We start from the raw sequence: 71,697 nt of genomic DNA, 5'->3' as shown, positions 1-71,697 counted from the left end.
TCCCACGGGCTCACCCTCTTAGCATTCTGCAGAACTTCAGGTTCATCCCATGTAACCTATAATGTAAAGCTAATTAATTACTTGAATTGCTTAGCAAGATCTATGTAATTTAGCATCAGTCAATAATAGAGAGAAAAGAAGAATAATTCAGAATGTAACCAATTGTAGAAAATTACAATATTTGTGCATGTATTTCCGCATAAAAAACTAATATTAATAATAACACCCCTCTCTCCCTGTCCCTCTGTGCCTGATCTAACAGGTTGCTCAATTTTGGTATGACACAGTGAAATTGTGCTTTGCTAAACCGCAAACTTAAAAGGACAAGAAAAGAACACACAACTTATGATAACTAGCCATAGGCAGGTACAACCCTGGCTAAGTAGGGGATTCAAACCAGGCAAACTTTTCGAAAGAAAATCCCACAACTCGACTCAGATTACTCTGACGTTGTATTTCTTTTCTTACAGTAAGTTTGGCAACAACCAAAAGCTTATTTTACTTAATTGATATCAAATATTTGAACCAAAAACAAAATAACTCTACCGGCAAGTCGGTGTCATACAATACAAATTAATTAATTACACGTCCGCCTCTACAGAACTATCAACTGCTCTTTCTTGTCAACTTCTACTCCAAAAACTAAAACGCAAACATAAATTGGCCTATCCTGTTATACACCATTTAAAAGAAGCAAAAATTCTCATCAATAAATGCCAGTAATTGAACAGGACCATAATTCAACAGAAATATCAGCCAAACATAGCCATGTTAGAATGTTGCCATGGTTGCATCTTCGGGGATAAACTAAAACAAAACAAAAACTGTCTGCTTAGCGTAAAGGCCATCCGATCAGGTCAAAACCAAATCAAATATTGAATGGTTCTTCAAAATTATGTACATATCTGCTTCCTGATGCATTTCAACAAATATAAACTACCACAATATGTTCCCGGCTCCCTAATTCAAAGAGGGGCCTGGCCCTTGCTCGTCCCTAGTAGCCGATCGAGTTTCTTCGCCCCTCTCCCGCTTTTTGATTAGGGCGAGTCACTCAGGTCCCTCTTTTACGAAAATTCCAGGGTTTATGCGTTTTTCGGAAACGAATTGGCTCCAGTAAAACATATGAGTTTCTTAATTTTGCATCAATTAGAAGATAATAACAGCTGAAATAAACTAAACTCAAGTAAGACTAAAACCTCAAGAACCAATACCTTAAGCATGCGCCAGGGTGAGCTCTGCCAAGGCCCATTTTCCGGTACCGATGCCGTTGACAAAGTGCCCTGAAACCAAGTCATCCGGGACGAGTCCTCCGTCTCCATGGCCAACTTCACTCTCATCCCAGCTGTCCAAAACACCTTCAAGGCCTTCTCCACCACCTCAGCCTTCACCACAAAGTCCGACCAACCCGCTTTTGGATAATACACCACCTCAAACGGCCTCCCCTCCGCCGCCATCTCCGCCACTTCGGTCACCGCCTCCGCTGACATTACCTTCCCTCCAGAACAGTCCTGATCCTCTGTATTCAGCCTCGTCGAGTACGTCACTCCGCCTCCTATCTGAGAGCTCAACCTAGCGCAGTCGGAGCTGGCAGTGGACCTAACGGCGCGGCGGACGCCGATGAACATCTCGCCTCTCCCGTTCCTCATGAAAACGACAGAGTCGCCGGCGACGAGCATCTTGTGGTTGACGAACTTGCTCCAGCCGGTGGTAAGCAAGTGCCGTCTCGGAGTCCCCCTGTATATGTGCCGGAATTCCCAAACAACGCCGTGGAGGTCGGTGACGGAAAGCATCTGGACCGGCGGGTCGGCCTGGTAGTTAAGCGGAGGGAATATAGAGTCGGCACAGAACCTTGGAACAGAGAATCCACCCCCATTGTTAGCATCCGAAGGCGTCAGTATCTTCGCGAACGAAACGACTTTGTCGTCCTGTCGTTCCGAGTCCCCGCCATCGTCGGCGTCGAACTCCTCGCCGTTCGGCTGCTCGCGGTTGGGGAACTCCTGGGGAATAGGGACGAGAAGTAGCTTGGCGAAGACCTCGTCAGTGGTGGGGACGGCGAGGAAGTGGAGGGCGGAGATCCGGCAGAGAATGAGAGGCTTGGAGAGGAGGAGAGGGGATAGGAGGGCGGCGGAGGAGGAGGAGGAGGTGGAGGATTGCTCAAGGTGGCCCTGAGGGAAGTAGTAAACCCTAGAGTGGAGGGAGGGGATTTGGACGGAGTTTCCGGCGCAGGCCCTCCAGATTTTGGGGTCGATCGAACGGCGGTGAGAGTGCGAGTGAGGCTGACGGGGCGGAGGCATATTGGATATTTTGAGCTACGGATGAGAGAGAGAGAGAGAGAGGGAGGGAGGGAGGGAGGGAGTGTGTCTGATTTGGTGGTGGTTGCCTCAGAGTGTGTGACAGGAGGGGAGAGAGAGAGAGAGAGAGAGACAGAGCGAGGACAGAGTGGGGGGGAAGCTTGGGGTCGGAGAACGGGCACGCCACCAAAACCCAAGGGCAGGGGAATAATGATGGCGATATTAAAAATTTGAACTTATAGAGCAGGTTATTATTTTTAACTAAAATGTTAAAAGACAATAATTTAATTTAAAAGATAAAATAATAATTTAACATTAGCTTATTTTTAGCTAACTCCTTGTAACTCAATTTTTAATCTTACTTTGTTCCTTATAATTCAAAAGTTATCATTTTACTTTATAAAACTCAAAGTTTGTTTCACTTTGCCTTTTGGAACTCAATTTTGATTTTATTTTGCCCATGAAACTTGAAAGTCGTCTCTATAAACTCAAAATTTGCTCGACATTGACTTAGATCTGTTAATTTCTTATGTGAGTATTTTGTTTTTTTGTCTTTTTTTTTTTACATTTCTTCAATTCTTTTTTAACTTAATATTTTCTTATTGTTAAATAGTAATGAATAATGGAGATTTATAATTCAATTTGTTGCACATGTGATATAATCTGATTGGATGTTAGGTTTCATGTATGTTTTAGGAGGACATCTATAAATTTCAGTGAGAAAAGCAAGTCCACAAATTAAAATGAAGCGAATTTTGAGTTTTAATAAGTAAAGTAATGATTTTTAGTTTACAATAAACAAAGCAAGAATAAAATAAAGTTTCAAGAAGTATACCTAAAATAAGCCTTTAATTTTCAAGTCGATAATTGAAGAATCTCCTCGTTTTAGGGTGGTTAATTTTATTATTTTTCCCTTTTACATTTTTAATAAAAAAATTACAATTAATTAGAAGAAAAAAAATGCCAATTGCAGGTCCTGACGATATTACAGTGTTGCCCAGCCCACCAAAAGTTAACCGCCCCCTGTTTGTTACATAATTTTTTACCACGTAGTCTCTCACTCTCCTCAGTGTTTGTTACATATTTTTTACCATTGGCCAATGAGATAATTTTGTGAATTTACTTTACTGTCCCAACAGTGGTAAAGTTTGTTCTTAATTAGGTTACAGGGATTAATACCCGACTCCGAGTTATACGTTAATAAAGGAATATGCCTTAAATTTGTCCATCTGTTTTCGCTATTAATGAACGGCTTCTATTTTCTTTCTTTTTTTTCTTTTTTTTTTTGTTAATTGTATTTCGGGAAAGTTTGGGATAAATGAAAAATAAAAGAAAGGATAATTGTATTTCCATATGTTGGATTACTTATTCTTTTTTTTTTTTTTTTGCCAAAAGTTGGATTAATATTAAATACGAATCGAAATGTTTACATCAGATGTCAAAGTGTTAAACAACCACTCTGGTTCAAAATCATCTTAAAAATGACCACCCCCCGTACTCTGGTTCAAAATATTCCAAGTAGGTGCTTTGCACAACTCAAGTTTAATGGGATAATTTCCCATACACTATTTTTGTGTGTTGAAAGTTATTAGTTTGTTCCCACTCAGTTCTACGATGTGGTAGTATTCCTCTTCACTTGTAAATGAGCGGTCTTAGATTCAAATTTCGTAGATGGCAAATTCGATACCAAATTCAGTTGCCTATTATGTGGCTTAACCGAACTCCCCCTTCCCCTTAGTGTAAAATATATTGTTGTACTAAAAACCAAAAAAATCATTAGTTTGCTACTAGTAGGGGTGGGTTCAAAAAACCGAAAACCGAAAAAAACCGAAAACCAAACCGAACCGAGACCGAAAAAAACCGAACCGAAAAAAAAACCGAACCGAAACTGTCAAACCGAACCGAACCGAATTTGATCAGTTCGGTTTCGGTTTTTGAGGTTCGGAAACCGAACCAAACCGAACCGAACCGATATATATATATATTTAATTATTTGTTTCAATATTATAAATAGTTCAGTCATACAATCATAACAAAATATAACCTGTTGTCAAGTTGGTTTCACGGAAAATTTTAAAGCTGCAGCGCATGGGTTCGAACCCTCATGCCTCCCGATTTCAGAAAAGTTTTTAAACTTTTTTTGAGAAATCGTCAAAACCCTTTCTATTTCTAACCCTAGCAACTAGCAGCCACACACCCACACCTTTTATTTTTTTCATTCCTCCCTTCTCTTCTCTCTCGTTCCCTGCCTCCAGTCTAACCCTAACCCAGTAGCAGTAACCATCTCGCGCAGCCGAGCCTCCTCTCTCTCTCGCTGGGTCTCTCTCTATCAGTCTCTCACCCCCCTGACCTGCGACCTGCGACCTGTCGTCTTCTTCCCGGCGACCTGCGACCTGTCGTCTTCTTCCTTCGTCTTCTTCCTTCCCAGCGATCTGCGACCTGTCGTCTCACATCTCGCCGATGCCATCTCACTATCAGTCTCTCACCCCCGTGACCCATGACCCGCGGGCGACCCACGACTTCCTCTCGCCATTTCTGATCTGTAGCTTTTCAATTTCATGGTTTTTGCAATTTGTTTTGGGTATGCTGGATTTGGTTGGGTAATTTCGTTTCTGAACACTATGAGACTATTAGTTGAGATTTAATTAATTTGTGAGAAATGTTGGTTATGCACTGCAATTTGTTTTGGGTATGTTGGGGGGTGTCTGTCGATGTGGAGAAATTAGGGCTGTTGGGGAATTGGGGCTGTTGGGGAAATTAGGGTTATTGGAGAAATTAGATCTTTTCGATATGTCCCTTCCCTCGACTTGTTTTGCTTGCAGCTCTACTTTACCTCCATTTTTGTTGTACTCATTTGTCTTAATATTAAAACGAAGAACTTGATGTGTACATTCCTAATATTAAATATCTTGTTGGTAGGTTGTGAATCCTGTGAATCTGGATTAGGATTGATGCTATCATCCTCTCTCTGTATAAATAATTGATGTTTGTTTAAGCATATTGCATATGATTCGCATTCGGGGAATCTTGTATGGCATTTGGCATGTATCAGCCAAGCTGCCAAGGCGTCCCACATTCCTGTTTCCTGTGCAAAACAATTACTGTCCTTCTCAGTGGTTGTTTTGCATTTTTTGGAGGGGAAAAAAAAACCGAAAAAAAACCGAAACCGAACCGGAAAAACCGAACCGAAAAAAACCGAAAAAAATTTGGGCCGAACCGAAAATTCGGTTTGGTTTCGGTTTTGGCAAAAAACCGAACCGATAAGAACCGAACCCAGCCCTATTTGCTAGTACTGACTGCTAGGATTAATTTGCTTGAAATGGTTCAAACTAATTATGGATTGAGAGGTTCAATGAGAATGAATGCAACTAAAATATAATATGTTGGGACATAAGAGAGATTTCAACATTCTAGTGACATTGTTAGTAGATATTTTGGTGCTATATTGGATATTATATGGCATCGATGGATTCCAAGTTTAGTGGCACTTCACAAGAAATTAAGAAAAATACTAGATGCATGCCTCATTTTATGGTAAACTTTATTTATTCTTCTTCTAGCTTCTTTGGTAATTATAATGTTTTGGTTGACAATTTTCGTTTACCGTATTATTTTTAGGATTATATTGGTGTCATAGATGGAGTACATGTTGATACTTTAATACCACCTCCGAGTCAAGTTTCAAACATTAGTAGGAAAGGAAGGTCGACACACAATGTTATGGCCGGCGGCCGCATGTAATTTGACATGTAATTCACATTTGCTTGTATCGGATAGGAAGACACCATACATGATACAATGGGCTTTTTATCGGTGCCACAGAGTCCAATTTAATTTTCCTACCCCCAAGTGGTAATTTCTTACTTTAAAAAAAAAGAAAAAAAAAGGACCAATTGCTGACTTTGCCACAGCAGTCCACCCTTTCGGGTACCGAGAAGACTCATAAAGGCATTTCAGCCTCCCCCTAACCACCATCGAGTAATTCACCACTCATGACGTGTCGTGTGGAATACGAGTTTGGAATCTTCATACTTGTTATTAACATTTTCCATATTCACTTTGACTAATTATTGTATTTGCAAACAAATTTTCTATTTGACAGGAAAATATTATATGGTAGACACGAGTTACCCACAAATGAGAATGTATTTGGGACCATATAAAGATGAAATATATCATCTTTCACTTTTGTAGGGGTGACCAACCAACAGGTTTATAGAGGTATTCGACTAAATGCATTCTTCTTTTAGGAGCATCAATTGGTATGCAAGAAAAACTTGACAGTTGTAAGGGATGTTTGTACCATACATCACCAATCTCGAAACTACCGAGCACCAGTCAACTACATACCTTCAAGGACTCACTTAAAGGTTCGTGTTGAGGCATCCCTGCCGAAGAACACAAGTTCCTCTCCAATCAAGAGACAAATCACAACATGACATGTGTCAACATCAGAATAAAGCTCCTAGAGTCCCACATCTACCGCGAACGGAAGCCAATGACTCTCCTCAACTATAAAAGAAGACCATTCTCCTACAATTAATTATGAATGTCATTACTCTGCTTAACTCATCTTTAGAACCCACTAATGCTGATTATGCTTGAACTAATGTATTGTGTAAAATCTTCACTATTAATGAGAACTCCTCTACCATGTGGACGTAGCCAAACTTAGGATGAACCATGTACATCTTGTGTTTGCTTCCCTATCTCTATCTCTTTACATATTATCATCACTAGATGACCGGAGCAACTAAGTGAAGGTCACAAATTCTACACTTTACGTTCTGATTTTGTGTATACAAGGGATATAACTAATTGCCCATTAAATAAGCAAGTGAATATTTTCTTTGGTTTTTGCTCTAGACAACTAGGAACAAAAAAAATGTTGACCTTGTTTTTAAGTTTCATTTCTTGTTGATTCAAGAAGCCTCTGATATATATTATAAGGTTATTTAGCCAAAGGTCAATAAAATCTTTACTAATCAGCTATATATCATTGGTCAATTTTTTTTGGACATAATCAATGAAATATTTATAATAATTATGAATATGTCAGTGAAGCATGCCAAATACGTTTACCCTTCTCTCTTAACTTTATTCATTTCCTTATCTCCTCGCATGTCTTCATCATTTTCTATTCTATTCTATCTTGGCCTTTCCTCAATTCTCTCACTTAACTCCCTCCCGTCCTTCCCCTCTTTTCTTTCTCTCTCTCTCCAATCACATTATTCACTCTTCATGCAACCTAAATCTTCATAGAGTTAATTAAGCAAATTTGCGACATCACTAGTAGCTATTTTTTCCCAATTTCATTTGCAAATCTTGGAGCCGTGGGAACTGTTGCTTCTGAGAGTTCCAGTGCCATTACTTATATGACTCAATAAACATTTATGTAAGTAGATTTAAACTGTGTAGCAGAATACAATATCCAAGCGGACATATTTTTGATATTTGAAAATTTTTATTCCTCGTTGTACATCTCCTTTTCAGGTAGTAAGGTTCAGTTGAAATATTTGTTTGATTTTAGCGTGGGGCATGGTTAGACATATTCAAATTTTTGTTCTCTCATACTGGCTCCCTTTAATCAAGCAATTGAATATATAGTTAGCGACAACAAAAGGTCTTAGATGGCTCATACCTCGCCAACGGCCTAGCCGATCAACGAGTATGACATTATGATTGACACGATTCCTTCGGAAACCATCAACGACCTCCATGAGACCATAAAGCAGATGGTGGCAACGAGGTTATGGAAGGAGTGGTCGCACGTGTACATTAGCTTCTGGTGAACCAGAAAACGGACACTACAACTCAGCGTCTGAATCCAAATATAAAAAACAAGAGTCGTGCGAGGTGTGAAGTGTAGGAGGTGTGTGCGTGATGGAAAAAACCATAACCACGAAACGAACACTGCAATGCAGTGCCTGAATCCAAATGTAAAGAACAAGAGTCGCACGAGGTGTGAAGTGTAAGAGGCGTGTGAGTGATGGAAAAACAAACCAAAAAATGGACACTACAACTCAACGTCTGAATCCATATGTAAAAAACAATACCAGGAAATGGACACCGCGTTGAAGTGTCTAAATTCAAATATAAAAAAGCAAGAGCCACGAGAGGTGTGAAGTGTAGGAAGTGTGTGAGTGATGAAAAAAACTTATCCAGGAAATGGACATTGCAACGCAACTTCTGAATCCGTATTGACTTATTCCAAAATATTAAAATATTAAAATATAAAAAAGGAGGTGTCAGTTGTAGTGGACATATTTTGTAATTTTTTGTTTTTTTTAAATGCATTTTTTATTTTAAGTGCATTTAAGTATCACATTACATGATCGATCTGTTTATAATTAAAATAAATATTATTAATCTATTGATTAACATTGTAACTTTTTATTAATTTTATATAAAACCACCCAATATTAAATACCCCTTTAATTTTCTAATAAATTCCGCTACTGTTTCTCTTAAAAAAAAATTAGCATTCATGCACACGCTCACGAAAGACTTTTTTTATAACCGACATTACACGTCTTTTAAGATGTTTTGAACGTGTTTAAAAATAGAGAAAATAATATTTAATGAACAACTAATTATTACTAACCTATTGTGAGGTACTAATTATAAATAAATAAAGAAAACTGTACCAAAAAAAAAAGGAACTTTAACGAAAAGCTCGCGATATTGTTCACCTTGATGAAAAACCATATTTTTACACTAAAAAGGTCAATCATGGTACTATTCATTTTACTCTTTATTTTGTCCGTATCGTTAAAACTTGAAATTTTCAATTCATTCTCATTAGTTTTCCTAAAAATTAATTATTAAAAAATACTGTTAAAATGATGAAAATACTTGTGCCACATTTAATGCATTATTTTAAATTGCTTTTAAAGTTTTTTTTGTTTGAAGAACATTTCTATTCACTTATTTTGATGAAACTTGTGACTCAAAAAAACACTGTTAATTGGACTGTTGGCTTTACATGCAAGTGGATAAGATGAGGAGTTGTTGTTAAAGTGGCGGCGATGGCACGGACCGGGTTTTAATGCGTAGCTGTTGTTGTGTGGAGACCAGGACACTCACCGTCATCATCATCAATTACTCCCTCAGTTTTAATTAATTATTACTTCTTTTGTCATTTAAAACGTTTTCAATTTTCTACTTTTATGAACTAACTTTATGTTGTAATAATTTAGCATGACAATCACAATCAGATAAGTTCTTTTATTTTTAAACGATATTATCTACGTTAAAGAATGAGGAATTGAGTTAAGCTTCATAATAAACTATCAATAATATGGTTTAAAATTGTGTTTGACGAGAATTAAATCTAAGACATCTCATTTATAAGTGAAGAGAAATGGACCGTAATACTAAGTGGCGGCAATCAGATATTAGGGTTTTGAATTCCAGTTTTCCTCCCTTTCGTAATGATAAAGCATAAAAATACTTCTTCAATACTAATATTTGAAACTTTTATTTACAGTAAATTAAAAATGTTTGAAATTAAGTGAGGATAGAGATTGTGTTTTATTTACTTACATTTTATTCAAATTTCAAGTTTATTCAAAATAATTATTATGCTTTATTTTCAAAATAATCATCATGCTTTATTTTTGTTTTTATTATATTTTTAAATATCATTTTCATGAAGAAGGTGTTATTTAATATTAAAATTTTAATGTTGTGACTGTTAGACTGTTAGTGTGAGGCTTTGTTATTTAAGTTTTATTCCCTAAAAAAAAGATATCAAAGTTTTTATCAATTTTTTTTATGAAGAGTTAGAGGTCACATTTGGTTGAAAGAGTAGGCGAAGAACAAGCGGAATATAAAACTACAAATAATATTTTATTAATTGAAAATTAAGAAACACTATAAATTGTCAAGTAGGCTACAAAACCCAAGAGAATACATTTTAACTTACTTTTTCAACTACGGTATAAACCATCCTATTTGTAGGAGAAAATGAAAGCAAATCCTAACTTAACAAGCAAGACAAAAAAACTTAACAAACAAGGAATTCAAATCCTCATCCCACAAGAAAAATAGTAAAAATAACAATAATATTAAAACTAATTTCCCAACATTTTTGTATATACAACAATATTCTAATGTGAGATGTAGGGCTGGGTTCGGTTGGCAAACCGTGTCAAATTCCTTGTGTCACCTACTAGCCATATATACATAATTACCGAAAATCAGTTACCGCTAGCCAACCGTCTTCTTACTGTTGCCAAAAATTGGTACAGCCAAAATTATTGGCTGGTTCGGTTGGTAAACGGCACAATCGGTGGTTTCCACTTTTTCCTCGCTATCTTCCAGTTCCAAGGGCTCAATTTGATTTCCAAATTGGGGTGCTTGTTCGGTTGCATTGTGTGGTTCATTTTGGGCTAATCCATGTTGTGCACTAGCGGTTGATTGGCTAGACTCCATCATCCTCAACATAAGCAACGCATATACATTCAAAATAATATATATGTACGTGTATATATAGTATCAGTAACCATCATGCTATCAATTTTGTTAACAATATTTTCTACATTTATTATGTCATGAATCATATACATATACATATATTTTTTAAACCCTAAAATTAAGGAGTCAAGCATGTAAAAAATACCTAAAATATGTAAATAGAAAAAAAAATATATATATATATATATATATATATATAGGTATGGCATACCGCCGGCATACAAAATCAATTACCAAAGTCATGCCATTAATTGTCAGTTTGGTAAAATGCCAACCAATTATAAAAAAAAATGTCAAAACTATATCATACCATTATGAGCCGACCGGTATGGTTCGGTAGGTAAATCGTTTTATGGCAAAATCTCCCACCCCTAGTGAGATGAGGACAATTTAAGCTAAGCCATACAATAAATTAACTATAATAATTAAAAATCAAATTCGTTATTAATATGAATTAAACTTAAAATCTTGGACAAAAAAAAAACTATATAAAAATAAAAAGACAAAATGCCATATGAAACGAAGACCTTGCCTATAATGTGGACACAATTTTTTATTTCTTGGTACTAAAGAAAAAAAAAAGCATATTAAAATAGCGACACGAAACCCGAATTTTGTCTTGGCTAATTTATTAATTACTAAGCTTGGTGTGATTATTTATTAATTTTGTGAGTTAGGAGTCGCGTGTGACGTATTATCGTGACATGAAGTGCCAATTTGTTGTATTTGTTTTGTCATCTACAGTCAATGACATAGACATAACTCGTGTAATTGTTGTAATCTTGTACTTTTGGACAAAATTTCCCCAACACAAGAAAAATAAAACATTCCAGAAAAGAAAAAAAAAAGGAAGAAAGCACATTTATTAAACTTTGTTTTGAATATTTGGTGTTAACTTAACTTTTTACTAGTCATCTAGTACTTCAGTCTAATGATATTTATGTTTATTTATAAGTGAGAGATTTAAGTTCGGCTATAACCAAAGGCGAATTTGAACCACATTATTGCTAGTCCATTATGAGGTTAAGGTTACCATCTCTTCTTTAGTATAGATAATATTATTTGTTAAGGAAAAAAAAATCTAAACTTTTTACGTAACTTTATGGAGCCACTGAATTGAAGAAGATAATGGATTAACCTTTGTCTTGTTGTTAACAAGGACTCGAGAGTTTGATAATATTAAAATTTGTGTAAAGATGATTTTGACAATAAGAACTTGTGACGAATGTCAAGAGCTCGTGGAGAGTACTTGCTCTTATAAAGTTGGATTGTAACAGAAGGGTGACATTGGATCAATGATTGCTCTTTTATCCCGTTTTAAAGTTTTTGTTAAAAATGAAACTTGCATTAATGGTAGAAGAGATTTTACATATGCTTATAAGTAGATTGAAATACTCTTTATATTTCAATTAGTCTTATGGTAGACCTCAATTTTATGGATGATAATTCTAATTGTTAAACCCGTAATAGTGGATAACCGCCCGAATGGAACGGTTTGGATATGGATGTTCGAGTATATTTTGGATATGGAAAAAAAACCATGAATATTACTCGATTATGGTTTTGAAAATGATTATAGAGGTCCCCGATTCTTACCTGTATCTGAATCCGACCCAAATAATATATAATATAATAGTATTATATAAATACATATATATATATATGTGTGTGTGTGTGAATTCACTATTCACCTATATGTGTGTGTGTGAATTCATTATTCACCAAATGCATTGCCTTGAGAATACAAAAGTTGTACCTGTTGAGTTGCATTTTCTAGGAAAGTTCAAGAATCATTGAGGATTTAATAGGGCTTATGAGAGATATCAAAGATCAGCCAACATCATCAATGTTTTAAATTCAATGCTTGGTTTTAATGCTCTACAAGGTTCTTTCATTGAATTATTTTATACATCAAATGTTCAAGACGAAATTAATATCTATTAAATTATACTGCGTCAACTGAACGAATATATTTTTTTGTATTGACGAACATGAATATAACCGTTAACAAATAGGGAATTCGTTACTCGGTAGGTATGGTTATGGATAATCCTGGATGGTTAATTTGTAGTTATGAATATAGTTAATTTTTGTGGTTACAAGGATAGATGTATCATTTTTGTCCCAAGCTGAATCGTTGTCATTCCTACTTAATTTCTTCAGTTTTGAAATTGTCACTTAAGCACTCCAATAAACATAACTAGAGTTCACCCAAAAAAAAAAAAACATAATTAGTTGTGCTAAACAGGATCATGTTTTAAATTCAATATATTTCTAAATGAAAAATTGAATGGCATACTCCAATTTATGTTCTATTTCAAAGTAGAAGATTAATTGCATAGAGACATGGCCAATCATTCTTCTTTTCAACTAACGACACAAATTTGACCAAAAAAAACACCGACATAAATTAGAAGTGACATCCACTTTTCCATTCGAATCCATTGAATCTAAATCGCTATCAAATCCAAACTAATCCTAAAGGATTAGGTTACTAGTCAGATGATATAGTTGTATCTGTTCATTGTACATCGTTACATCGTGCGGTCAAGAATTATTTTAAATTTTTTATTTAAAATTAAGCATAAATAGAATCGAACAAAAACTAACCGCACACAATATAAGAACAAACACGATTGACTGAACATAAATAGTATTTGTTCATCGCATATTGTGCGGTCAAAATTTATTTAAAATTTAAAATTTAAAATTAAACAAATAGCACCGAACAAAAACTGAATGAACAAACATAATTGATTGATTCTCTAGATCCTCACAAAGAGAATCAGAAAAGAATACTCATCCAATCATAAACACGAAACAAAGCCATAGATGAAAGCACGAATTACCATGTGTGCTTTGTAACGTCAATACAACATTTCTCTAAACACGATCTCTTCACATAACGTCGCATCATTGACAGCAGCAGTGTACGTGGTTCGAAACCGATTTAAGACAATGAATTCATAACCAAAAAGGGCAACAAGACAAGACATAATTAAGGCAAATGCATAAGAAAACCAATGTCACTGAACACAATAATAGTTGGTAAAACAGACACGACCACCAAATGACATTGCACTCGAAACCGATAAAATCAAAGACAACAACAGCGGAGCCCAGAGGGTGAACACTAACAACAGGAAAGGCCCCAACAGGCCATTATTTCAACACACTCAAAGCATAAGCAAACAAGGAAAAAACAGGACGACAAGTAAATCAACGACAGAGAAATACCCATCACTCTTCCTCCGTTTCAGACTCGGCGCTCTGGAGCCACCCGATGAACGGCTTGGCATTCTTCCAAATCGGGGAGCTCTTGTTCTTCCCAGCTATGCCCCGTTGGTACCACTTCATAATGTATTCCTCCTCCAGAATGTCAACATCGTACAACAGTTTTAGAACAAGAGCCACTTCCTTTGCAGCATCAGGGTTAGACTTCCCACTGAAAGACTCGATAGCTTGCAATAGAACTGTCTGAGATCCCTCCATCCGGGTTGCTGCAGCCAGGTAGTTTTTCTTCTTAGAAACCTCCTTAGAGAACCCCTTTCCCACACCTTCAAAGAGAGCCTCGAGTAGGGCATCCATAACTTCTTGGGGTGTGCCAGAAAGAGTGCCCAAAAAGGATTTAAGCTGAGCTGCAGACGTCCCCTTTTGCAAGGATTGTTTGATCTCATTAACAAGTCTTTCGTGGGTATAACAATCAGCACCGTTCTGATGGCTCTTTGTCTCAGGCTTCTTCACTTCACGATCAGGAGACTGCTTTGGTGACTTTTTCTCTTCAATGGTAGAAAGCATCACCATATCAGCAGTAACAGCACTCAACTGCTCCTGGATTCGCTTCTTAGCAGCCTCGACAGAAGTGTCCGTCTGCCACTGGACATCATCATCCCCATCCTCCTCAGCAGCTTGGTCGTTCTCATCTCCCTGGCTGTGAGCAGGGGAGCGATCCTCATCAGAACCATTGCTTTTCTTCTTGCTTGATGCTCTCGAACCCGAAGTTCCTTTCTTCTTTGCTGCCTCCTTCTTAAGCTTCTTTTGCTCCTCGTCAGCGGCCTCCCCTTCCTTAAGTTGTTCTTTGTCGGCCCTCCTCAAGCCTTTCTTTCCTTTAACCGCCTTCTTCTGTTCTGGAGGATTCTTAAGGATAAAAGTTGTGAGCTTGTCCCTCATATCAACATCAGACACAAACCCACATGCAGCACATTTCAGATTTAGCATCTGCGTCTTGGTTATAATAATTTCGGTTTCTGGGTTCCCGCAACCATAGCACTGCACATATTTCTTGATGAAGTTCTCAAGAAGTCCAGCAAGCTTAGCAGTGTCATGAGCACCATTCACGTGGGAAGTTCCAGTCTTCTCATCAAATTTTGATTGGGCTCCAAGCTCACAGCCAAAATACTTTGTAGTGTAGGAAGCAGGTCTAGCCAAGGCCTTTGCAATATCAACCATGTTAACCACATTAGTCTTGATGCCATTTCCTCTGCCTTCAATCTTAGTGATCATCCTTGGCATCTTATACCTGTAGAAGGCATCATCACGGTTTGAAGCACCGATGTTTTGTAGAGCCATGGTGTGAGAGATGATAGATTATATCAGAAGGGTGTTGCCTCTTGAAACCCGAAATACTCCTTTACCACACGGTTGCATAAATTGGCAACCAAGAAAATGTGCGTGATTCCCCTCTGATAAACCAAGCTGTTTGCATTCAACTTCAACGGAAGCAGCTCTGCACTTTTTTCTAGATGTAGGGCTATATTCACCGAGTAATCCAATTGACGACAAACAGAGAGTGGCCCGTTCAGACATAAAATAAGTTCTAGACGTCACACACTCCACTTTGGCGAATTGCAGATACAGCAGACTGAACTGCCAATTTCCTACAAGCAAATAATATAGCTGTTTAGAACTAGTTTAGAGTAAGATAAAAATATGAAATCAAGAAAACAGATCAAAACAAAATTATTCATACTCCAACTCATCCTTTTCTTCTACCAGCAGCACGAAAAAGAAAAATAGCAGACCTCACAAAAGAATCATTCACCCAGCCAAGTTCCTTGGAACAATTCCAGAACAGTCCCTATAACTATGAGCCTGGCAAGTACTGCATCCCTATAACTATGTCCCAGCAATTATTAGCTTTCCAGCCCCAAAAAGTAAGCGTGGTGATTATATTGTTATGAGATAACCAGATTTGAAAGTAAAACTACACGTTTATGTTCAGCCTATGCTGCTACAACAAAATCGCAATCCAAAAAGCCCAAGCAGATTTCTAATTCCAAATAATCAAGCAAAGTAGTGATCCCAAACAATTCTGGACAAAGTCTACAATATAAACACGTATTTAAACATATTAACCTTTTGTAACTAAGCACTTCAAAAACCATAAATGGCAAGGAATTATGTATCGATTGACACAGCTTTGGCAGCATGTATAAACACGCAATACGACCACCCTATCAAGAGAATCGAACATATTGTAACAACCTAACATAATAAGTTGCTTACATAATATACCAAACATATACATACAAATATACATATATCGTAACAATTCCTGTGAGCTTGAAATTTCAGGTATAGGTCAATAACAATTAAACATATCAAAAAGTGAAAGAAAAGTCCAAATCCAAGCAACACGGAATAAATCAATCATAAATCCTATCCAGATTAAACAAATTAATACAAAAAATAAACCCTAGAATCCAGAGAACTGTACCGATTTCAAATACAAACACAAATCGATCCAGAAACGTAAAAACTTCAGCTCGGATCGAACAACGCAAACTCTCACGCAATCAAAAACAATAATCACAGATACACTAGTTCACGAAATCGAAAATCGAAAATCAAAGAGCACAGAGATTATCGGGAGAGATTATACCTTGGATGGAAAGCGAAGAGAGAAAGAGATGAAAGAAACCTAGAGAGAGAAAGAGAGGGTATGGAGCGATGCCTTCGCGTCTGATGCGTGAGGGAAATGGAGAAAGAAGAGGGAACTTATATGCGGCGTGCGGGGTGCGAGAAGGTACTCGTAGGGCAAACTCACCGCCTTTAATTTATTATTTTTGTAAATTAATTTTTTATTAACTACCAATTTCTCGGTACCAACCCTGTGGTGCCAAGTATAACTAATCGCAAAGATCGTACAGGACTCTTGAATATTGTGAATTGCGTTCGTTTATCGTATATCGTAGTATTTGTTTTTAATTTTAAATTAAAAAATTTTAAAATTTTTTTGACGAATCTCAGAATCCTTACAAAGAGGATCCGGATTCCACAAAGATTTGCACCTGATCTGACCACCAATGGCTGCGGGTCAAAATTTGGGACCTTTAACGAAAAACTCTATATATTGTTCACTTTAACGAAAAACCATATTTTTACACTAAAAAGTTAATTCTGATAGTATTCACTTTACTCTTTATTTTGTCGTTATTGTTAAAACTCAAAATTTTCAAACATTTTTCATTAATTTTTCTTCAAAATATAAGAACAATCAACTCAAAAAACAACGATTGCGTAACCACAATTTTCACGAAAATAAGCAAATGGAAACGGAAATATCAACTTAAGTAATTTTATTTATTTGATTTGATTTGATTTTTACTTATTGCTTCTAATAAAATTATTATGGTGAGTCGTGACAGCAAAATTTGAAATACAATATATATATATGTTTCGACGGTAATTGATAGCCATAATTTATATTACAAACGGTATTTTATAATGGGAAGGGCGATGATTTAAATCGAAGACAGTGGTTTGAATAGTTTTATTTGTTTTAATTTTCTCGTATTTTTCTTTTTCTTCTATATCAAAAGAGCTTGTAGCTTGTTCACCCTTGCACCTCAAGCCTTGAGTTCAATTAAAGGAAATAATTATCAATAGAAACTTACCCCGGCTATATTTCAACTCCATGAAATCATTTTTGAGGATAATTGCCAAAAGAAAATAGAGGGAAATATACAAGTAATAGCTGGAAATAGCTGTTTGTGAGTGTGACCTCAAAATAGTCATCATGCACTACCTACCTACCTACCTAATGTAAACAGCAACCTGTTTTCGCTCCTATGAGCCCTCCTGCAAACAACAAAACAACTGCAAGGACAGGCGCCAAAGAACTAAGATATCTCAAGCAAACAAAAACCATTGTTAGAGTCAATGTGAGCATACAGAACTTGTCCAACACTTGGAAGAAACACCCAATCGAATGGAACACGGTTGATTAATAAGTTCGGTCCATTCAAACTTTTGTTACAAAAACAAGAACTTCTATCTAATGCATGATTGCATGCTCCAACTTTCAAAAAGTAAGAAGACCATGAAAGAGAGAGAGGAGAGTTGATAACTCCTTCTTCGGATTGCCTTTGCCCCAAAACTGAAATGTCTTCGTATCGTTTCTGCATTCAAAAGAATCTCAACTTCGTATCGGTTTGAACTCAAAAACGCAGCGAGTTAAAATTAACACCCAAAAATGGTCAATGTGTGGTCCTCAACTGCGTAGTGCATAATGAGTATTTTTGAATTTTCGTAACAATTACTTTCATTTTTTTTTTTTTTTTTACAAAACATAGATAAAACGCACGTAAAAAGATTATTAGAAAGGAAATGAAAAATACACAAATGGCGGGTCATATAATTTGGTATTCAAAATTCAGGATTTCAATTTATTGTCTACCTAACTGCTCATTGCTCAAAAAAGAGGTGAGACAGCTGAACTATAAGGGAAAATGGAAACTTTTTAACGCTCAAATCTGATTCTTATGTGCATGATCATGTGTTAACATAAAATTTAACAAACAAATGCACCACGTACTTTTTAACAAGAGAAGTAAATGACAAATGGATCCAAGAGAACGTACGGACCGCTCTGTTCTGCGTCTCTTATTGCTGCGTACGTCCATCTCAACCAGATGATGTTTTCTTTTGTTGGAAATTGACAGCCCAAATCGGAACACCCACGCCAATGCTGAAGGCGGCGAGCACTCCAAGGCTCACCTGCAACTTCTGGTTTTTCATCTGGTCCAGGTTATACATGTGTTTGGCATGCATGTAGGCTGGTTCATCGTGGCCGTGTCCACCCATTCTTTTCACTCCAGTTGAGTGGAACCCTCTAGTCCCTGGAAAAAAGCACAATAGCCACTATTTCTACTTAGTACATACAATAAAAAAGATCCAGCACTCAAACTCAAACGAATCAACACCTCAGCCTAAGTTATAAACTTAGAAGACATCCCATCTTTCTCCACTATGGATGGATTGCCAGATGAGATATGCTACAGTGTCACTGTGTAAAATTACTCGATACTTATTTCCAAAGGCTATGCACGAAAACACCAGAAAACAGCAATGACAATGGTGGTCCCAATGGGGTGGTTATTTTAAGTTTTGTTTATAAGCTAGCATTTTAGAATGTAAAGCATGCAGAGATTCATATGCCTTTACACTTCTAACCACCCAACACAAGGTGGCACCATTGTCTTTACCAATAGGTCTATCGGTGCAGGCATAAATATAGAACTAGGAGCCTCTTCTTAAGAGGATCGACACCATATTGGGCCCATATGAACACCATATTGACATCCATACTGACATCCCATATCAACATGATATCAATGATACCAATAATATGGATAACATATTGAGTATCCCGCTCCATGAACAGTGGAACAGGATCCCTCTTATGAAGTTTCTCCTAATGCCCCTCCCATTTAAAAGTAAAAACTGTAAAAAGCTCTGGTTCCCATGTCATGCCAAAAAGTGAGCCGGTACCTAAGAAACTATAAAAATGTCGTACCCAGTGCACAAGGCTCCCACTTTACGCAGGGTCTGGGAGAGGTGAATGTCGGCTAGCCTTACCCCCATTTATGGAGAGGCTGCTCCCAAGTCTCGAACCCAAGACCTACCGCTCATGGGCGAAGGTACCTAAGAAACTATACTCCAGTAAAATGGAAGTGGTTGGTACTGTAGTCCTTGGTGGCAAACATAAATATTTGGGGTAGTTCCCTGAATTTAAACATGAGATAACATGTAAAACCTTGAGGCTACCCCATAATCACTATTGGCCGGGTGAAATTGAGTTTCTCAAAGCAAGAACCCATTTGGAACGGCCAATAGTAATTTACAAAACCTCCTAACCAAGGTGTTATAAAGATATGTATAAGACCTCTCTTTCAAGTAAGAAGAGAAAATGGGATTACCTTCTTACAAGCGAGAAAATAGAGGAATTACTTTTGAGGTTTCTCTATGCCCGCATGGGAACACGAGCGCCATCAGAGGAAGCTCACCCGGTTCTCTAGAAGGCAATGAGGGAAACATGCACAAGGAGAAGCATGAAGGAGGTGAAAGCTCTATAACTATAAGTAGCATGAGGTGAGAAGTGGAGGCAAGGATCAAATAGGTTACAGCCGTGATTTACACCTAATAGGCTATTGAAACATTTGTCATAAGCCCTTACACTTGACAGGAGAAAGAAAGTAAATAACACAGCAATCCAGAGGCATTTCCTAATTTTCATCAAGTTTGAAACGACCGGGCTGAAACCGTTCAATTTTACGCTTATTAGCCACTCAAAAATTGCATCCAGGATTCGGTGTAATTCAGCAATACATATTATCGGTCTATCACATTGCGCACACACCTGTCTATTACATGATATGCAGTGGCATCAAACAAAATAAGAATCAAATGGCATCAAAATAACCTGATTTCGATAGCGCTGCTTCGGAAGCCCTCAACAACTTTGCGCAAGTCCGCATCCCTCCATTCATGCTCACGATTGTAAGAACAAGCTCTTGCCTCTTACCACCTTAACCACCAAACAAAACTCGTTCGAATTATGAAAAAAATTAAAAACAAAAAATTCAACAAACAGATTTCCGAATTAATTAGTCAAATTCTTAAAAACAGAAGATAATCTAATCAGATTTAGTTCGTAACACTAGGCCTAATCAAACAATAAACAACCACGGATCTATATCAATTTCCAACAAAAATATATAAAATCTGAGCCAGAAATGCAATTTTGAGAACCGATCGAGCGTACTCTCACGCGATGAAAAACAACAATTATTGACAATTTAAACTGAAAATTAGCGATTTAATAAATCGATAAGAAAGATAGAAGAATCAAAACGGAAGAAGGACTCACGGAATAATGTAAGAGAGCGAGGGAGAGAGAGAGAGAGAGGAGGTGAAATGTTTACCTGGTAGAAATGGCGAAACCCTGCACGTACTACCAGCAGCTGTGCGTCTAGAGTACTCCAGAATATTGGGGCTGGAGGAGAAGATGCGTTAAGGAAACCCCTCAAAGGCGGGCTTAAAATATTAAGCCCGGTAATAATTTGGGTTGGGCCTGGAATTGGTGAATTTAGAGTGAAGTTGCAAATGGAGTAATTCTTTGTACACTCAGAATTAATCTTCGGACACCCGAGTTAAAAAATTTGGGAGCTTTAATAAAAAGTGATTGGGCTACATTTATTTAAAAAAAAAATTATCATATAACTTTATTTAATGAAAATGGTCTAAACTTTAATGAAAATGGCTTAAATTTTAATAAAAATAACAAAAGTTTAAGACAATAAAAAATAAAATAAAAAGTAAAAAAAAAAAAAACTGATAGAGCGAGTGACCACAACTACAACCACAAAGGTTGTCCTCGATAAAGTGAAAGAGCAACCCTACTAGAAATAGGAAAAGAAAGAGAAGGGATCAAGAAGGAATGCTGCTGACCCCAAGGCCAAAGACTGAGGTTGGCGACGGTAGGTTTTTAATTTAAATTTCCTTCTCCCTAGTAGGCAGTTGAGAGAGAGAGAGGAAAATGTTTAGAAAAAAAAAAGATATTTTTATTAATAAAATAATATTAATTTTTAAAAACTAATTTTTTAATATTAATTGCCTAAGCAACATTTTACGGAGTGGATATGCACTCAAACAATTACTATTCATTAAGACAATAACTACCTGAGCAATTATTGCCTTAGTGGCATGGACTTGCTCTGAGATGGTTCAGCCACAATTCAGTAAGAAGTATGGTCGAAGAAACTATGGCCCTATTACACTACATGTTGTAAGGACGAAATTCTAGAAGCTCGCGCATCACTTTCTTCAACAATTAGAATGATGTTTTATTGGACATTAATGAATCTTCGATCTTGTTGTCTGAAGCCAACGGATCAAGAAATTCGGACCACTCATTTTAAATCATACAACCATTAGCCCATTGTACTGGCCCACCTCACACAAATTAAGGTTCCGATTATCTCTCTCCCTCTCTTGAACCGTTTAGATTTCTCGGTCAATTGGCTTCGAACTGCGAGATTTGGAAAGGATCTGAATTCAACATTACCTTGAAGTGGTTTAGCAAATAGACTTTTTGGATAAATTTACATGTTCAACACCTTTACTATTAGCTTTAGGCATCGTCACAAATGTTTCCGTAAACACGAAAATCCTATGACAAATGAAATAAGAACACGTGTACAAAATAATTGTTTTGTATTAATAAGTTAGGATAACCTCTGTTTATAAAGTTTCCTTTGATTTGATCTCCGAAGATGTGTAGATGTGTGTTGTTGATCCTCGGATCGCAATGGCTTGATCTCAGATGAATGATTGTGGCAAGGATTTGGCTTGTAGCGATGGCAGAACCGACACGGGTAGTAGTGCTTGATGATTCTTCATGGGTTTAATAAAGAACACGAAGATTTTCCTAACCTTCTTGAGTGTTTGAGTGTTTGGGAGTTTGAGTGCTTGAGAGCTTCAAAATTTCAAAGCTTCAGCGTCTGAGTGTGAATGATTTTTCTGGCCCCTTTCTTTGTCTTGGAGCCTCCTATTTACGTACTCTTCAAGTTTTGCCTATGAATAGATTTGGTCTTCATTATGGACTTGATTAATTGACGAAGAACCAGGACTTGATTAATTGACAAAGAACCAGGACTTGATTTGAGGCCTAGTTCGTGATTTGACTTCATCAATTAATATTTGATTTAATTAAATTAAAATCAAATAATTCATTTCCCGTCAAGTGTTGACACGTGTCATTCTTGATAACTTGTCTGACTTTGATGAGTCACATCCATGCACTGTTCTAAAAATCCCCGCTTAGGCACACCCCGATTAATGTCTAGACGTTTGAAAATTAAGAAATAGTGCCTATACCTGCTGAGGTACCCGCCTAGCACGCCCAAACCAGCCTAGACACTCGCCTAGGTCGCAACTCACTTAGACAGAAAATAGATAATTTTCATTTTGCATTTTATTTTTTCAATAAATTGTAAGAGACTTGTTGCATACTTAAATGAACACACATTATATCCTTATTCCCCATGTTTTCATTATGTTCCAATACTTCATAATATATGTCATTTTATTTTGTAGTTTATGATGAAATTTATATATTTTAAGTATAAGCAGACATTTATTTACACGAAATATAATAGATCTACTTAAATCCGCCTAGGTCATAGCCGCCTAGGCCCCCTAGTCGTCTAGGCGTTAAGACCTAGCCCACCGCCTGACTAGCGCCTAACATTTTTTAGAACCTTGCATCCATGTGTACGATTTGTGAGACACATGGTGCATATCATGCATTCCTTGACATGTCGAAACTTTAATGTGTTTGTGAACATTTATTTCACCGAAGTTTCGATGTCTACAATTTTGTCATTTTGTGATACCATTTTCATGCATCCATTGGCAACTTATGACAACATATATACCTAGTTGGATGCGGGAAGTTTACCTTATTCCTATCTTCTGATAGGGTTTGCTAGAAGTGTCTAATAAGCTATTAGCTATAATCCTAACGTGGCATGGTCAAGTTTTTAGCTATCTATAGAAATTTTTATAGCTATCTTGCCGAGGTTAGAGGGTTTGATGTGAGGCAAAAAAAAAAGAGTGAGAGAAAAAGAAAGAAAGAAAGAAAGAAAGAGAGTTTAGGGTTAAATGGTTTGATGTGTGGAGATTGTTATTGGGCTTGTCTTGCCGAGGTTCTAGCTATCGATTGAGGTGTGTGGTTTATTTATTATTTTCAAAACTTCTTATTTTTTGATAAATGAAATCATGAATTATCGTAGGTTTTCTCTATTTACAAATCTCTATTTATTTTTATGTCAAGCATGTTTATTTTGGAAAGTTTCATTTAGAGTTATTATATTTGATAGTCGATTGTTTGGGATTGTTCATGGAACATGATAACTTTAGTATTGCATTATTCTGAGGCATAAATGCAAACTGCACAAGGGTACATTAGGGAAGAAAGGTCACTATTGGTCATGTGATGAATTATATTTGTTGAAAGATATAATGAAGTCGTAAATGGATAATGCGATATGAAATTATGTGATATATGATTTTGTATAAGTACTACATATACTGTGGTTGTTGCTCACCCCTCACCCTTTTATTCTACAAATGAGTTATTTGGCAAGACAGAGACTAGACGAGCTGATTTTGTGTTAGACGAGGAATTAAGGGTTTCATTTTTTTGTAATGTCTTTGGATTATATGTACAAGAAGGATTTTATTTTCACCATTGTTTGAGTACTTTTATTTTTATTTTATTCGCACACCGAGTCCGGATTTATTTTTTCCATTAGCCCCGGATTTGGGACGTTACACCTAATCAATAAGTTGATGAACATGTTTATTAATGCATTTCCCCGTTTTCTTTGGACTTAAATTTAATTTTCATAAATGTCAAACTTTTAGCCTAACAAATGTTGATGTTGGGTCATCCACTCATCTTTTGTCAAGCGGAAAATAATGGAAAAGATGAGTTTGGGTTGCCATGCTTATAGGTGTGACCTTTGAATGGAATAAACAAGTAGACTAACCTCAAAGAAACTTCCTTTTTTAGTCAAACCTATAAAGTTTGATTGTCCGAGTTAAATAGAATTAAGTCGTAATTGGATGTTAGTTGGCTGTTAAACTGACTAATTGTGATAGTTTTAGTCAATTGATGAGAGAGTATATGCCATTTTGTACATGAAAGGTAGTGTTTGTACAAGGTTGAATCTAAGCTTAGATGCCACCTTGAATTGTAAGTCGCTAGGATGTGCACCATCCATACGCATAACTCTGGAAGAATGGAACTTTCACTCTCTAAATTTTCGTTTTCTTTTCTCTACAAGTAACATTAGCTAGGGAGAATTGAACACATACTTTGAGTGTAACAACGAATGCTCGTAAATAATTGAGTCACTCTACTACGTTGATTGTGGCATGCAAGTAAAGAGGAAGACGAGAGAAATGAGAAAGACTTGTTATTTTCTATTGCACTCAATGACTCAATAAGCTATACCATAATATCGGAGAATGACTTACGTAGAATGGCTTCATCGTCACCATGACATCCTGATTGAATAATACAATGTCACATGTAAGTTTCTCTTCACATGATATTGTATTCTTGAATTAAAACGCTCTGTGACGATAGATTAGTTCTATATAAGTTGTTGATCCGCATCCGGAGACCAACAAAGTGTTTTTTTCGTTTAACAAAGATAAAAGACATCCTATAACCACAATGATAGCATATAGAAATCATGAATACAAACATCATTGGCTGTAGAGATGTGAGGAATAGCAAGCCATCGATCTATCCATAGCTGTAAGTTGTTGACATCATATCGCGATGTACAAATTAAAAATAACATGTTAGTTATTTGTAGATGTTGGCAATTTAATTAGCGTGAACTATATGATAAAACTATTAATTAGCATAATGTTGTAGCCAAAAGAGTAATAATCAAGAAAAATGCTGAGGAGACTTTCCCAAAAGTGAGTCTCTTCATGACCGTCATCTTATGTTTTTGGTATAATGATTTATAATGTTGGTACGAGAATTGACATTAAACTATGAGGTGACAGAGTTCATACAAAGTTTTTTCATTGTGCCCAGGACACGAGTATAAATGGTGGAAAGTTTTATTTTTTATTTTTATTTTAAGTTGATAATTTTTAACACATGTATTTCACCACTTGTATAGTGACACATTTTGTACCATCCTGTATTTTCAGATACATTGAAATTTTTTTTTTCCACTTTAAGAGAGTCTTCTTAACCTTTCTCATTAATCAATTGGGGTGGGCAGATGCTTCATAGTTCATACTCATGAATTTTGGCCTAAAAAAAGCGAGTTGTTTCATGCTTTAAAATTTGTGGTGGAAAGTACTCGAAATGTTCTGTCGGGAAGGTTAAATAAAAAATGTTCACTAATAATTGTGCCATTCTCATTGCAATTCCCTTCAACCTCATTTGGAATTATTCCTCAAAATACAAACATGTTGTTAGTGGTTGAGTTATTATTTTTTTAATACAAATGATATTTTATATTAATTAACACTAACAAAAATGTGAGAATGTTTAAATTCGGGATACACTAGTTTGAGTTAAAGATGATTACTATTTACAAACATTTTTTTTTTGTTTTTTAATATTTGATGCCTTGTAAGTGTGTAATTAGTAAGTTTATTTTTGAAAATAAACTCCCTATTTGATCTGATAATTTAATTTAAATACAAAGCAAATCATAGTAAATTGAAAATAAAAGGCAAATGAAAAGATGGTTGAACTTTGTAAGTTTGTTAAGTGTGTTGTTAAAAAACATTTGTATTTTTTAATATAATTTTTTGGTTTTTTTAGATTTTTTACCTTCGAATTAATCCATGCCATTGATTTACTATTATTTTTTTACATCAGATACACTAGATTGTGCAACATGGGGCAACCTTTAATTTTCGATTTTTTTAACATTGGAAATACAACGGTCAATCCAAATCAAAGTACCATTGGATTTCCAACAGTTTGCAAGGGCAAGGCAACCGTCTGAGAGGGCGCTAGTATATGCACGTGGGTGGGCCCCACTGTTGCAATTGGGCAGCTGCAATGGCACAAGCCAAGGCAATTCTTGCAAGGGCAGCTGAAAGAGCACAAGCCCTTGGCTGGTTGCCTCCATTTTTTGCATTGATGGACAATCTTTTTTAGTGCCAGTACTACGGTTTAATTTTTTTTACTTGTAAGTGAGAAGTCTTAAGTTCGATTCTTGCTAAAAGCGAATTTGAACCACATTATTGCTAACTCATTGTGAGACTTAATCTACATTTCCACTAATGTAGATAGTATCATTTGTTCAAATAAATAAAAAAAATGAATGTTTTGAATTTTTGGTATGTAATATGTTTTAGATTGAATCGAACTGCCACCTTAAACCCCGTACCATGAATCATGCCCCCGAACACTAAATGTTGGACCCACACCTTAATTTTCAAATCTAAAACACATACTTAGAACATTAAATCTCCAAATCCAAATTACTTGCACGTTTTTAATTTGTTTAAACGTAATTTTCTAGTGGGGACATGAGTTTAATAGTTAGTTACCAATAAAGTTCAATTCTCTTATAACGAGAGAGGATTCTCGCCAGATTCTTTTTGTGAGAATCTTGGTAATCCTTTAATTCTATTCGTTCATCGTTCATAATACATCGTGAGACCATTTTTTGTCAGATACTGTTTATATTTAATTTTAAATAAAAAAATTACAATGATTTATGACCATACGATGTATAATGAACAGATGTGATTGGAGGATTCCTAGGATCCTCACAAAAAGGATCCGGTGAGAATCCTCCTGGTCTTATAAGAGAGGTCCCCCCCTTTTGATTTTGGACCTATTTTAGAGAGGGTAAAAATACTTGTAGTATTAGCGTTAGACACAATTTTTCTTTCGATCAAGTTGAAATTCTGAATAATTTTCTTTTCTAAGTTAAAACAAAAAAATTATATGCTTTTATTTTATTAATTTATCTTATCAAAGAGATTAATCTGTCGGAATCATGATCTGATGTCATAATACAAGTGATTTTCTTTATGAGTGTACCAGATTGTATTCGCGGTCATGGTCTAAAATATCCATAATATCCCGATATTTTCATCGAAATTTTCGTATTTTTGGACTACCGATATTTCTGATATCATCGATATTTTAGACCTTGCTAAGTCACTCATGTATCTTACCATGAAATGTATAAAATGTAAAATATTGTACTAATTCATTATATATAAATGATTATGGTGTGTTTAAACTTCTTTCATTAATTATTACATATTTTCTACACTCACAATGTTTGCCAACTCGCTATATAATCAACTTAAACCAGTTATATCTATCATGCAATGCATTTCCTTCCAATTTTTTGTGATAAACTAATAGATAATTGACTAAATAAACATCATGTAAAGTTTCAATAAAAATTTCCAAGTTTTTCTTACAATTTCCGTGGTTTTTATTCAATTTTTATCGATATCGATAATATCCCGATATTTCCATCGAAATTCCCGTATTTTTGGACTACCGATATTTCCGATATCATCGATATTTTATACCTTGTTCGTGGTAGACGTAAATTTTTTTCTTATCAAACCCAAATCAGTTTAAGAATCAACGTTGCAGGCCACTGTGGATCTTTTGATGCATCCACTTCAAATCTCTCACGCCTGTATTTTCCAAAGAAGCCAAAAAAACGGTTCGGGTTTCCAAACTGTATGGGAAGTGACGCATCCGAGTTAGAAAAACAAGGGGTATTGATTCTTGACCAGTGGCGTAACTGGCGCGGAGAGACGGCGACTTGAGACGGACGCCATGGCCGAACACGGAGACACATATTCGCATAAATTCGCAAAAAGTCAATGCCAAACATTTTTTTTTATGGCGGTCGTACAAATGGACCCCAACAGGCCTAAAATTCGTAAGAAAATTCAAACCTCTTTCTCTTTCTAAATCCCACCTTTAAATTCTCACCGTCTCTCTCATCTCGCAATCAGCTTCGTCACAACTTCTTCTCTCTCTCTATTTCTACTTTCTTTCTCTCTCTAGATTCAGAGAGAAGAAATGAAGAGCCGAAGCTCCAAGATCTCCGCAACTTGGATTCCCATTTTCTGCATCCCCGCTTTCCTTCTCGGCATGCTCATCACCGGCAGGTAGCGTTTCCAGCTTACCCAAATTTTGGTTTTGTTCAATTGGAATTCTTTCTCTCTCTCTCTCTCTCTCTCTCTCTCTAGGTTTTAGTGCTGAAACAAATTATGGGTTTTGAATTTTTTATGGTAGCAGAATGTGGGCAGCACCTGAAACCAACGGTCAGCTAATTTCGACTCGACGCCAAGAGCAAGAGCTTCAAATCGTCTCGGAAGATTGCGAAACTAAGAAGGTGTTAATTTTAATTAATTTCTCTCTAATTACATACCCTTTTGGTTAAATTTGAGTATTCTTTAAGAGGAAATTTGTTGCTATTTATAGAAGCATGGACAAGATAAGAATGTGATGGACGAAATCTACAGAACCCATGAATCAATTCAGTGAGTGCAAACACTTGAGCTCCTGTTCTGATTTTTTTGTTTTTTTGGATTTGGGATGTTTTGTTTTTGTTGGAATTGTATGAATTTGTACTGGGTACTGAAAATTTGGCTATTTTATTGTGAATTTCGCGGAGGCGTGCCAGATCTCTAGACAAGCAGATGGCGTTGATTCAGATGGAATTGGCGGCAGCTCGGAGTTCGCAGGAGATGGGGAACTCCGGTGGCTCCACCGCCAACTTGCAATTGTCTAAGGCCAATTCAACTAGAAAGAAAGCATTTATTGTTATTGGAATTAACACTGCTTTTAGTAGTAGAAGGAGGCGAGATTCAGTTAGAGAGACTTGGATGCCTCAAGGTACTGCAAGCTTGTAATTCTTCTGTATAAGTGTAAACAAGATCCATGCTTTTATGGCCCTGCTTGCTGAAAGTGTCTGATTTGTTCGGCAGGGGAAAAGCTACTGCAGTTGGAGCGGGAGAAAGGGATAGTTATCCGATTTATGATTGGCCACAGGTATGGAAAAGTTCCATTTAGTCATAGATCAGTAACAAGTTCTGCATCACTTGCCACCCTTACTTTAGTTTTAAGTCAAAAATTAAAGATTGAGACTTGCAGCTTAGTTCACACCTTTTTCTTTTGCTAACCTAAAAACACATACCACGTGCATTAGGATCTCCCAATAGCTCATTTATGGGTTTTTTCTGCATCACCTGCTCCTCTTACTTTAGTTTTTTTTCAGCATTTTAGATATTGAGACTTGCAACTTAGTTTTTCCTTTTCTTTTGCTAATGTTACCTTTACTACTTGCTGTGTGAGCTAGTGGTAGTGTTGGAACTCATAAAATGTCTGACCATTATGTTGCAACTATGACGTGCCATTTTTTTTTCTGAGCGAAAAGAATTAATATGGAGGATAGGAAGGTATACGGGATAAATTATACCTATGAATAGAGGCCATAACCTGTTTTTTTTTCCTTCTAATGCATAGCACACAATGATAGTGGATAGGTTATTGAAATGGTGTTTTTTTCTATCCAAACCTGACTTGAGTGTTTTCTGCCTCGTTTGTACAGTGCAACATCCAACAGCATTTTGGATCGAGCCATTGATTCAGAAGATGCTCAACATAATGATTTCCTCAGGCTGGTAAGAGAGTAGACATAAAGCTTTGTTTATGTGGAACTACTATTAAGACAATTCTGCTAGGAATTCGGTATCATTCTGGTTTTTCACTGTAGGAACACGTTGAAGGCTATCATGAATTGTCTGCCAAAACGAAAATTTTCTTCACTACTGCAGTTGCACAATGGGATGCTGATTTTTATGTCAAGGTGGATGATGATGTACATGTCAATTTAGGTATGCACTGCTGCATCATTGCTTTATCTTCAACTAGAATAAATGTATAAATATTATTACCAAGGATGAGTTTCTTACAAATCTTACTTGCATAGGTATGCTAGGTACTACTCTTGCCCGTCACCATTCAAAACCAAGAGTCTACATTGGGTGTATGAAATCTGGACCTGTTCTTGCCCAAAAGTAATTGTCCTGATGCATTTATGACAATGAGAGAAAATGATACTCTTCAATTTGCATGTGCCTTCAAGGAGGAGAGATTGATCTTTTTATATTTCTTTACTCTCTAGGAATGTGAAGTACCATGAACCGGAGTATTGGAAGTTTGGAGAGGAGGGAAACAAGTACTTCCGGCATGCAACTGGACAGATTTATGCAATTTCAAGGGATCTTGCTACATACGTCTCCATTAATCAGTAAGAATATATCAGATCATCTTTTCTATTTCTCCAAATAGAAGTAATTGCGGTACTACATTGAACATCTTGTTCTAGATGTTGAAACTTGACATATTTGTGTTGGATATTAGAAATGCATTGAATGGTCAAAGACATTGCAAACATCTTTGATCCTAGCTTTGGTAATACGAAAGAAAAAAAAAAGAAGTCTGGGTTTTTCTTTGACCTTTCAAAATGTTGTGTTGTCCATTATATGAAATTTGTAAAAAATATGAGAAAATGATACCTCTGATATGGATCTAAATCAAGGTAATGGCCTGAAAGCAGTGGTGTTCCCAACGAGATTAATTCATGGGTTCATACTTAATAAAGTCTGCAAGTGTTGAAAGTGGTAAACATGGTTTGAAAATTTTTGTGTATTACTTTCTGCAAGACATGATAGAGTTCTGTGACATCCTGTCGTTTATTGCAGGCCCATATTGCATAAGTATGCCAATGAAGATGTGTCACTTGGTTCGTGGTTTATTGGTCTTGAAGTCGAACACATTGATGAACGCAATATGTGCTGTGGGACTCCACCAGGTACTGTTTTTTGAAAAATTATGTAATTGGTGAATGTCGTGCATCCAAATCTAAAGAGAAAAGGCAAAGAAATGTAGTGTGGCATTAGTAATGGCATCGGTGCATGTTTCGCTACCCAATAGACGACATAAGTCAAAGTCGATCCCACACAACAGATTTATCAGTCTGTTTACAATGTATAAATTTGATAAACTTGTCCGTTGCTGGGGTATTTATAATTTATATGAATCGTCTGCAGATTGTGAGTGGAAGGCACAGGCAGGTAATGTGTGTATTGCATCATTTGATTGGAGCTGCAGCGGTATCTGCAAGTCGGTGGAAAGGATTAAATCTGTTCATGAAAAGTGTGGTGAAGGGGATGCAGCTGTTTGGAGTTCGTTATTCTAAAACCGGTTCACGTTGTAGGGTCTTTCTTGTGTATATTTTTTTCAAATTGTGATTCACATCAACTTCAGCTGACAGTCTTCTTGAGAGTATAGGAGATAGCATAGTACATGGATCTGATACACATGATGTCCAAGGCACTGATTTCTTCAACTTTTTTCGAAAACCTGAGAGCTAATGAGGTTGGTGCTTAAGTTATGTGGAAGCTGTTCAGTCCAAGTGTTTGGCGATTTCATCGATGTGAATCTGAAAATACCGTTTGTGTTCGAAGATAATTCCAATTGTCACTGCCGTGGGAGGGTACAATATAGTATCTATACAAATTGACAGCTCTTGTGATATAGATTTATGTAGGACCGAAATGTTTTCTGATGCGGGAGTCAGTTGTAGACCCAGTAGCAGGAGTAACGTTTTGAATTGATGTTATTGTATCATTCCAAGTGTAATGCAAAACAGAAAATACATTGCTTTAGCCAAAGTTTTCGTGTTATGCGAGGAGACCGTAGTAAGAATTCTCGTTTTAAGTGAAGTTTTAATGGAGTTGACGTAAATGACCATAACTGCACGTTTTGATGAATTAAGGGATCAATGGTTATGAATTTTTAGTTGAAGAACCATTACTTTAATTGAATTAAAGTTGAGGAAGTATTGTTACAATTTCCTCTTACTATATCATATTTAGCTCAGTTCCTGGTGGTACTTTTGCAGACTGTTTTGTAGCCGTCAACTTCTCATGATCGGTTATTTTGAAGTTGTGACTGAATTCCGTGGCTTGTTCGACAAGAACCTTTTCAAGCATGACTGCATTCTCGATCAAATACATGGCAAATCCGGTGTCAATAGTATACCCAACGAAGCCATAAAACTTCATCGCCTTAAGGTATTGATGCAGACTTTTAAAATTAATCTTGTGTGATTGTTTTAATAATCCCTGCTTAGGCGTTAGGCGTTTGGTCATTGTCCGATTAAGCCTAAGCATTTGAAAATCAAGAAATAGCGCCTAGTCCTCATAGACACCTGACTACGTCGTAACTCTCACTCAGACATAAAATCAATAATTTTTAGGATTCTTTAGATATAGACCTTTGTAACTCTTATTTCCTATATAAAAACCCACCTAATTATAAACATTCAAATAAAACCCAAATTTAAAAGTGATTGCCATGTAGGAAAGTAATTGAACTATTAATACAAAATATTTACAACTTGTACCACAACATTCAAAATAAATCAATAAATATTATTACTCACCTTAATTACAATGAACAAATAATTTATTGCATATTATTACCCCCAACACACACACACACACACACACATATATATACATATATATGTTCAAATGTATATAGTACTACCACAAGCTCAATATATATATATATATATATATATGTATGTATGTATGCATAGTACTACATATATGATCAAACATATTATACTAATTAATCTACCTATACGTAAATTTATGATGAGCAAATAACATATATTTTGTAGGTATATTATTTTGTATGTATCATCATATATATTGGGCACATTTTATTATTACATGTACAAAATAATAGGTAAAATAGTATTGAATAAAATAATAATATTTTTTACGTAGGTACATTATTTTGCATACATTGTGTTTGCTTTATTATGTAGGTAAATTATTTTGCATGTATTTTACATATAGTGAGGAAATTATTTTGCCTTTTTGAAGCAATCTAACATTTTAAAATTCGAATAGTAGGTGCACTAAATCAAATAACATTTTTTGTAGGTAAATTATTTTGCATGAATTTTTACGTATACCAGGCTTTTTTTTTGTTATATATATGTGTGTGAAATAATTTACCTACATTTATATGTCAAATATAATTTGTTGACTTAACTAAGCATGTATTATTACATATATTAGGCATGTTTTGTTGTTATTATATGTGATAGCCCGTCCCAAAAAAATTATGATTTTTATAATTTTATTAAGTGATTTTACGAAATTGCCCTTCGAGGCACGTGTGTATTGATGGAGGTTATTTACGGTGTCGTGTCACCTAAGATTTGTTTTCTTGGCATACCCTCATAGTACTCGTCATTACGGACGCATGAGCACAGACGGTTCGTGAATTCAAGCTATACCGCAGAAGATATTGATGTTTGAAGTTTGGGACATTTTAGTAATTTAATTATTTGCGGTAGAATTTCAGTTTTGGAAAGGGGAATTAAAGGTTTGGGCGCTGCCTAGTTAGAGGGGGGAGATAGATGAACTGCCCAATCAGAAACAAAAGAAAGAAGAAGGGGGATTGGCTGCCCAACCAAGGAATGAGGAGATGGACCAATCAGAACAGTGAGAGAAGTGAAGGACCAATCAGAATCTGAGGAAAGGAGGGAAAGGAGAGGAAAAGAGGAAGGGGATCGGTCGGATCCCCTTGACCTGCAACCCGTTTTCGACCCGGTCGGCAAACACCTCACTTTTCGACGATTTTCACCCATTTTTCCGGCGAATTGCTACAAGAAACTACTTGGGAACTCCTCCACGACCTTCCCTCTCTCCATTCCATCTCAAATTTGGAGAGATTTGGCTTTGAAAATGGAAGAACCCGCAAGAAGGGGTACGGCGACTTTGGCTTCGAATCACCCAATCCCGAAGCAATTTCTTCCAACTACCACCACCCATAGCATCCTCTTGAGGCCTAGAACAAAGCCCAAGCAATGGTTGGGACAACAGAGTTGTTTTGGAGTCGGATTGAGCACACCCAAAACCTAGGGTTTCCGACGGGTTTTGTTGAAATTAGAGGCTTTTCCGACCGAATTGGCCTTGGCCACATGTATGAAAGTTTCTCTACTCATTGAGATCTTCATTTTTGTAAATTTTGGTAATTTTTGGAAATAGTTGGATTTTCCGACAATCTGGGGCGGCCGACCGCCACCCACGGCAGCGCGTGGCCAGTGGGCTGCCAATGTTACTTTTATGCTATAATTGATGTCCTGAGTTCAGTTTTGGTAGTGGCTTAACGTTGGTTAATCGTTTGAACTTAAATTCGTTTCGATACGTGGTTAGGTGAAAATATGAATCGACGATCCAACTGTTGGATCATCACCAAACTTTGATACTTTGTAATACGTAATATTTGAGGATCATAGGAACTTACGGATTGGAAATCCGACGTATGGATCTTCTCGAATTGGATTTGTAAGTTCATAAAATAAAAGGTTAATCGCCACTCGGTTTTGGAAATTGGCGGAGATCCAACCGTTGAATCATAACGAAACTTTAGCATGTTGTTCTATACGCATAATGTGATTCATGGGAAGTTATTGATCAGAAATTTGAGATGCAGATCTTCCGGATCGAGTTATGTAGAATTGTGATCCTATCGTTGAACTTTGGTCGGCGGATGACTTTTGGTTAATGGGTCTTAAACCATTCTAAATTATCCTGGAGGATATGTTATATGTTATATGTTAGTTACGTATTTTATTGATAAGAGTGCTGAGATGTGATTCGATTATTGTTTTAGGCGTCGATTGATCGGGACGCCTTGGTACTCATTCTAGGGAGTTGTAGCGTGGACTCTAGGTGAATGGGCCTTTGGTTTTCAATATATATTTATATACTTGATATACTTCCCAGAAATACACTTAAATGAAAGTATGCTTTGAATTACTATGTCAAATGCTTTTATATTTTGAATGTGCATTTAATAGTTGCATTTATATGATTGTGGTGATGTGGACTCTCAGGTAAGTATCAGGTGAGTTATAGTTGGTTAATATGAACTACGAACGGCTTGATCCCTGTTTAGGGTACGTAGGTAGCCTAACGAAAATGTTAGGTGCAGCCATACAATATATGAAATCAAATAAATGAGATATAAGTTTATTTGAGGAATTGAGTAGTGTGATGAACATGTTTGGTTGGCTATGTGAGATGTGATTGAGAAACGATAGCTTATAACCTGCACCAGGGTGATTGTGATTTAGCCAGAGAAAGCTGACACATGCCTGAATATAATGTCACCTCTCACACCATATGCTCACATTAGATCCAATTTAGGTGCACAGTCTTGTTGTACAGACCATCATAGGTGGTTCCAACTTGTAGGTGACTAGCGATTTATTGCATAACTATCATGAGAGCGTAGCAATGAGCATAACTATATTACACCCAGTCTTGTTGTACAAACCATTTCAGTGGTTTCGACTCGTGTGTAGTGTAGTGCCGTACAGGTCACTTGTGGTGACTCCGGCTGGATTGATTGATGAGTTATGAATTTAGCCGTACAGACCTCTGCAGAGGTTCTGGCTAATATGTTATTTTCCATGAGCTTATTCTCACTTGAATCACTTATCCTATTTCATATTTGGCATGGCATACTTTTGATTTATGGATATGTGAAGCATGATGTGAAAATATATTGATATATTCTAGTTCTGGAAAAATTATACAGGTTTTACGGCGAGAGGTTAGAACCTTTGAGAAAGAAATGAATTTGAAAAGATTTGTTTTTGCCAACTCACGCTTTCTGTTTTCCTCCCTTCCAGGTTTTAATTGTTAAAAGTTCGTATCGACGAAGATTCTTGGCAAATCTCAGGATATGTGGCTACCTCAGAGGGTATAATCCTTATCCTCTATGCTTTACATACTTATGCTCTAACGTCACGTGTGAGATGAGTTATTTCCCGCTCACCAGTGCACTCTGGTATTTAGGCACTCTTAGGTTTAAATTTATTTCACATCCTTACACTTTATGGCTTCGTCACCTTCCAGGTGTCGGCCAGCACAACTTGATTTGGAGTCCTAATGGACATTCTGGGTCCGGGTGTGTCATTATATATTAGGCAATAAATTTATTATTTTCGTAAAATCATTAATTCTCCCGTACAATCTATATGGAACTAATTGTGTACATCAAACATTCAAATAGAGGTGTTTTGGGCATCAAAAATTTTTAAATGTGTAAAGTCAAATATAATTAATGAATTTGTTGATGTGGAATCTAGTTAATGAGTTTTATTTGAGTAAAAAACTTATGATGGGATGTGGAGAAAATTAAATTTCAGGGGCTAAAGTTATATTTTCAATAATTTTTATTTTGTATTTTATTTTTGTTTAATAAATTGTGTCTGCTGCTTGTGAACAGATCTAGATTTTCCCATTTTATATCGATTGTAATTCTACGGAAGAGAGGAGGTCGCTCTATCAAGGGAGCCAAACTCACGAGGCTTCATTTGTCCTCCGCAACAACACTATATGATACATTCTCGAGACTAGTTATTTCAGGAAAATCTGCAGGGAGTTGAAGATATGTTCCCCCCTTGCCTATACTTTAATGTGAAGGGTTGAGAGTATACCTGTAAATGGGTTGGGTTTACTAGGTTTGCATTAGGTTCAACCCGACCCGTTAATTTAACGGGTCACCCGAACCCAACCAGTTTCACCCGTTAACTTTTTTTTTTGGTAACATTTCATTAAAAAAAAAAAGTTTTGCTTCGGCAGGATTGTGGGCTTCGAGAGCCTTGAGGTGGAGAGTGGTGAGCATCTTAACTCTTAAGCCTGTCTCTGAGTCTCTCTCTTTGTTTTTTGTGTTGCTTTGCTCGCAGTGTGGCTGCAACTTCAAGCTTCTCAAAAATCTCTGGCTCCGAGAAAACCAAATCCACCTGTAGAATCTGTCTCATCTTCACCTATGAGCAAGGAAGAAAAAATCGATAATATCGGCGATATTTCACCGATATTATCGTTTTTTTGAAGATTCAATATTTTTTTAACTATCTAAATGATTTTCGTCAAAATATCACGATATTATCAATAATATCAATAATATCACGATATTTTCAAAATTATCGATAATATCGAAATATAATATTAAAAAATACTTAAATGTTGAGAAATCTCAACACATACTACACTTGATCATAGCCCAAAGGCCAACCAAGATATGCTTTTCTGAGCTTGGGAATGTGGATTTTAAAGGCCTTCTTGCTTGCTCACGGCCCTCGCATGGGCGATGTGGGACTCGACCAAGGAAGAAAATAGGAATTTCGGCCGGAAATCCACACCCACTTTAAACGGCCATAACTTTGTCAAAACTCAACAAAATCAAGCAAGACAAAAATGAAAGTTGTAGCCCTCGAAGAGACGAAGAGAATGGTACCTCACACGACGTCTGAATCGTCGTGGTTTGGCCAGAACATGCCTCGAAAGTCACTGAGGTCGCCGGAAACTGGGTAAGATTAAAATGAGAAATGAGTATAACTTTTTCAATACTCAACGAAATTGAGTGAAACAAAAAGGAAAGTTGTACTACTCGACGAGACGAAGAGATTGATACCTTGCACTCCAGCCAACTCGCCGTGGTTTGGCCGGAAAACCAGTGTCAAATTCGGCACATTATTCTTTATCATTTATTCACTTCCCTTTTTTTTTTTTAATATCCTAAATAAAACCTCCCAATATTGTACTAATTAATTATATATAAATGATTATGGTGTGTTTAAATTTCTTTAATTAATTACTACATATTTTCTACACTCACAATGTTTGCCAGCTCACTATATAATCAACTTAAATCAGTTAAATCCATCATGCAATGCATTTCCTTCCAATTTTTTGTGATAAACTAATAGATAATTGACTAAATAAACATCCTGCAAAGTTTCATTAAAAATTTCCAAGTTTTTCTTACAATTTCCATGGTTTCCATGTAATTTTTATCGATATTGATATTATCCCGATATTTCCATCGATATTTCTGTGTTTTCGGACTACCGATATTTCCGATATTTTCTTCCTTGCCTATGAGAATATTGAATCCTGATAAAATTACATCAGTACGCAGGGACCTCATGGGAAAGGATGAATAACAAAATGTTGGTCATTTGCCATAGGTAGCCTAAGAAGGTGCTCAGATGGTGAAGATGACGGTGGGAGTGATCGATCTGCAACAGCGAGGAAGGACAAAGTCTCCACTGTGGCTTATCATGGGGCCCGTGAGTCTTTTGTGCTTGATTTCGAGGACAGAGAGAATGGAAAGCATTATCACTCTAATGGGTCGCACCCAAGAAAGTCCATAATAATGGGTGAAACGGGTGGTTAACAGGTTTCGCGGGTTCATCCAAAATGACCCGTTATTTAACAGGTGATTAACGGGTTGACCCGTTAACCACTCGGCCCGTTTATCATTCACCCGAAAACTAATTTTAACGGGTCGGGGTGAAAATGCCAGGTCTAGTTGAGAATGCATAATTGATGAAAAATATCATTAAATCGATCGAAATGCTTCTGTCATTCACATTGCTTTTGCATTCAAATATAGCATGATGAGGGAGAGTGCAATGGTGCATGTAGGCTTCTAAATAAAGGGAAACACAATTGCGTGGAACAGGAGCACGACTGGAAGACATCCTGAAAGCTTCTAGGGTTTCACCCTAATGATATTCCAAGAATATTTTGTTCATCCGATCAACCAATCTGTAGTTCTTTGAATCAAAGTTGAGATCTAGACAACTAAACATGTTTCCACAAATTTATCCATCTCTTAGAGAAGAAACAAGTCTTTGCTGATTCCTCAACATTCAATTGAGAAATAATGGCAATTAGAATTCATCAGGTAGCTCACTGATCCGAACCTCCTCCGTGGCAGTTTTACGCTCTTCTTATTTGCAGGAGTAATGCTTGGGAACTAAAAGACATGAAAGTTGATGATTTATTTATTACTTAGTATTGATAAACGTGCTTATTCCTGCTTGTGACACATCATTTAATTTGTAAAATTTGTCTCCAAATTTAGTCTCTTTAGAATTACCCTATTGCAATTTTCTTTTCAAAACCCTAACAAAGAAAGCAAATCGTTTTGTTTTTATAGACAAAATTTACAAACTAAACTAAATGATGAGTCACCAATAAAAATGAACACGTTTATCAAGTATCATCAACTTCCTCATCTACAAATTTATTTCCCTAACATTATCTTTCATTTGATTGGGCTTATAGGGTTCGCTAAAGGGCTCTACATGCGTCGGAGATGGACTTGGTCAATGTCTACACTTTGGAAAAGGGATCCTTTCCGGATCCCTTTCACCAAATTTACCAAATCAATCAATCTGGATCCTTGAAATTTGATTCAACAGCTACAAACATAAGGTCTTTTTAAAAATTATAATAACTTTAACCGTTTGATCAATTTTAAGGACCCGAATTAGGTGATTAAGTGGATTTGATGGAAGGGATCATGAGAGGATCCCTTTCCTATACTTTGGATCTTGTAATTTGATCGTCGTGATTTAAACCTTGTTTTTTTACTCATTCGTTTAATGATCATTTCACCATTAATTAATAGAAATTTAAAAACAAAAAACAAAATTATTATCAAATGACCCTAATTATTATAATGTTTTTTCGTTTTTGAAACGTAGACAATCGGTTTCAACACTCAACAAAAAATTAAACTAAAAACTAAAAACTAAACATTGAGGTCAAACTACCACTTTGTACTACAGTGGTATTCATCTTCACTTGGAAGTAAAAGGTTATATGTTCGAATCTCATGGATGGTGAATTTGATACCAAATTAAGCTGCTTATTGTATGGCTTAGCCGAACTCCCTCTCAGTCAAACTTTGAAAACTAAGGAGCCTTTTCATCATCATTTTGATTTCCATTCTTAGTTTTTCTTATGGAACTAAGTAGTTATCAAATAAGTTTTTAAACTCAAATTTATTTTCTAAGCTGAAAACAAAATAGTTATCAAACGACTACTAAAATTTAAAACTAAAAACGGTTTTTATTCTTTAAAAATTAAAAATTAAAAGTGGTTATCAACAAGTTTTTAATAAAAAAAAAGTGAAAATTGGAAAAAATACTAAAAAAATAAATATGAAAAATAGGACGCGCAATGAGAGGTGAATTAATATATACGAAGTTAATTAACTTTTTTGGTTAATTAACGTTGGATGCTCTGTTCTTTTGTCAGATAACCAATTCGTGCATCGGCTCCATCACAATCAATTTGCAATTGGCTTTGGAAGTAAAAGCACTGTGCTCTCCAGCTCCCTTCCCCCCCCCCTCTCTCTCTCTCTCTCTCTCTCATCATCGCCGCGAGCTGAGGTTTTGGAGCCATCGGACGGAGGAGAATGGAGAACGCCGACGTGTTCTTAGGACTGCACGACTTTCTGGAACGCATGCGTCAACCGTCGGCCGCTGATTTCGTCAAGTCCATAAAAAGGTGAAACGAATTTTTAAGATTCCGATCGTTCATTTCATTGCTTGTTGATGTGGTGATGATCTCTAATTACAGTAGTTGAGAATTGAGTGTTAACAAAGATGTGTTGTGTTTGTTTTGCATTGAATTGGATTGGATTGGACTGGATTGCAGTTTCATAGTGTCGTTTACGAACAATGCTCCTGATCCTGAGGGGGACAGCGCTGCAGTGCAGGACTTCTTTGCCCGGATGGAAATTGATTTCAGGGCTCATCCACTTTGGGCGGGCTGTTCAGAGGAGGAGCTCGACAGTGCCGGCGAAGTCAGTTTCAACTTTGAGCTTGAATTTGACGTTGAATTTTACACCCTTGTTCGATTTTACGAATCCAACTATTTGCATTGTAGTTTTGCTTGCTATAAAGTGTTTTGGCTAACAATTTGTGTTAATATATGTATGATTTGTTGATGTTGTTGGTACTTTTTCGTTTGTGGGTTTTTGTTAAATGCAGGGACTGGAGAAGTATGTTATGACGAAGTTGTTTCCTCGCGTATTTGCTTCGCTTCCAGATGATGTAAAACTTGATGAGCAACTGTATGAGAAGATGGCTTTAGTACAACAGTTTATTCGGCCGGAAAATTTGGATATCAAGCCCACCTTTCAAAATGAGACTTCATGGCTGGTGAGTAGAGGACTACCCATATGAAATATGTATAAATGAAGCGTCCTTGTATGCTCATGGCAGTAATATATATTACACATATCAAACAGTGGTAATTTGTTTGAGGTCACAAAATATTTCAACATTAGGATTGAGTTGATCAACATTTTGTGTTTTAAAGATAGCTCAATGAAGAGAAATTTTAGCAAATGGTATTAACCTTAGTTGGAGAGGAAAATTCTCTATTCCAATCTATACTAGAAAATAAATAGACGATTGACCTCTGCCGAAATATGAAATTGTTTGTTGACATAAACCAAATTTCCTATATATGCACGAATGAAGTACATTATATAAAGATATGGTCATGGATCTTAATCGAGATGTATTGATTTGCATATGAGCCGTCTATATTTGTTATAGGTCCTTGTTCAAGGGCCTTCTTGGAGAAAACCTACACACATGTTGACAGGTATTAAAAAAGAAATAGTCATGATGATCGGAGGTTTTCCAACATAGGCAGTAGTGTTTATAGCTCAGACAAATACCTAGTTGAAAGAATCATAAAATAGAGATCACTTCCCCCTTTACAGTTCTTCCAAGGTGCACACTCACTGTCTCTTCATGTGCGGGGTAATTAATGTGTCTCAGTCTCTCTAATTTGTAATTCAACTTTGTTTTTCTTAGGGCCCGTTTGATTACCATGTCATTTTTTCTGCTAGAGATATAGGGAAAGTATACGTGAGAAATTGGAATGGAGAAGGATGTAGGGAGGTGGTGGGAGGGAGGACGGAGAAACAAAGGAGATAGTATGAAAACAATAACTTCAATCTGAAATCAACTTAAAACTGTCTCCCAGTTTTTTGTTTTAGTTTTCATTTTGTGTGTTAATCCATACACATTTTTTCTACCACCCTTCCTTCACCCTTCTTCATTCCTCGTTTCTCTGGCATTCTTTTCCTCTATATATAGCACAGAAAATGAAAAATAAAACTGAAACGAAATGGTTATCAAACAGCCCTTAGGTTTTTATTATTTTCCTGAGAATGCGCATGGGGCATTGTTCAATCATAATTTATAGTTTCCGACTTCTGTCTATTTCGACTTAATTATTTGTTCGATACCTCTCAAAAATCCTTACCCTGGCTTTTTTTTTTTTTTTTTTTTTTTTTTAAATTTTAATTTTATCTTCGCAGCTTGCACAAAAAGAACTGCAAAAGATCAATATGTATAAGGCACCGAGGGATAAGCTTGTGTGTATCCTCAATTGTTGCAAGGTTATCAATAACTTGCTGATGAATGCTTCTGTTGCTTCCAATGAGAATCCCCCTGGAGCTGATGAATTTCTTCCAGTCCTAATTTATGTTACTTTAAAGGTATGACTAACTTTTATCATGGCTTGAATTATTTGATTAAACATTTACCTTTGATGCAATACCTATGATGTTTGATTTTAAGTAAATTATTGAATTATTGTCTCCCCTAGAGGTGGGTTGTGCTCCTCAGTTAAAGAAGGCAACATAGTATGTCAGGTTTACAAAGTTGCTTTATTTTATTGATGCGATGCAGGCAAACCCTCCACAACTGCACTCAAATTTATTGTATATACAAAGATACAGGCGACAATCTCGATTAGTTGGTGAAGCATCCTATTTTTTCACAAATATGCTCTCTGTTGAGTCCTTCATCTCAAATATAGATGCAAATGCTATTTCACTGGATGAATCTGAGTACGACAAGAACATGGAAACTGCTCGAGCACTTCTTTCAGGACTTTCAACTGATTTGGATGGTCAGTATACTCAAAGCAGTCCATTTGCAGGATATGTACATAGATCAGAATCTATGGAAACCAGACATCAACCTCCAAATGCCAACAAGGACCCAGCAGCACAGTCCAAATCTTCAGAAACAAAATCCCGAGGGAAGAAGATACCCAATGCAAAGGATAACTCACCCTATTCAAAAATTCCATCTCTTTCAGATTTGGAGAATAAGGGTGCAGCTGTCCTTGTAAACAACGATCAGGCGGGCCAGGTTTTCCAGGAATATCCATACTTGTTTGTGAATGTTGGGGACCTAACCATCAATGATGTAGAGGACCTTCTTAATAATTACAAGCAACTTGCATTCAAATATGTTTGTCTTTCCAAAGGGTTAGGCGTTACTGCTCCATCTCTTCCTTACAATTTGCATACAGAGTTCCACCAGCATACTGAAACGGCAAAGCAACAGGAACGCTCTAGAGCTGTAGAGCAGAATGATGAGACGTCAGATGACACTGATAAGAAGGATGATGGATTAAAGGAGCCCTTTATTGATGTCGAAAACTTGGAATCTAGATTGTCACAGGATCGAGCCGCTGCACCACAGAGTGGTTCACATGAGGAGTCCTCTCAGTAGCAGCTGTACCAGCACATGTATTTTGCTGGAGTATGTTGAATTTCCAATGCAATCGCCACCATCAGGGATCCATTTCTCCTTTTTCCTATTGCAGATGGAATATCGTCTTGGTTGGCAATGAGCTCTATCATTGTCCATTCTCACCACATAATTGTCAATATTCTAGGTAGAAACGAGGGGCTACAAATTTGTTTGGGAATGCATCAAATTGCATTTATATGAAGATGGAAAAATGTACAACTCTCAGCAGACCCAGGTGCAACAGTGTATGCTTGGAGGCACTCGTAATCTCACACACGTAGCAGTAGAATGATCCTGGGCCACAGGCATGCTGGAGACAATCAAATGTGATTTTCACCGTAGTTGCACCATTCTATCCCTCATTAACGAGCATAAATGTATGTTCTAACTTTGAAATTCCTTTCCTCTGTTCTTTTATCTGTAATGCCACATTCGTCTGCACAAAGTTCTCTTGATGTTACTGCGATTGTATGTGGTTTCTTCATTTTTGCATTCAACTGCTATCGTCGTTCTAGTTTGGCTGCACCAGGAGTTTAGTGTATGATGTATCTAGCTATGGCTTGATATTGTAGTTCATTCACACTTCACAGTGGTAAAAATTAATTTCGAGTGAGACTTTCATGTGCTCAACACTGGTGAAAAATGTTAATCATGTAGCAAAAGTACTCGGTATTCTGAGTCGATAGAAGTTGAATTCTCCATGTCCGACGTTGCTATCATCCCTGGTTGGCATGCTATGCTATTGTATGATTGTTTGACATTTTCATAAGAGCAGTGCTATTTATCAGTTGGTTTGCAGGATGACTTGATGCATGTGGGGCCAACCACACGTCGAACAGCTAGGAGCTGGCGTGCGCATAGGCGATTGATCGTAGCAAATGTAATCAATACTCTGAATCGAAAATGAAGTTTGAATTAGGGTGTACGCAATCATCTCTGGATGGGATGCTATGCTATGCTGTAGGTTTGACATTTTCATAATTGCATTGCTATGTCACTTGGTAGCGGGGATGACTCTACTCTCTTCTTTCCCCACCTGCCCTCCGGCCCCCTATTGAAACCAAACCAACAGCAATTAGGAAGTTGAGAACATGGATTGGATTTTCTGAGGTAAGATGTAATCTAGTCATATTTTTCACGTGCTGGTTTTCGCCAATAAAAGGCCCTACATATTGACTTATTACCACAAGATAATTCAAGGAAATAAACCATTGGCAAAAAGGTATATTACTATATATGCCTGAAACAACATTATATATGTAAAATTAAAATCCCTACCGTCGAGTTTTTCTAAAAAAATAAAATTATATAAGGGTCTCAGTATTACTTGAAGTGAAAGTTATGATATTTGAACTTTTTTTTTTTTCAAAGATACGACCGAGTGAGATATTTCAACAATATATATATATATATATATATATAGGAATTGCTTAAGGGGAGGGATCCCCATTTTTTCAAAAAAATGGAGACACGCTCCCCACCGTTGGATTTGAATTAAATGAAATCCTGTGGTTGAGATTCTATGGCCTGTGTTTTAATCTCAACCACACAATTTCATTAAAGTCAATCTAACGGTGGGGAGCGTGTCCCCATTTTTTTTGAAAAAATGGGGATCCCTCCCCTTAAGCTCCCTGATATATATATATATATATATATATATATATATATATATGTTTACTTTTTGATATGCATTTTGTGTCACCTTAATGCACTGTTTTGTGTCAATTTAAATCATAGACAACAATTGTTAATAGAAATAAACAAAGAAAAGGTAAAAGTTTTGGAACTTATTGTATTGTGTGATTCCTTGTTACTTTCATTTTGTAAATTGTCCGATGACCTTCGTGTCATGCCTCCAATTCAATAATACAGATCATAAGATATGGTACTTTGATGTCGATGTTTCTAAAGAACAAATTAGTTTATATAACTTAAGTTAGTGAAACCAGGAAAACCAACAAACACAAACGAATCAAAAGCTTCCAAACCCTACTGAATATTGATCGGTTAGTTCCTTCTTTCAGAGAAAATGACTTATATGTAACTGTATAGTCATATTCTAATAAAATAAAAATATGTGTAAATTTTTTTCTTTGATTTCACTGGCACTACAATCATGCAACGCCACGTAATATTGTATTCATGTCACATAAATTATTCTCCTTCCATGGAGGTGGATTTCGGGGTCCAGATTTGATCATCTCATGCATTTTGACCTGTCTGATTTCAGAATAGCCCGGCAGGCCGGCCAAGGGCCAACTCGAAGCAGATCACCTCCCTTCTTGTGCTTCACACCCCCACTACATAAAATATTACATAATATTTTGAGACAGCCTTCAATTATACTGAATTTTTCAAACTGGGGGTCTAAGATCTTTATATTATAAAGATTCACGACACATAGATTTGAATTATATATATAATTTATTTTAATACATTTACCTTGCTGAATTTGGAGTTTTTTGTTGGAACGTTGATATATAACTAAAGGAATGTTTAGAATACATTTTTTACAGGTTAGTGAAATTTTTATGCTCAAAATCCTGATTCAAGTAGTCATTTATTTGGTACCTCCCAAGGAGCAGGAATATATTATATGTATATGTATGTATATATGTGTATTTGCCCATTAACCTTTTTCTTGTTCTTTATATGTGGATGTATGCAATATACGTTTGTATTTCTTTGTCTTCTACACATTCCTACGGCCTTTTACCTTCTACAACACGTGCTAATGAGGGGTCCTTGCTATGTGGCCCTTATAATATAAATCGTGCATGGTCCAGCTTGTTTCTTCCTTAATTTCACTTCATAGTTCATATTTTTTCGACTAAAAAAAGTGCATATGTTTGTGTACAGATATCACATTACCATTGTTGATTTTGTCCTTAAAAAACATATTTAATGGGAGAGGAGAGTTGCATTTTGATGGGTTTCTCATATTTATAGTAAGAGTTTGATTTTCGCTTTCATCTCTTTCGTAAGATTCAAAAAAAATTTAACATGTAAATCATATTTAATGGGAGAGAAGAGTTGCATATTGATGGGAGAGGAGTTATATTGATGGATTTCTCGTATTTTATACTCAACTAAGAAAGAAGGATTCGAACTTGATAATTTTAACATGTAATATATGAATATGCAACATTATTAAGTCCTTAATCAACCGAACAAAATTCTTAGTTGAAAAAAGAAAATCAATATAGATTTTATTAAAGCAATGTCAATGGTGATTGGTGATAGATAAACATGATTGATAATTGATGGGATGAACCCCTTTTACAAGTGATAAGGTCCCACTCCTATACACTCGTACACACCACACATAAAAATGTCATGCATCTTAGGCTAAAGTGTCAACCAAGGGAGCTTGCTTGTTAAGATATGGTAGAATTAGTGTACCAAATGCACCTTTCATGTGCCTCCCATGTTCTGTGGTGCATGGTTTGTCTGATGAGATGTATGCATCTCCAGACTCCAGCTTCAAGTTCAATTTTTTCCTGCACCTGATTTGTATGTCCCTCAATTTTAAATCTAAAATGTTCATCCAACCCAAACTCTCATACAGCAATACAAAATGGAAAATTAAGAACAACTGTATCATTGAGTGATATGAATGATGTGGCTATGATTGAAAATAGAAAATCTAATAGTTCGGATATCAAATCTAACAGCTGAAACACCTGTAACATTGAGTGCTACGTAGCATTGAATGCACAATCATTTACTCTTATATTGCTACAACTATTGAAATGTTTTAGGATTCATAAGTTTTCAATTCTGTTGTAAGTTGTAATTAAATGATTAAATGAGCTCATCTGTTAGGAGATCTAGATTTAGCCATGATGGCTAGAGCATATTGGTCCATTATACATCAAAGTTAAGATTCTCCTTGTCCACCATTTAGATGAATTTAGTGTAAATTGTCATATCGTTTATCATACCAGTTAGATGGGTTTATGTTATGAAAATTAGGTTACGTGCGTTTGACATTAATATGTAGTCGATTGAATATGTCTTTTTTTAGTTTAACTCTTTAAAGTAGAGCTTTTGTTGTTTTACAGCATCGCTTGGAGATAGCCCTAAGTGAGCTTACTCTATGATATAGATGCTCGTGATGCTGGCGCGATTCATGTTAAACAATAATCAATTTTAAATATCAAATGTAAAAACCACATTTACATTTTTTTTAAAATTTTTGAGAGATGTAAACATGAGTTTTAACTTTTACCCTAATGGGAGAGAAGTAAATTTGATATCTTATTTTAAGATATCATTTCATTTTCTCTCTTTAACTAGTGGAGATCACTTCTAAAGATATAACAATTTTATTTGCATTTATCTGGCTAAGATGAGCATTTTACATCTCATCTATAAAAATCTTTACAACCAATATAAAAAGATAAAATACTCACTTCAAAACATTTTGCATCTCCCGCTCTAATAAGAGTTCCATTGTTTTAGTCGAATGCAAAGGATCTAAGCTCACTCTATACCAGTAGGGTTTCATGACCTCGTAAAACAATAATTAAAGTATCATGTTATCCACACATTTAGTTTTACTTCTTATATACCTTTCTTAATTTCTGGTCATCGAATTGAATAAATTAAAGAAAATTAATAACTAAAAGTTAACAAAGATATGTAATCGGTAAAAGTAAATGCGTACTCAGCACTATCCTAATTAAAAAGATATATAAATGCTCTATTATTTGACAATTGACTTCAAACTACATATATCATTTGAAAAGGTAAAAATTGCTTGGTATAAAGAAAGCAGCACATCACAGTTTAATAATCTGGTTTCAACATAAAAAGAAGAAAACTAGAAATTAAAAGCCATTAAACTATATTTAAAGTTTGATCTTCCAAATGCAAATGTGGTCAAATATGCATACCTTTAGAGACATAGGATTAATACTAGCTTAATAGCAAGTTCGTGGAAGATGATTATGTAAAGTGAAAGTCATATAATTTTTTATTTTTGGATAAATACGAGAGTGTGGCAGCTAATGAAGTATGAAATGCATGCTTTTACAGTTTATAACACCAAAGAGGACGCGGATTAACTGGTTAATCCCCTTCAGGGTAAACGTGGTTCCACCTAATATGGGGCCAATAAGATGTGCTCGATATTTTTTGCTGCGATTAGTTTGACCTTTGACTGCTTCAATTATGTCCTAATTCAAGGATTTGGATCTTATCGGATCCTCTTTGTGAGAGAATCTCTATCCATTCATATACATTTGTGCGGTAAAAAAATATTTTGAATTTTTTTATTTAAAATTAAACATAAACAGTACTTATCGAAAACTAACCGCACAATATGTCACAGCCCGTCCCGAAATTTATTTATTGTGGATGTGAAATGACGGAATTGCCCTTAAAGGCTATTAAGGTACATGTGACATGTTATTCGAATAAATGTATACTCTCCTAAGTTCTTGGAAAATTTAATTAAGTAGATTAAATGGTATACAAATTGTGTGGTTATGGACCTAAAGGAATTGGATTGTGATTGTTTTGGGTGGACCACACACACACGGGACAAGCCCTCTCTCCTACCCGTGCCCTCTCTCTCTCCTCCCTCACAGTTCTCTTCCTCTCTCCCTCTTGAACTTGTACGGACGAACACCAAATCCCTCAAAACATCACGGATCGACGTCAAAAAGGTGAGTTCCTTCATCCTTGCAAGCTTGTGAGTTCATTGGTACCATTTTTGGAACTTAGAACCTTTGAAAACTCCTGAAACCCGAACCCCTAGTTTTGAGTACTATTCATGTGGACGTGAAATGTTGATTTTCAGGGATTCTAAGCTTACAGGGAGCTTAGTGAGGTCCCAAGGAAGCTCGGAGTACTTAGTTTGAAGGTTTTGGACGTCGGGATCGTAAGGTTCGAAGTTGGCCGGTTTTCTTGGATTTTCTTCGGTGAGATTTCGTATGTTTTTGAGCCTTAAAGTAGTATAATGTGATTCTACATGCTTAGGGCTTCATTTTGATGTAAATTTTGTAAAAAATGGTGAAGAATCGACGGAGAAAATGGAGTTTGAAAAATATTCAGTTTTCCGGCGCTGGCGAAACTAGTCCGGCGACTGGAGGAAGAAGATGACGCGTGTGGGGGACGTGCCGTGTTGGAAATTTTTTCTAAAAATACCTCGACGTCCGTGACGTCGAGTAGGTCACTGTGGTATATTCATATACCCAAATTGAGCATCGTATGAGAAGTTATTACGTATTGTTGGTTGTATGCTTTAAATAACGTTTTTATAGTTGTTTTGCATATAGGTGAGACCTATCCTGAGGACGAGTGCGTTTAAGGGCGTCACGGGGGTTACGACCATTCGACTTACCAGTGAGCATGGATTTAAATATCGATATTATCGGCGAAATATCGCCGATAATATCGATTTTTCGGGTAATGGATATTTAAACTGGTTTCCGTGTAGTTTTCGTCCAAATATCGTGATATTATCGATATTATCGATAATATCGCGATATTTTGGAAATATCGAGAAATTTCGTTGAACGGTGCAATCGGATTCCGATATCGGACGCCGGAGAAGAACGCCGGAGATGGTGTGCTTGTTCCCGAGCCCATTTCGTCCCAAAAACCTTGCAAAAACACGAATTTTAACTTAAATTTCACATATATACTCCAAATTTCACGCATGCATCAACGATTCAACATATGTGATATCGGTTTAGGGCTTAGGGTTTCAATGGAATCTCACCTGAAATATCGATGACTGGGCCAACTCCTTGCTCAGCGGCGCACCACCAGAGACGACTGAGGGAGAAGAAGAAGGATGGAGAGACTGAGGGAGAAGGATGGACGGAGAGACTGAGGGAGAAGGATGGACGGAGAGACCGAGGGAGAAGGATCGAGATCGAGGCTGAGGGAGAATGATGGACGGACGACGGAGAGACTGAGGGAGAGAAGGAGAGACTGCGTGTGTGGTGTGTGCGTGTGTGGTCTGCGTGTGTGGTGTGTGCGTGTGTGGTCTGTGCGTGTTTTGCAGAGAAGAAGAGACTGAGGGAGAGAAGCAGAGAAAGGGAGAGCCTGGGAAAGTGGAGAGAAAGAGAGGACTGAGAGAGAAGATAGATGTGAAGGATGGGGAATCGGGATGGAGGGGAGGTCACACCACACACATGGTGCTGAAATGGGGAAGCATGCTGCACCTTTTCAAAGTTTCAATTTCAACCACCCACCCAACCATGATTTTTACTTTTAATTTTAAAAAGTTAAATATAACCATTCAAAATATCTTAAGTTATATGACTTAATGTATTTTTAAATTTTAGATTGGTTGGATATTCTTTTTACATTTTATCATTCGATTTATTTGTGGGCTAACGAGGGAAACCAAACTAGCACATATGAACAATAATTAGTAATTTATTTAGAGTTTTAATACTCACATCCTTATTAAACTCCTAATTAATTTTCAATTCAAACATTTCAAATATATAAAAAATAAAATAAGAATAAGTTTGTACCCATTAATTTTTATAAAAAAAAATTGATATGTACCCGTTATAAGAATAAGTCACTCATGTATCTTACCATGCAATATATAAAGTGTAAAATATTGTACTAATTCATTATATATAAATGATTATGGTGTGTTTAAACTTCTTTCATTAATTACTACATATATAAATGATTAATTACTACATATTTTCTACACTCACAATGTTTGTCAGCTCGCTATATAATCAACTTGATAATGTTAAATCCATCATGCAATGCATTTCCTTCCAATTTTTTGTGATAAACTAATAGATAATTGACTAAATAAACATCCTGCAAAGTTTCAATAAAAATTTCCAAGTTTTTCTTACAATTTCCGTGGTTTCCATGTAATTTTTATCGATATCGATATTTTATCGATATTTCCGTCGATATTTCCGTGTTTTCGGACTACCGATATTTCCGATATTACCGATATTTAATACCTTGCCAGTGAGTGGGCAGTATTTTCTGTATTTACCTATATACTATTGATTTTTCCCAAAAATTGAATTTAAATGAAAGTATGTTTTAAAATGCCATGCATACATATATATGAAATATGTTTGTACCATACTTGACCAATCTCGAAACTACTGAGCACCAGTCAACGTTATACCGTCAAGGACCCAGAAGAGTTTCCCTCTAACCAGGAGGCTAATCACAGCACAACACATGTCGACATCAGAAGCCAATCATAGCGTGACACGTGTTAACATCAGAAGCCAATCACAACACGACACGTGTCAATGTCAGAATGAAACTAGAAACTCTCTTCTATAAATAGAGATCATTCTTTCACAATATTTTCGAATGTTATTTGTACTAAATCATTCACTAGTACTCATTAAAAGAGAGCTTGAACCTATGTACTTGTGTAAACTCTTCACAATTAATGAGAACTCCTTTACTCCGTGGACGTAGCCAATCTGGGTGAACCACGTACATCTTGTGTTTTCTTCCCTGTCTCTATCCATTTACATACTTATCCACACTAGTGACCAGAGCAATCTAGCGAAAGTCACAAACTTAATACTTTCTGTTGTACCAAAGTCCCCACTGATTTTGTGCATCAACATTTGGCGCCGTCTGTGGGAACGACACTTATTCCCACTATCTTCAGCTTTGTCAAGCTGGTTTCCACCATTCGTACACTCTCTTTTAACCAGGCACCCCTCTCCAACATGGGGAGCGAAGGAAGCCATAGCACACAGAATGACACCCCTCTTGCACCTAGTGCGAAGCAATGAAAGAAGGAAGGAAAAAAGGTTGTTCTTTAAGCTAAAGTCGATGAGCTAGAAGCTCAAAACAACAAGATAGCAATAAAGAATGAGGTCATCCAGGAGCAGTATGAGAAGCTTTTTGAGACGCTCCATGAAACTATGCGTACTCAAACACGCGAGCTTGTTGCCCATGTGGACATCAACCATCATCTGGCTGCCTCCTGACACGGAGGGTCACCTTTATTTGACATGGGTATCTTTGATGAGGAGCGAGCTAATCATCAAAACATTGATCAACATGAGACTTTTCTCAACCCAGTTGCTTCGACCCGAAGCAGGAGAGTGGAGGAAGACACCTCCTTGTAGAAGGGTTGGAAGGATCAAAAGCCGTTTATCGTGACTGCCGAGACTTTCTAAAGCAACGTCGAGAGAATCCCCTCCACATATACTCGAAGATCAATGACCCAAGGGTTTCTGAAAGACTCGGTCCCCTCCCACAACCCAGGCCAGGTGCCAATCTAGGGAAGGAACGACATGTCCTAGAGGAACATGAAGGTACATGGGACTCTGAGGTATTTCGACAGACTCGCCCTAGAAGTCAGTACGGCGAGTCCAAGGAAAAATCACACGCCCTTGCTCAAATTTTCCTACTTCTAAGAGGCGATGGAGACTTACGAAAGAAAATCCCAATGGTACATGACTCCACTCAAGACCCCCTTGTCCTACAGCTCTTTGAGGAAGTAAACAAGTTGAAGGCCGAACGTCAGGCCGAGATACCTGACTGGAACCAACCCAGGCTTGGCCCTCTCACAAGGAAGATCCTTGACACCCCCTTCAAGCGAAGACAAAACAAAAGCTTGGTTTACAACTCTATACTGGAAGGGAGGACCCAATTGAACACCTTAACCTCTTTGAGTCCACCATGGGCATATCGGATGCACACCGACGAAGAGCGATGACTTCTCTTCCCCTTTACCCTCTCTGGTGAAGATCTAAACTGGTATTGCTGTCTTCCACCTGAGACAATAGACTCATTTGAGGAACTAAGGAAACTGTTTGTCTCTCAACATATCTTCCAGACCGATTGCTTGCATTCTTAGATGACTTGTACACTATTCGCCAGAAGCCGGATGAGTCACTACGAGAGTATGCTGGTCGTTTTAGCCATGAGTATTCTCACTGTGCTGAGGCAGATGATAAGACCGCCCTCAAGGCCTTCACGGCAGGCCTACGTGATTGTTTCTTCAAGTACATGATCAATGCCAACACTTGGAAGACTTACTCAGAGGTGATGGCACATGCTTACAACCATGCCTCCGCTGAGGCAATGACATATCAAGGGAAACCCCCCACAACCACCCCTTATCAGCAAGTAGGGAGTGGAAGCCAGATCCAACCAAATGAGAATACCTCGACCTTCTAAACGGCAGCGGTGCCTCCCCCTGCCTTACTTAATACTTTGCCAAGTCAACAGACATATCAATCTCAGGGCAAAGGGAAAGATTTCCATCCTCACCAGTCTCATTTTAGTAAAAGGAGTAAGGGACACTACTGCGATAAACAAGGGTATCGCCATGATAATCCCCGACCCCAATCAATCAACACAGTGGGTCAAACACGTGTCAGGACAACCCCTACCCCGAGGTATGAGGCATACACACATTTGAACGCCACATGCATGGCCATTTACCCTAGCATAGCACACTTGATACCAAAGCCAAAGCCGAGGCACCCAGATTACAAGCGCATGAAGAACATGGGCACGTTTTGCTACTACCACGAGCATAACAGCCATGACGGCGAGAAGTGTATCACCATTCGTGATCATATTAAAGCTTTGGCACGTGAAGGAAAAATTGATCAATTCCTCCTTCACCCTCCAAGGGGTAACCGTAACCAACGCCAGGTAAATGTGATATATTCCATAAGTGGTGGCACACCCATATCTAAATCTTCCAACAGGGCCATGAAAAATAGTGAACGAGCTTTAAGGTCTGGCCACCAAGTGTTTCACGTGGAAGACATCAGGGAAGGTAAGTATCAAAAGCATAACTGGGATCCAATATGTTTCTACCCTGAGGAAGAAAGAGGTATCATCTACCCTTACAACGACCCACTGATTGTGGAAGCTCACGTAGCCAACTTTGAAGTACGACGAATCCTGGTAGACACGGGGGCTTCGGTCAATACCATGTTTGCTGAAGCTTTCAGGGCATTTAATGTAGCTGAACACTTGCTCAACTACTCGATTTCCTCTCTGATAAGCTTCTCCGGTGATATCGTGCAACCTTTGGGGAACATACACTTACCTTTCACCATTGGTACAGGCCCTTACACATCTACCATTACCACTAACTTCCTGGTGGTTGATTGCTCAACGGCATAAAATGTCATCTTCGGACGCATATGCATAAATGATCTCAAGGCCATGGTATCCACACATATGTTGTTGATGAAATTTCCAACCCCCTATGGCAATGGTTACATCAGAGGATATCAACTTAGTGCATGATCATGTTACAACACTTCGGTCAAGCAACAGCACCTGCATGTGCCCAAGGAAACCCTTTCTATACATGACCAAGTCATAAAGACTAGCCCAGATGAAGCCAACTTGGATCTTCACGGTGGCAACAATCAACCCGACGATCATCGAGATGATTCTTTCACCCAGCAAGCACAACCCGCTGAAGAGTTGGAGAAGGTCTCTATCTCAAAAGATTATCTGGATCGCATGGTGAAGATTGGTACCACCTTGTCACCACCCATTCGGTTGGCATTGATCTCTTTTTTGCAAGAAAACATTGAGGTTTTCGCCTGGTCATACAAGGACATGCCAGGCATCTCTCCCGATATAATCTATCATCGCTTAAGTATTGACCCCAAGACCAAGCAGTGAGACAGAAGTGAAGATCTTATGACGTTGAACGGTACGAGGCAATGAAGGCAGAAGTTGAAAAACTTAAAGGCATAGGCTTCGTTCGTGAAGTCAATTATCCAACGTGGGTAGCAAATGTTGTCCTTGTTAAGGAGAATTTGACCAAGGAAAGTCTCATGCTCCAAAAGGTTTTGTGGAGAATGTGTGTTGATTACACTGACCTAAACAAAGGTTGCCCGAAGGATAGCTTTCCTCTTCCTCTCATAGACAGACTTATAGACTCTACGGGAGGGTGTGAACTCCTGAGCTTCATGGATGCTTACTCAGGATACAACCAAATCCTCATGAACCCTCCGGACCAAGAACACACAGCCTTCACTACTGACAGGGGACTATAAGCTATAAAGTCATGCCTTTCGGCCTAAAGAATGCAGGAGCGACTTATCAGAGACTGGTCAACTCAATGTTCGCCGAACAGATTGGGAAGAGCATGGAAGTTTACGTTGATGATATGCTAGTCAAGAGCAAACATGCTGACCAACACATCACCAACCAATTTAAAACTTTCACCATTCTGAAGAGGTATCGAATGAGGTTGAACCCCAACAAATGTGCCTTCAGCGTAGGCTCTGGCAAATTCTTAGGCTTCATGATACGCCAACGAGGCATTGAGGCTAATCCCGAGAAGATCAAAGTAATCCTCGACATGAAGGAACCGGTAACTTCAAAAGACATCCAGAAACTTACTAGCAAGGTGGCAGCCTTAACTAGGTTCATCTCTAAGGCCACAGACATATATGCTCTTTTCTTCAAAGCACTTAAGGGAAGTAAGAAGTACATTACATGGACTGATGAATGTGCTGAGGCATTCAAGAACCTCAAAGACTACATGAGTAAAGCCCCTTTACTCTCCAAACCTGAGGTTGGTGACACTCTCATTATCTATCTGTCGGTATCGGCTTCAGCAGTAAGTTCCGTTCTCATTCAAAATGATGGTAATGTCAAACGGCCTGTCTACTACGCTAGCAAGGCCTTACAAGATGCGGAGACTCGATACTCTAACATTGAGAAATTGGCTCTAGCATTGGTCATGTCTGCTCGAAAACTTCACCTTTACTTCCAAGCACACTCCATCATCGTGCTTAACAATCATCCTCTTCGACAAATACTCCAAAGTCCTGACACTTCCGGCGAATGATCAAATGGGCGAGCATTGGGTGAGTTTGACATCTCCTACCAACCAAAGCCAGCTGAGAAGGGCCAAGTAATGGTAGACTTCATCGCCGACTTTACATATCCTGTTGACATTGTTTCTACGCCTAAAGAAATGGTTTCATTACCCTTGGAAGCTCAAAACATAGAACCAACAGCCCCATCATGGAGTTTATATGTTGATGGCTTGTCCAACCAATAGGGTTGTAGAGCAGGATTAGTCCTTACGACCCCTGACAAAGTGGCAATGGAGTATGCTCTTCATTTCAAATTCAAGGCGTCGAACAATGAGGCCGAATATGAAGCCCTCCTAGCAGGCTTACGTTTGGCCAAACACCTTGGGGTTAAACGAATTGATATCTTCAGTGACTCCCAATTGGTGGTTAACTAGGTCATCAACAACTTTGACGCTAAGGATAGCTCCATGGCAGCATATCTGGCACAAACACAATTGTTGCTCAAACACTTCCACTACCGGATCACCCAAATTCCTCGAGTGGCAAACAGTCATGCAGATGCTTTGGCTCGCCTCGCCTCAGCGGTGGAAGACAAGATTAAGAGTGTGCAACTTACAACAAAGAGATAGTTGGATTACCCCGATTTAGAGATTCCTTGCTCATGGCACCCTTCCAAATGACAAAGTCCAAGCTAAGTAGATTCGATACAAGGCTACCCGTTACTTGATCATTAATGACCAACTTTACAAGCAGGGTTTTAACCTACCATACCTAAGAGGCCTTACACCCGCAGAGGTGGAAACTGTCATTCGGGAAATACATGAAGGAGTCTGCGGAGATCATGCTGGATCTCGATCCCTAGCACACAAGGCTTTTCGCCAAGGATATTACTGGCCAACACTCCACCAAGATGCCATCAGAATATCCCGCTCATGTGATAAGTGTCAACGCTACGTAACTATTCCTCACTCTCCTCCCGAGCCGCTCACTCCTATGATCAGCCCTTGGCCCTTCGCCCAATGGGGACTTGATTTGATCGGCCCAATGCCTGTAGGGAAGGCAAGGTTTGCTATGCAATCGTTGCAGTTGACTACTTCATAAAGTGGGCCGAAGTAGAACCCTTGGCAACCATTACTGAGGCAAAAATAGAAGACTTCGTATGGAAGAACATCCTTTGCAGATTCGGCATTCCCAATGCGATAGTCACTGACAACGGGCGACAATTCGACAACAATAAGTTCAGGATGTTCTGCTCTAAGTTCAACATCAACTTATGTTTTGCCTCCCCAGCTCATCCCCAGTCTAATGGACAAGTTGAAGCCATCAATAAAATAATCAAGCGAATTTTGAAAACCACCTTGGACAAGGCTAAAGGTTGTTGGCTAGAATTTGTACCCCAAGTTCTTTGGTCATACCGCACTTCGTATCGGACATCAACAGGAGAAACCCCATTCTCACTTGCCTTTGGTACAGAGGCAGTTGTCCCAATTGAGCTTGAGCAAGCAACGTTCCGAGTCCAGAACTACGTGTAAAGCAAAAATGACAAACAACTTACCCTCAACTTAGATCTAGTCGAGGAACACAGAAACCAGGCTCACTTGAGGAATGTCGCCTACAAGTAGCGCATCTCCAACTACTATGACTCAAGGGTCAAACCTCGTTTTTTCAAAGTGGGGGACTGGGTATTGAAGAAAAGATTACTCTGCGATAGAGTCCCGAGTGAAAGAACACTTAGTCCAAACTGGGATGGACCGTTTGAAGTTGTTGGCATCAGTCGCCCTGGCTCTTACAAGCTTAGAAGCTCCGATGGCAAGACCCTTGGCCATCCATGGAACGCTGATCACTTGAAGTACTATTACAAGTAAACTCACATTGTACAAGTGTTAAGCTTCAGCCGTTCGGTATCCTATGTAACGAAGACTATTTGGCATGAATTCAATAAAGAGGTGATTTAGACAACTCGATCCTAATCCTCTTACATTCCTAGCAATGAAACACTCGTGTTCAAAGCTTCAACATGAATGCTTCCTACATGAAACAAAGTCTAAGTATATGTCAACAAGACTATACAAATAAACGAACAGTTTCACAGTATATTCGTTCAATCATACATTCCAAAACATTCATACATAAGCCAACTGTGCTTTGAAAGGGTTCAACATATTTTGTGTCATTCGACGCTTGCTACAATGTGCCTAGACACCTTGCCCTTATTCTCACCAACCAGGTGATGAAATGTGAAGAAGGAACTAATCTTCATGCCACCAACCAGGTGATGAAATGTACAACCCGCACTCTAATATCATTTGGCAACTTGCCACTCATGCCACTAACCAGGTGAAGAAAGAACTCATCTTCATGCCACCAACCAGTTGATGAAATGTACAACTCGTACTCTCCTTCATGCCACCAACCAGGTGATGAAATGTACAACCCGTACTCTAATATCATTTGGCAACTTGCCATTCATTCCACCAACCAGGTGATGAAATGTACAACCCGTGCTCTCCTTCATGCCACCAACTAGGTGATGAAATGTACAACCCGTACTCTAATATCACTTGCCACTCATGCCACCAACCAGGTGAACAAGGAAGTCATCTTCATGCCACCAACCAGGTGATGAAATGTACAACTTGTACTTTCCTTCATGCCACCAACCAGGTGATGAAATGTACAACCCGTACTCTAATATCATTTGGCAACTTGCCATTCATGCCACCAACCAGGGGAAGAATGAACTCACCTTCGTACCACCAACCAAGTGATGAAAGCAACTCACCATTCATTCCACCTACCAGAAGACGAATGGTAGAACTTGTACATGTGAACTCCTAGCATTCACAAATAATCAAAAACCCTCAAGCTTGACAACTCAACTAGAGGATTACTTATGCCCAACAAGAGTTATAGTCACCAACAAAGTCTTATTGCAAGCCAACAACAACTTCAGTGCATGGCATACGAAGATCAAGGTATTCAGCCCTCTTGCATCTGCTTCAAACATTTCCCCTTTGTAACAATGCAAACACTAAGCCTCGTAGAAAACTTCACACACTGTTGATCAAGACAGTGTGAAGCAAAACCAATTTATGGTGCCAACAAGAGTTTCATCAGTGAAGGGCAACCACAATTCTCAAAAGCTTCACACACTCTTGATCAAGACAGTGTGAAGCAAAACCAATTTATGGTGCCAACAAGAGCTTTATCAAAGGAGTTTAACCATAATTCTCAAAAACTTCACACACTCTTGATCAAGAAAGTGTGAAGCAAAACCAATTTATGGTGCCAACAAGAGCTTTATCAATGGAGGGCAACCGCAATTCTCAAAAGCTTCACACATTCTTGATCAAGACAGTGTGAAACAAAACAAATTTATGGTGCCAACAAGAGCTTCATCAAAGGAGTTCAACCACAATTCTCAAAAGCTTCACACACTCTTGATTAAGACAATGTGAAGCAAAACCAATTTATGGTGCCAACAAGAGCTCCATCAAAGGAGTTTAACCATAATTCTCAAAAGCTTCACACACTCTTGATCAAGACAGTGTGAAGTAAAACCAATTTATGGTGCCAACAAGAGCTTCATCAATGGAGGGCAACCACAATTCTCAAAAGCTTTACACACTCTTGATCAAAACAGTGTGAAGCAAAACCAATTTATGGTGCCAACAACCAGAGCTTAATCAATGGAGGGCAACCACAATTCTCAAAAGCTTCACACACTCTTAATCAAGACAGTGTGAAGCAAAACCAATTTATGGTGCCAACAAGAGCTTCATCAAAGGAGTTCAACCATAATTCTCAAAAGCTTCACACACTCTTGATCAAGACAGTGTGAAGCAAAACCAATTTATGGTGCCAACAAGAACTTCATCAAAGGAGTTCAACCACAATTCTCAAAAGCTTCACACACTTTTGATTAAGACAGTGTGAAGCAAAACCAATTTATGGTGCCAACAAGAGCTTCATCAATGGAGGGCAACCATAATTCTCAAAAGCTTCACACATTCTTGATCAAGACAGTGTGAAGCAAAACAAATTTATAGTGCCAACAAGAGCTTCATCAATGGAGGGCAACCGCAATTCTCAAAAGCTTCACACATTCTTGATCAAGACAGTGTGAAACAAAACCAATTTATGGTGCCAACAAGAGCTTTATCAAAGGAGTTCAACCACAATTCTCAAAAGCTTCACACACTCTTGATTAAGACAGTGTGAAGCAAAACCAATTTAGGGTGCCAACAAGAACTCCATCAAAGAAGTTCAACCATAATTCTCAAAAGCTTCACATACTCTTGATCAAGACAGTGTGAAGTAAAACCAATTTATGGTGCCAACAAGAGCTTCATCAATGGAGGGCAACCACAATTCTCAAAAGCTTCACACACTCTTGATCAAAACAGTGTGAAGCAAAACCAATTTATGGTGCCAACAACCAGAGCTTAATCAATGGAGGGCAACTACAATTCTCAAAAACTTCACACACTCTTGATCCAAACAGTGTGAAGCAAAACCAATTTATGGTGTCAACAAGAGCTTCATCAAAGGAGTTCAACCATAATTCTCAAAATCTTCACACACACTTGATCAAGATAGTGTGAAGCAAAACCAATTTATGATGCCAACAAGAACTTCATCAAAGGAGTTCAACCACAATTCTCAAAAGCTTCACACACTGTTGATCAAGACAGTGTGAAGCAAAACCAATTTATGGTGCCAACAAGAGCTTCATCAATGGAGGGCAACCACAATTCTCAAAAGCTTCACACATTCTTGATCAAAACAGTGTGAAGCAAAACCAATTTAGAGTGCCAACAAGAGCTTCATCAATGGAGGGCAATCGCAATTCTCAAAAGCTTCACACATTCTTAATCAAGACAGTGTGAAACAAAACCAATTTATGGTGCCAACAAGAGCTTTATCAAAGGAGTTCAACCACAATTCTCAAAAGCTTCACACATTCTTGATTAAGACAGTGTGAAGCAAAACCAATTTATGGTGCCAACAAGAGCTCCATCAAAGAAGTTCAACCATAATTCTCAAAAGCTTCACACACTCTTGATCAAGACAGTGTGAAGTAAAACCAATTTATGGTGCCAACAAGAGCTTCATCAATGGAGGGCAACCACAATTCTCAAAAGCTTCACACATTCTTGATCAAAACAGTGTGAAGCAAAACCAATTTATGGTGCCAATAACCAGAGTTTAATCAGCGGAGGGCAACCATAATTCTCAAAAGCTTCACACACTCTTGATCAAGATAGTGTGAAGCAAAACCAATTTATGGTGCCAACAAGAGCTTCATCAAATGAGTTCAACTATAATTCTCAAAAGCTTCACACACTCTTGATCAAGACAGTGTGAAGGAAAACCAATTTATGGTGCCAACAAGAACTTCATCAAAGGAGTTCAACCACAATTCTCAAAAGCTTCACACACTCTTGATCAAGACAGTGTGAAGCAAAACCAATTTATGGTGCCAACAAGAGCTTCATCAATGGAGGGCAACCACAATTCTCAAAAGCTTCACGCACTCTTGATCAAGACAGTGTGAAGCAAAACCAATTTATGGTGCCAACAACAAGAGCTTCATCAATGGAGGGCAACCACAATTCTCAAAAGCTTCATACACTCTTGATCAAGACAGTGTGAAGCAAAACCAATTTATGGTGCCAACAAGAGCTTCATCAAAAAAGTTCAACCACAATTTTCAAAAGCTTCACAGACTCTTGATTAAGACAGTGTGAAGCAAAACCAATTTATGGTGCCAACAAGAGCTTCATCAAAGGAGTTCAACCACAATTCTCAAAAGCTTCACACACTCTTGATCAAGACAGTGTGAAGCAAAACCAATTTATGGTGGCAATAAGAGCTTCATCAATGGAGGGCAACCACAATTCTCAAAAGCTTTACGCACTCTTGATCAAGACAGTGTGAAGCAAAACCAATTTATGGTGCCAACAACACGAGCTTCATCAATGGAGGGCAACCACAATTCTCAAAAGCTTCACACACTCTTGATCAAGATAGTGTGAAGCAAAACCAATTTATGGTGCCAACAAAAGCTTCATCAAAAGAGTTCAACCACAATTCTCAAAAGCTTCACACACTCTTGATCAAGACAGTGTGAAGCAAAACCAATTTATGGTGTCAACAAAAGCTTCATCAATGGAGGGCAACTACAATTCTCAGCCCTTCGAAGCAAATTCAATTTATATGGTTCATCCAAAACTTCGACTACCATAAGGTGTGATTTGCATCACAATCTCTTGGTCAACAGTGTGGAAGCAAAATTTGTATATGTTGTCTCTCCCACATTTTCAAATTTCTAGTTTCCCAAAAAAAAAAAAAGGGGAAATTAAACAAAGCTTCATCAATGGAGGACAACTACAAATTCTCAAAAGCTTCACACTATCTTGATCAAGATAGTGTGAAGTAAAATCAATTCATGGTACCCAACAAAAACTTCAACTCCAAAGCTTCACATACAAAGCATCAACTCCAAAGCTTCACCTACAAAAGCTTCAACCCAAAAGCTTCACCCATAAAAGCTTCACCCACAAAAGCTTCAACACAAAAGCTTCACCTACAAAAGCTTGACCCACAAAAGCTTGACCCACAAAAACTTGATCCACAAAAGCTTGACCTACAAAAGCTTCACCCACAAAAGCTTGACCTACAAAAGCTTCACCCACAAAAGCTTGACCTACAAAAGCTTGACCTACAAAAGCTTGACCCATAAAAGCTTGCCCCACAAAAGCTTGACCCACAAAAGCTTCAACACAAAAGCTTGACCTACAAAAGCTTGACCCACAAAAGCTGACCCACAAAAGCTTGCCCCACAAAAACTTGACCCACAAAAGCTTCAACACAAAAGCTTCACCTACAAAAGCTTTAAAAATATATATATTTATTTATTTATTTTTCGGAAATTCGAAAATTCAAAAATTCGAAAATTCAAAAATTCAAAAATTCAAAAATTCAAAAATTCAAAAATTCGAAAAAAAAATAAAATTGCCTAGGCCTCATCTTCTTTGGGCCTAATAACTTTCATAACAAATATATATGAAGAATGAGTTTTGGGCTACCACTTGGAAAGGAAATGCCTTATTCGTCAACTCCCTCGACTGGAGACTTGGGGGACTTCTACCATATGCTACTGCACCTTGATACTCGGAAGTCTCACGACCACTCAGTGACTTGGATTTTTCAAGTCTCCAAACGAGAAGTTTTCCTCACTGGAGAAATTAAGGGAGCACTACCTCAACCTACATGCTTCACTCACAAAGCTTCAACATACAAACTTTAACAAAACGAAATATTCAAAGAACTTAGTGAAGAAGGCCTTGGTGTATTTAACATAATACGTTGAAATGAAGCAAAGTTTGTTTATTGATATCTGATAAGTTACAAATATGTACATATACATGAATCAAAATAAACAAACAAGAATGAGCCTTCACAAAGGTTGCTCATGAGAAGTTTCAGCAGTCGGCAGAGCCCCAGAAAGATGAGGCACCAGAAGGTGATTATTTGGAGCCTCAGTACTAGGCAGAACCTCAGAAGGAGGAGGCACCGAAGGTTGATCATTTGGAGGTTCATTACGCGGTACAGCCCTAGAAGAAGAAGGCAATAAATTCCTTTGGAACAAACCCACAAACCTTTGATGATCAAGTAAAATCTGACCATCAGATTCCTGCAGCTGGTCGAGCTTCCTCTTCATGTTTGTAGCATAGTCATGTGCGAGCCTGTGCAACTGTTTATTCTCATGCTTGAGCCATCTGATCTCTGATTTGAGACTTATCACTTCAGCCGCCAATGATTCAACTTGGTGGGTTCCAGCAAATAGGCGTTGGGCTATATTAGACACAGAACCTACACACTGAACATTGAGAGCCAGATAATCCTTAACAGCCAACTCATCAGACCGTTTGGAAAGTAGTCTGTTATCTTTGGGAGTGAGAAGGTTCCTGGCCACCACCGCAGCAGTCATATCATTGTTCATCACAGAGTCCCCAACGGTAAGAGGACCAGTAAGGGATAAGAAGGATGGGCACCATATGTTGTCTTGAGAAGGCATGACTGCCTCTTCACCAAAGTTCAAGTTAAAACAACGATCGAATGGGTCAGACATTCTCAGAAATGATGAAGGAGAAATGATGAAGGAGAAATGAGGTGCAATAAATCTCTGAAGTAAGGGGAAAATTCCTACAAGCAATAACTCTCTGAATGTACTCCTTGCACATAATTGGTGCCCTTATAAAAGAAAAGGCAACAGGACCGTTGGTTCAAAAATCGAAGAGGCACCACTCTTCGGATTCCGAAGAGGCACCACTCTCCGGATTTCGAAGAGGCATCACTTTCCACACGCAACATCAGCTCCTCGGGTACCACAGATAACTTTGCCAAAGATCTCTGACAAAGTTTAGACACATAAATTTTGAAGGTCCAGCTACCCTACTATTACCCATAAGGGTAAAGGAACAGCACCACTACTTGATAACTAGAAAGTCCCAATGTGTGGCAAAAATGCCCAACCTTTACTCACATTCGAGAAAACACTCCCAACAAGATTGCTTGCTCAAAAATTGAAGAGGAACCATTCTCCGAATCTAGAGAGCCAGACTCCCAACAGGATTACTTTCTCAAAAATCGAAGAGACACTGCTATCTGAATCTCAAGAGTCAGACTCCCAACATGATTGCTTTCTCAAAAAACGAAAAGGCACCATTCTCTGAATCTCGAGAGCCAGATCCCCGACAAGATTGCTTGTTTGAAAACCGAAGAGGCACCGCTCTCCAAACTTCGATAGCTAGATTTCCTTGGATAAAGTTTGTCTGCAATCTTCACACACAACATTAGCTTTCCAGATACCACAGACCACTTTTTCAAAGCGCTCTAACAAAGTTAAAACATGTGAAGCTTGCAGCTCCCATTATATTGCTATGACCAAGAAGGGTAAAGGAATAACATTATTACTTGCTCAAAAATTGAAGAGTCAACGCCCTCCGAATCTTGAGAGCCAGACACCCAACAGGATTACTTTCTCAAAAATCGAAGAGGCACCGTTCTCCGAATCTCAAGAGCCAGACTCCCAACAGGATTGCTTTCTTAAAAATCGAAGAGGCACTGCTCTCCGAATCTCAAGAGCTAGATCCCCGACAGGATTGCTTGTTTGAAAATCGAAGAGGCATCGCTCTCTGAACTTCAAGAGCCAGATTTCCTTGGATAAAGCTTGTCTACAATCTTCACACGCAACATCAGCTTTCCAGATACCACATACCACTTTTTCAAAGTGCTCTGACAAAGTTAAAACATGTGAAGCTTGCAGCTCCCACTACATTGATACGACTAAGAAGGGTAAATGAATAACATTACTACTTGTTGTTAGGGAGACTCCTATATATGTCGACCTCTATCCTCCACAAACAAGCAGACCTGCAAAAATGCTCAACCCTTCCTCATATATGAGAGGGCACTCCCAACGAAGCCTCTCAAAATACTCAGCTTTCTTCCCCCCCAATAATACCTATGCAAACCAGCCACACCAGAGCAAGAGTATCTCATATCATCAGGGTCAAAAGCAAGAGTATCCCATATCATGCTTTTTCCTTGTCTTTTCCTTTGCCTTTGTTCTTACCTGCAAGACAAGGAGAAATAGAGCAATTAGTCAGCACTTGGAATCAAGCTTTCAGTCAGGAACTGACTGCCTGGAACCCCTTGCCTGATTACTTACGTGGCATTGCTCACGAGTACTCATCTTAAACATCTTATGCTTACAGAAAAGATACCACATCTGCCTGAGGAACATATAGGGCAAGTGAGAAGGATACAAGGAAGCATGTGGAGATAAGCGCAATAGAACACATGCTGATTCACCTATTACTTCGTCAACAGTAAAAGTATCTCATATCATCAAGGTCGAACGCACTCTTGATTTGATGGACTTGTTTTGACTCTCAAATTCTTGAGTCGGCCTTATACTCTGGAGGAAACCAGAAAACCCTACAGCCCAGTTTAAGAATAAGCCTGTGGAAAGTTACTTCTTCAAAGCAAAAGTATCTCATATCATCTCTTCTCCATTTGCTTCTCCTTATCCTTGTTGCTATTTAAGACACAAGGATAAGGAGAACAATCAACCGGAAGCCAAAGTCGAACCTCCGATCCAGGTTGCTTGATTGGAAGTTTGATTGCTTACCTTGTCTTTTACCTCTTTCGGCAAATCTCCTAGCTCAGCGACTTGGTGGACTCCTACTATAGGGTTTTGTATCGCACTTGACCAAGCCCGAAACTACAAGTAAGCTTCAAGTGAAATTGATACATTACCTTGTGCATCTTCATCGGTTAAAGATACCACCCCTGGATGGAGGAAAAGTACTTCCAGAGAAGATGCCACATCTACGTATGAGATAGATAGGGTAAGTGAAAATGATACCACACTTCGGTACTTAGAAGTTTCGTGATTACTTAATGGCTTGGATCTTGCAAGTCCCCAACCGAGGAGCTTTCCTCACTCGGGAACTTAAGGGAGCACTGTTTGTACCATAGTTGACCAATCTCGAAACTACTGAGCACTGGTCAACGTTATACCATCAAGGACCCATAAGAGTTTCCCTCAAACCAGGAGGCCAATCACAGCGCGACACATGTCGACATCAGAAGCCAATCATAGTGCGACACGTGTCAACATCAAAAGTCAATCACAACACGACACATGTCAATGTTAGAATGAAACTAAAAACTCTCTTCTATAAATAAAGATCATTCTCTCACAATATTTCCGAATGTTATTTGTACTAAATCATTCACTAGTACTCATTAAAGGAGAGCTTGAACCTATGTACTTGTGTAAACTCTTCACAATTAATGAGAACTCCTCTACTCCGTGGACGTAGCCAATCTGGGTGAACCACGTACATCTTATGTTTTCCTCCCTGTCTCTATCCATTTACATACTTATCCACACTAGTGACCGAAGCAATCTAGCGAAGGTCACAAATTTAATACTTTCTGTTGTACCAAAGTCCCCACTGATTTTATGCATCAACAAAATATATGAATTAGTAATTGTTGCATATATATGTTAAATGGTGCTGTGGACGCACATGTGAGTAGCAGGTGAGTTTATATTGTTTATATGATTTATTTATGATCTGAATTATGTTGAGAGCTCATAACCTGCACCCTGGTGTTAGTGCTTATATTATTCACCCCGCACCACACGCTCACCTTGGATCCAAGTAGGTACATGTCGTATAGACCATTAGAGGGTTCCGACATGTCGTACAGACCATTAGAGGTGGTTCTGACTTATAGGTGATCTTAGATTATTATACAGCTGTTGATGAGAGAAACACTAGAGCGTATTCTTACACCATTGTTATAGTATAGACTACTTTAGGTAGTTTCGGTTTATGTGCAGAGTAGCGTTGTATAGGTCATAGTGGTGACTCCGGTTGGATTGGATATTGAGCTATAGAATTAACCGTACAGGACAATTGCAGGGTCTCCGGTTGATTCATTATTTCACCTGTAATATTGATGCATTCTTATTCTGTTGTTGACGTTTATAGCATGGCATACTTTATGGTTTTCAATAAAGATTGGTGATTTGAGATATTTTACAGAATTATATGCATATTATGTTATTTTCTAGGAAAGTATACAAGTTTTACAGCGAGGGGTTAGAAATGTTATTAAATGAAATGTTTTCGAAAAACTTGTTTTATTGACCCACTCAATCTTGTTTTGTGCCCCTCCAGGTTCTAGTTAGCGGTGTTGGTGGCTCACGAGGATTCCCACGGCGTTCTAACAGACTACTTAAATGTAGGACTCACCTTCGGGTGTTGTAATTTAGTAATGGTCCTACTTGACTGCACTTAGTACTTATACTCTGAATATGTGTGTTTCACACTTAAACTCACTCTAGCATGTTAGTTGTATATTATTGCTAGTAGTTGGCTTTTATTCCTTCATATTTCTCTTATCTTATTACTTTCGCATCGCACTTTTGGTTATGTCACGTTCACGTGACGGCCAGCACGCATTGATTTTAGGATTGGGGTGTGTGAATTTGGTATCAGAGCTTAGGTTGCAGTCCTGTATAAATTGCTAATGCTCTAATGATCTTTTGATGTCTTCTGTCAGAACTATGCCGCCTCGTAGGGAATCATGTCGTGCTCCTGAGCTTAATTTCCCTGATATAACTCAATTAGGGGAAGCGATAGCCCATGCCTTTCAAAATGCAATCTGTCCTCCTCCTTCTCAGAGGATACCCCTGGAGACTATGTATAATTTGAAATTAGACCGCTTAATGGGTAATGAGGGTCATGAAGGGGCAGAAAAGTGGTTAGACCATATTGAGAAGACCTTTCAGGTGATGCAGAGTCAAGGGAATCTTCCTGCTAGTAGATGGGTTGAGACCACTACTTGGTTTTTGGGGTGAGCGCCAGCATCTTGGTGGGTAAATCAAACTCAGTTTATGTCACCTGAAGTGGCAGCTGGCTGATTGGGAAGTATTCAAAGAGAATTTTAAGAAAAGATTGTTCATCCGGAGTATATTGATCGTAAGAAGCAGGAGTTCACTCAATTGAAGCAAAAGAATATGTGGGCGCATGAGTATTACAGGAAGTTTACAGACTTATCCCACTATGATCCTGATATAGCTGGTAATCAGGTAGAGATGCTTCGCCGTTTTAAGCAAGGAACTAAGAGGAAATGGTGGACGTTTGCTAGTGCGATTCCTTGCACCACTTATCATGAGTTTTCTGAGATTTTGGTTAGGATGGAGGATTCCGAAAACCTTCCTAGTAATAGTGAGGAAGATGAAGATAAGAATGATAATCAGAGGAAAGATGACAGGGGTAAAGGTATCTCTACTTAGGGACCCTACAAGACACATAATTTCAAGAGAAGTGGAGCGAGCTCGAGTTCTTCCAGCGGAGGATTTGGTGTCACAGGCCCGATGAGAGGTGGAAGATTTACTGGTGGACCCAGGTTTCAGAGGCAGAGAGACTTTGGTGGTGCTGGTGGTTCAGGTGCTCCGTTGTGCCGCCGTTGTAATTTCAGACATCATGGAGAGTGTAGGAGAAGTGGTGGTGGTTGCTACACTTGTGGACAGATGGGACATAGAGCTGCTCAATGTCCCCAGAGTCAGCAGAGGCCTCAGCAGTCTGCTATGCCAACTCCGGCGTCGATTCAGCAGAACTTTAGATCAGGCAGTTATGGTCAAACAGGTCGTGGTGGTGCTTACCACTATCAGGGTGATGCTACTCCCTATGCTTCCGGACAGAATCAGTATTCCCAGGATCCTTATTTTTAGACTGGGTATTCCCAAGATCCTGGAGGTTATACTTCATATCCTTCCATGCCAGCTAGCGGATCTCAGTGGTATCAGGGAGGTCAACCCCGGTAGGGAGAGGTTACTGCTAGCAGTGCAGGACCGTCTAGGTAGTCTAGCCAGACAGGACAGGGATGTACTTCTCAGGGGTGAGGTAATCAAGGTAATAGAGGTCGTGGAGGACGACAGCAAGCTCAAGGACGTGTTAATCACATCTCACTGCAAGATGCTTAGAATCATCCGGACTTGATTATGGGTACGTTAAATATCCTTGGTCACTTTGCTAGAGTTTTGATTGATTGTGGTGTTACACATTCTGTGATTTCTCATACATTTGCTCAAACGACACAACCTCACCTTACACCTCTAGGATTTGATTTAGAGTTTGCTATGCTTAGAGGGGACAAATGTTATGTTGATAGTGTTTATCCAGGGTGTCCAGTGATGGTAGATGGTGTAATTATGCCAGCTAATCTTATCCCGTTAGATATTGTGGATTTTTGATGTGATTTTAGGGGCAGATTGGTTGCATTATAATAGTGCCCATATAGATTGTTACAGGAAATCAATTACTTTCCATCGTCCTGGACTACCAGAGGTTACTTTTGTGGGTGAAAGAAGTTGGGTGAAACATGGTGTTATTTCTGCCATGAGAGCAAAGAAGTTGTTATCAAAAGGTTGTCAAGGATACTTAGCACATGTGGTGTTAAATGATGTTGTTCCTAGCAGTGTGGAGGAAGTTGGAGTAGTCAGGCACTATCCTGATGTATTCCCAGGTGATTTGCCTGGATTGCCGCCAGACAGAGATGTGGAATTTTCTATTGATTTGCTTCCAGGTACGGATCCTATATCTTTGACTCCGTATAGAATGGCTCCAGCTGAATTGAGAGAATTGAAAATTCAGTTACAGGAATTAACTGATAAAGGTTCCATTCAACCTAGTACTTCACCTTGGGGAGCTCCGGTGTTGTTTGTAAGAAAGAAAGATGGAACTTTGAGATTATGTATTGATTACAAGCAATTGAATCGAGTAACGATTAAAAACCGTTATCCATTGCCTCGTATCGATGATTTGTTTGATCAGCTTAAAGGTGCATGTGTATTCTCTAAGGTTGATTTGAGATCTGGCTATTATCAGTTGAAGATTAAAGATGATGATGTACCTAAAACGGCTTTCAGGACCCGTTATGGACATTATGAGTTTTTGGTGATGCCATTTGGATTGACTTATGCACCTGTAGCTTTCATGAGGCTAATGAATGAAGTATTCCAGCTATATCTTGATAGATTTGTCATTGTTTTTATTGATGATATTCTGGTATACTCTAAGTTGAAAGCAGATCATATTCGACATCTTAACTTGGTATTAAAGAAATTGAGGGAATATCGGTTGTATGCCTAGTTTAGCAAATGCTAGTTTTGGTTGAATCAAGTGGCATTTTTGGGACATGTAGTATCGGCACAAG

The 71,697-nt window shown here is 37.9% G+C and overlaps 5 protein-coding genes and 2 long non-coding RNA genes across 12 annotated transcripts in view; 3 read left to right on the top strand and 4 right to left on the bottom strand.

Annotated features, from left to right (window-relative positions):
* Positions 1–2,503, bottom strand: part of LOC103410897 (auxin response factor 17-like) — a 4,189-nt gene extending 1,686 nt beyond the window's left edge. The window contains exons 1-2 of the mRNA XM_008349550.4: positions 1,212–2,503; positions 1–56 (exon numbers count right to left, since the gene is read on the bottom strand). The exon at positions 1–56 is cut by the window's left edge and continues 680 nt beyond it. Of these exons, the coding sequence (XP_008347772.2) occupies positions 1–56; positions 1,212–2,294 (1,139 nt within the window). The 5' untranslated portion in view covers positions 2,295–2,503. The remainder of the gene's footprint in view (positions 57–1,211) is intronic.
* Positions 2,504–13,764: 11,261 nt separating this feature from the next.
* Positions 13,765–16,827, bottom strand: LOC103441616 (probable eukaryotic translation initiation factor 5-1). Its single transcript, XM_008380298.4, has 2 exons — positions 16,651–16,827; positions 13,765–15,646 (listed from the first exon to the last, which is right to left on the bottom strand). The coding sequence occupies exon 2, from the start codon at positions 15,336–15,338 to the stop codon at positions 14,010–14,012; it is 1,329 nt and encodes a 442-aa protein (XP_008378520.1). The 5' UTR covers positions 15,339–15,646; positions 16,651–16,827; the 3' UTR covers positions 13,765–14,009.
* A 1,558-nt stretch (positions 16,828–18,385) lies between these two features.
* Positions 18,386–22,190, bottom strand: LOC103441618 (uncharacterized). Its single transcript, XM_017334041.3, has 4 exons — positions 22,158–22,190; positions 20,920–21,187; positions 20,473–20,577; positions 18,386–18,889 (listed from the first exon to the last, which is right to left on the bottom strand). Exons 1-4 carry the CDS (start codon positions 22,188–22,190, stop codon positions 18,675–18,677), a joined length of 621 nt encoding a protein of 206 aa, XP_017189530.2. The 3' UTR covers positions 18,386–18,674.
* Positions 22,191–28,550: 6,360 nt separating this feature from the next.
* On the top strand, positions 28,551–32,324 carry LOC103441619 (beta-1,3-galactosyltransferase 7-like). 4 transcript variants are annotated; one of them, XM_008380301.3, is made up of 11 exons: positions 28,551–28,751; positions 28,882–28,978; positions 29,068–29,126; positions 29,261–29,481; positions 29,574–29,637; positions 30,197–30,269; positions 30,362–30,482; positions 30,578–30,665; positions 30,773–30,898; positions 31,353–31,462; positions 31,701–32,324. In XM_008380301.3, the coding sequence occupies exons 1-11, from the start codon at positions 28,663–28,665 to the stop codon at positions 31,847–31,849; spliced, it is 1,197 nt and encodes a 398-aa protein (XP_008378523.1). In that variant the 5' UTR covers positions 28,551–28,662; the 3' UTR covers positions 31,850–32,324. The 4 variants fall into 4 exon arrangements, with proteins under 4 accessions (XP_008378523.1, XP_008378526.1, XP_008378522.1 ...); XM_008380304.3 differs by having other exon boundaries at positions 28,562–28,751; positions 29,270–29,481; XM_008380300.3 differs by having other exon boundaries at positions 28,578–28,751; positions 28,879–28,978.
* A 207-nt stretch (positions 32,325–32,531) lies between these two features.
* On the top strand, positions 32,532–37,103 carry LOC139198442 (uncharacterized). Its single transcript, XR_011583968.1, has 3 exons — positions 32,532–32,726; positions 36,374–36,444; positions 36,973–37,103. It is a non-coding gene; the product is annotated as an uncharacterized lncRNA (long non-coding RNA).
* A 3,659-nt stretch (positions 37,104–40,762) lies between these two features.
* On the top strand, positions 40,763–45,293 carry LOC103441620 (vacuolar protein sorting-associated protein 9A-like). Of its 3 annotated transcripts, none has more exons than XR_001790698.3 (6): positions 40,768–41,051; positions 41,202–41,349; positions 41,537–41,707; positions 42,883–43,062; positions 43,256–44,487; positions 44,910–45,293. XR_001790698.3 is itself a non-coding variant. In XM_008380305.4 (5 exons), the coding sequence occupies exons 1-5, from the start codon at positions 40,960–40,962 to the stop codon at positions 44,087–44,089; spliced, it is 1,425 nt and encodes a 474-aa protein (XP_008378527.3). In that variant the 5' UTR covers positions 40,763–40,959; the 3' UTR covers positions 44,090–44,576. The 3 variants fall into 3 exon arrangements, 1 of the variants encoding a protein (XP_008378527.3); XR_001790697.3 differs by having other exon boundaries at positions 44,899–45,293; XM_008380305.4 differs by lacking the exon at positions 44,910–45,293 and having other exon boundaries at positions 40,763–41,051; positions 43,256–44,576.
* A 5,313-nt stretch (positions 45,294–50,606) lies between these two features.
* LOC139198345 (uncharacterized) lies at positions 50,607–51,559 on the bottom strand. The gene is made up of 2 exons (XR_011583766.1): positions 50,841–51,559; positions 50,607–50,721 (listed from the first exon to the last, which is right to left on the bottom strand). It is a non-coding gene; the product is annotated as an uncharacterized lncRNA (long non-coding RNA).
* Positions 51,560–71,697: the final 20,138 nt, after the last annotated feature.

This window comes from Malus domestica, chromosome 08, assembly GCF_042453785.1.
Source record: "Malus domestica chromosome 08, GDT2T_hap1".
Classification (NCBI taxonomy): Eukaryota; Viridiplantae; Streptophyta; class Magnoliopsida; order Rosales; family Rosaceae; genus Malus; species Malus domestica.
The sequence above is the reverse complement of the archived record's forward strand: the minus strand, read 5'-3'. Positions and strand labels throughout refer to the sequence as shown.

What these genes read in the sequence shown, in the direction of transcription:
- LOC103441618 (XM_017334041.3), bottom strand. Translation starts at nt 22,190, where the DNA reads ATGCCTAAAGCTAATAGTAAAGGTGTTGAACAT. An exon ending in ATAGTAAAGGTGTTGAACAT is followed by an intron (nt 21,188 to 22,157) that starts GTAAATTTATCC and finishes GGGTGTCCGAAG; the next exon opens with ATTAATTCTGAGTGTACAAA. An exon ending in AGCAGCGCTATCGAAATCAG is followed by an intron (nt 18,890 to 20,472) that starts GTTATTTTGATG and finishes GCTTTTTTCCAG; the next exon opens with GGACTAGAGGGTTCCACTCA.
- LOC103441620 (XM_008380305.4), top strand. Translation starts at nt 40,960, where the DNA reads ATGGAGAACGCCGACGTGTTCTTAGGACTGCACGACTTTCTGGAACGC. An exon ending in TTCGTCAAGTCCATAAAAAG is followed by an intron (nt 41,052 to 41,201) that starts GTGAAACGAATT and finishes ACTGGATTGCAG; the next exon opens with TTTCATAGTGTCGTTTACGA. An exon ending in AGCTCGACAGTGCCGGCGAA is followed by an intron (nt 41,350 to 41,536) that starts GTCAGTTTCAAC and finishes TGTTAAATGCAG; the next exon opens with GGACTGGAGAAGTATGTTAT.
- LOC103441616 (XM_008380298.4), bottom strand. Translation starts at nt 15,338, where the DNA reads ATGGCTCTACAAAACATCGGTGCTTCAAACCGTGATGATGCCTTCTAC.
- LOC103441619 (XM_008380300.3), top strand. Translation starts at nt 28,663, where the DNA reads ATGAAGAGCCGAAGCTCCAAGATCTCCGCAACTTGGATTCCCATTTTC. An exon ending in ACATACGTCTCCATTAATCA is followed by an intron (nt 30,899 to 31,352) that starts GTAAGAATATAT and finishes CGTTTATTGCAG; the next exon opens with GCCCATATTGCATAAGTATG. An exon ending in GTGCTGTGGGACTCCACCAG is followed by an intron (nt 31,463 to 31,700) that starts GTACTGTTTTTT and finishes AATCGTCTGCAG; the next exon opens with ATTGTGAGTGGAAGGCACAG.